This window comes from Lactuca serriola, chromosome 2 (genome assembly GCF_051521515.1).
Source record: "Lactuca serriola cultivar US96UC23 chromosome 2, Lser_US96UC23_V15, whole genome shotgun sequence".
NCBI lineage: Eukaryota > Viridiplantae > Streptophyta > Magnoliopsida > Asterales > Asteraceae > Lactuca > Lactuca serriola.
This window is the reverse complement of record NC_136409.1, coordinates 138,624,674-138,696,762: the sequence shown is the minus strand read 5'-3', so window position 1 is coordinate 138,696,762 and position 72,089 is coordinate 138,624,674. Positions and strand designations below refer to the sequence as shown.

Genomic DNA, 72,089 nt, shown 5'->3' with positions numbered 1-72,089 from the left:
AATTCTTCTAGAAAGAATACATTATATGGACGATTATATACATTTATAACAAGACTTGTTATAAAAGGATTTTCTCATACTCATTTCATTGACTATGGTCTTTATCATACTCATGACATTGAATATCATCAAACCTTTTCACAATTAGCTACGATTAGATCAACAAGGATATTGTTTACTATAAATTCATATTCTCAATATGAAATATAGCAAATAAATTTCAAGAAAGAGTGTTTTTTTAATATACATCTACTAGAAGATATCTATATAGATTAGCCTGTAGGTTTCTTAATCCATGTTATCGTAACAAAATGTGTAGATCTTGAGATCCAAGTATGGATATAAAGTAAACATCTTAATGTTGCAATCATCATTTTAACATCAAAACCACAAGGTATGCTTTTATATCATTATGAATGGAACATATGTGTTTACTAAGATCTAGTGGGAGCATAGTGACATTTCTAATCTTGTATGAATGAGACATACTTAATCATAAGAAATTAAATTATGACCATGACATGATTTTTCACCTTGACTCGAAATGTGTTTCTAAAATGAAAGACTTGGGAAGGACAAGATACATTCTTGGACTGTAAAATCCATAGAGATAGATAAAATAATTGTTAAAAGTGTTAAACCTTTATGCATATATGGACAATATCTTGAAAGGGATCAAGATACAAAATTCCTATGGAGGAATCTTGGTATTGTCACAGGGCACTAAGTTTTGAGCCAGCCTCAAAAGGACCTAGTTTATAGGCCTGAACTAGCTGAAATAATTTATATTCAATTTGCTTGGAAAATGAATCCATCATTTATGCCATATTATGAATAATACCGATGGTTTTGAGCATATCTACATTCCTATGTGATCATGCAACCCTAATTGCTTTGGATCTAAGTTTTCCACTAATTGAATATGTAAATTGAATACAAAAGCAATAACCATAGAAACAAACATACAATTCGAAATTTATGTACAAAATAGGGTTAGAAAATTACCTTACTTGTTATGTAGCAATAACAAGAACACCTTGGATATCCTTGACTCTTGAAAGCTTAGTGCCCCAAGTGTTGCACCTCTAATGGAGTCACAAACACCCAATGCAATAGGATGAGTTGGAGAGACAATGAAAATGGCTAGGGTTATGTATTTTATGCATAGGCTGAAAATCCCATGTCTTGGGGGTTTATATAGTTGAGGGATGCTAGGGTTTTCAGTTGGAAACCTTAATTTCCTGGTTAAGGCGTAAGCAGCCCATAGACTCTTCCTTATGAGGCCCTGGACGAAATCTATAGGGCCTCCCTATATGATTCCGTACACTCCTAATTAAGGAGTCCATCAACCCAGTTTTGCAACTATCAATGATTTGCAAAACAACCCCTCCATTATTAATCAGTTCCTTTAATCCCAAAATTAATATCAAATTAATTTCTGATTAATTACTAATTAATAATATGATTTCCAAATAATATATTAATATTATAATATATTAATAAAATCATTTTGTGTACCAATTTATTATTTCAAATAATAAATCCTACCCTCTCTCCACTTGTCATCCTGTCAAGTTGCATGAGTGAAGGCAACCCAAAAAGGACCATGCTACCGTCAAACCAAGTACATACCAATTATAGTTATAGGCTTAGACACCTAATCCAACAGTCTCCCACTTGGATAAGTCTAATAATTATAATTGCAAGTATGACTTCAAAATCTGATTAGCAATCGTAGCTTCCAAAAGCCGTTGTCGAACTTTGATCATATCAGTAGCACGCCCTTTAGATAAGGGATCAAATATTCCTATGTTCTACAAGATATCGTATGGACATGAGACATGGATTATAATCATTCTCACTATCCAAGAGTTGTTTCCCAATTTCCAATTTATGACGACCGACTAATTGAACAAATCAAATTAGTCCAGGCTTGGCCAAGCGCTTAAGTCGTCATCACTAAATCATCGAGGGGCCCACATATATCGATTTTATCATATTTAGGGTAAAATGAACGGATATACTTCGACTCATATGCTTGTACTATTTACTAATCAAATCACACACAACAATACGTTTTATAACACAAGTTACTGATGCGTTTATGTATTATCAGTGCACAACCAACTCGCAACAACAACTCATATGTCTCTGTTTTAAGAATATAAGATATTATCGTCTCACAATCACTCGTGATAAAATCCATGAAGTGATTTAAATGAGCGTGGGTTTGATCCAATACTTAAATCTTATTTCAGGAGTACTCATGAACGCAGCAACAAACCAGTGTTATGTCTAACCTCTTAGACAACCTACAGTCAGATTCATGACAGTCTTAATTCACTACTTACTTCCAAAGTATGATCAACTGTAGATGTTTTAATAAGCTAGTTATTCGGGAATTAAAACATGCAAAGTAAAACACAAGAATAATCTAATTGACTATGGTCTCAAAACTTTTTAATATAAATAAAACACCTTTATTTAATCACAATGTTAATTAGACTTTATTCATTGTATAATGTTTCGAGTAATCAACTTAACACTTGAATTAAAACAACAGTCATGCCATGCTCCAAGCACTCACACTATGTTTATCTATGGTCCCTCCTTTGTGAAACAGATCAATTGAACACATCTCCAATGATGCTCATTTCACAATTCCAAATCCTTATTACAAGTGTAAGAATGTCGAATTCTTGCCACTACTAGAATGTGTTAGAGTCTAAACTTACATGCAATGATCCTTTTGTAATGTCAAGGCACCAAAGTCACAGAGACTTTGCTAATTACATTAAAAAGCATTCCATTGGAGAATTGTTACATAAAAATTCCATGGGAATGAAGTCTCACATTCAAAGTACATTCCTTTGAGCATCCTTCTTGCATAAAAGTTTCTAACTTACACATAGTTTCTTAATATCCAACTCCCACTATGGAAACATTTCCATATTACCATATGACTATCCATTCTTAATAGAATCCTATCTATTCATAATCACGTCAATATGGTCTGTTTATTACTATACTTCTAACTGTCCACAAGCAACCAATCTTAGGTAAACCTCAGATTGTCCTTGATAGTTGTTTAACAACTTCAGCCACATCTTGTTCTAGTCCTTTTCCCTCTTAATGCCCTAGGCATTTGGAAAATTAGAACAAGTGAATATTACAACACATGCAATCGATCCTATACCTGAAGCATATTTGATTCATGATGTCTTACACAAAGACATGACACTAGATCAGTCTCTTGCTATAACATTTCCATATATTGAATTTCCTATGTTGAAACGTTTCAACATGAAATTCACATATGTTAATGACTAATTTCCATTAAAACTTCAATCAAAACTTTTAGATTAGAAATGAAGTATTATTATCCTCTCCCTTAAAACTTTCTATAGCGAAAAAATTTCCAAACTCTACAACTTTGTAAATTTGTAACCTTTTTTTTCTATAAATAGAATTGCTAACTTGCAACACATATTTTAACCATCATGCTCCCACTAGCATAATGATTATACCCTTACTAGCATAACAATTAAGCTCCTACTAGTTTTGACATGTATCCAGAAATTAACTGGACTTCTAGAAATCAATACTAATTGACTTTCTTACCAAAGTTTAGATTCCTGATACGAGATGCTTCGATAAGTATTTATCTAGACTTCTAAAGCTCATACATATTTCAATAGATAGCTCATATGTGTGTCTAAACCCTTTCATAACTTTTAGCAATAAGTCCCTAATGTTCAAACTATTTGCCATTTCTCACAATTCGTACTATGAAAAGGGATGTCGTAATCATACTCGAATTTGAGAACACAATTATCACAATTGATAACTCTAAGGATATCAATCAAATTTAAAATCTATTAGTGAAAGCGTTTCCTTACAATCATTTTCATGAAGTAGCGAGAAACTTCTTGTCACTTAGATTTTATGGTGTATGTGTTCCTATCCATGAAAATTTGTCATTTCCAACCACTATCATAAGATAAGGTTTATGACAAATCCAAACTCATATGGACTGAAATTGCTTAATCCTAATTCCTTTCCTTATGGTAGCATAAGGGCCTACCATTGCTTCCAAGTTATTTAGCAGCTCACCCATACTGATCAATGTACTTTCACTGATCAAGCTGCTTTGCCTTATGCAGTCAAAGAGAACTCATAGATCTCACATGCATAGTCAATTTAACTGGAATGGGCACAGAAACAAGAATATGTCAACACGATAGGTTATCAACCTCAGGTCGCGTGCTAGTGATTACTAAAAGGTTTATTCCTGATCAGCTCCTGAAACTATTCAAGACCATTAAGACTCCCACTAACCTCTTGACATATAAGACTCTCTATCAAGGAACATTCCTTGACAAACAAATATTCAAGAGTTAGTGTGGGTTCTTATCAAGAAAACACTTCAATTAATTGGTCTTAGTTGGTATTTGTTTTAGCCAAAACATCATAACTACCAATTTCAAATGTGCAAAGGTTAGAAAACATTTCCACTCCACATTTCATGAGGTGTCATAAACCTATTTAGAACATGTTACTCAATGTACAACTTGAAGCAACTAGATTATGACTCTTAAACTTGATTTTGGAAAGAAGTAGGAATTATCTTCTTGATTTAACCATTTCAACAATGCCTTATTTCTCTTATTAGTCATATAAATGCACTAAGGTATCCTTAGAGGATCAATTGTGATACGGTTCCATAATCATTAGAATGTTCCTAAAACACAATACTAAAGTACTCTCCTTTCCTTTCAAATTGGAGAAACTTTTATCTTTCTTCCTAATTGATTCTTATTATTCGTTTTGCTATACTTTGAACCTGTTCAAGGTATTAGAATTACACTTAATCTTGTAAGTATTACCATATTTACTGAACCAACAGTAAAATATGACGAATATACTTTATCGTCCTTTGTGGTGGATCTGACCAGTCCACATCAATGTGTACTAGATCCTTTAGTCTTTCACTTGATATACATGTGAACAAGGAATTAGTCTTAATTTCCCAAAAATCAAGATTCTCATACATCATACAATTCAAATCACATGATTCCGAGTTTCTGTCAAATTGAAACTTGAGTGATGAGAATCCTTCCTCACTTGGTAAATCACTACCACAAGCGATATAGCTAAGAATAAAATTCATTCTCAACATTGCTAATAAAAGAAATATAAAAACTAATTTTCACAAATGCCATTGCAAGGAAACATAAAATACGATAAAATCAAAATTTTATTTTATTGATAAAATGCGAAAAAACTTGTCCTTACAATGCACCTATAAATGAAAACTATGTTTCTAAATATTCCTAAGCAATCCATCATAACTCCTAACCAGTAGCTCAAAAATCTGACCATTGAACCGTGTGATCGAAATCTATTTCTTCACGATCAGACTCAACTTACTCTTCTTTTGAGCTTCCTTCTTGATCCTACAAAACATCAAAATGTGATTAACACATCATGTAATAAGAATCTATAAATAGGAATTTAATATAGTTAGATAGTGGACATACCTGAAGTACAGTCATACAATCTGACTTTACCATCTTTAAGATCTCTCAGGTATTCAGGGCAGCTTCGCTTCCAATGCCCCTTCAATTGGCAGTAGAAACAGATGGACTCTTTAGCATTGGTACATGAAACTATCTCAGAATTTGCCTTTATTTTATGGTCACACTTTTTAACCTTGGCCAATTTCTCTCCCTTAGGAGAAGAAATAATTTATGGACTATCAATGTTGTCATTGCCTATGTCCATGGAAATTTGGGAGGTAGATCGTCCAGACAAATTTGTTTGACCAGCGTGCCAAAGCATCGTTTCTTCAGCAGCAATTAGCAAATATGTTAGATCAATAAGGGTCACGTCGTGGTCTGTCATATAATAGTCCTTAACAAACTGACTATATGACTCAGGAAGTGACTGAAGAACCAAGTCAATAGCTAGCTTCCTTGTGAAAATGACACCCAACATTCCCAATCTGTCAAGGTGCGACTTCATGTTTAGAACATGTGCACATACATAATTCTCATCTTGGTGTTTGTATGCCAATAAGGCTTGAATGACCTTGAACTATTTAAGTCGACGAAAACATGGGTCAGGGAGAATCACTGAAGGAGGTAGAGGAAGTGAAGTATGATTTCTAGTTCCACCAATGCACGAAGAAGGGATTGATCTTTCACCTTGATCGACACGTGGAATATCATCTTTAAAAGGAAAGCCTTTTCCAAATGATTTAGGAAGACCATAGTTGTCAGAACAAGACATTTACAAAAGGGGAGAAACTCAAGTGAGTTGATTTAATCCTTAATATAACACCCAAATGAAATATTAAGGCTAGGACCCAATACAATAATTCACAATTCGGAAGAGGGATACCGTAATCCATTTGAAAATTATTTGAAGGTAGGTAAATGACAATTTTCCAATTCTACCACGAAAAACAAAAATTTTAACGAATTGGGTTTTAGATGCCATTCCTAGATCTTTTGAGATTCATTGAACTTTTCAATGGCATCTTTAATCTCGATTATGCCCTTCAAGTTTGTGACTGGGATACCGAGGATCACAAACAAGGTGTGAATAACCATGTAAATTAGCTTGGTACTTTCAATGTCATTTATCACCTAATCAATGTGCCGATCAGCCACATACACTCCATCGATCTATGATAATTTACGAGCTACCCATTGTCATCCTTCATTAGTCAATAATAGTGTGTCGATTAACCACACACGCTCCACTAACTAACAAATAAGGTGCAATGTGCAATTTCATGGGTTAGCATCAAATTCACATTTTCCTAAAGTAACCAAGATTGGGAATTTTAAGAAACGTTTAGTTACTTTGTATTTTCATTATGCTTATTAATGAGATTTAACGTCCTATCAAACCCGTTCCGCTAACGACCCTCCACTAGTCAAGAGTGTGGTGGGTAAGAGTGGATACCCAATGTCAGTCATTTTACAGGCTGCTTCCTTAAACACTCCTTATACACCAGCTTCGTGAATGAGGCCAAACTTTTAATTTTATAATAGTATAAGGGAGTATTTTAAACTTTTAAAATACTAAGGTTTAATATTTGAATAAATTAAGCTTTTAATTTAATTAAATTTAAACCAATTTATGAATTTATTAATTGTCTTTTAATTAAACACTTAATTAATCTATTAATAAAATTCATGAGAGTGTATTTATAAACTATTTAAAAATACTAAGGTTCTTCCATTTAAATCTCCAAAATCAAAACTTTTAATTCAAATTTAAACTATGAAACCAAAAGGGTGCATTTTAAAAATTTTCAAAATACTAGGTTAAATTTCAAATAAAAAATAATCTTATTATTATCCATATTTAACTAAATCTTTTAATTTTGATAAGGATATCATGTTACCATTCAAAAAATCTAGTTTTAGGTAATAAAAACGAATTATGGTAATTATCCTATTCAAAAACTGATTTGAAATTCGAAAATATGGCAGTAGACGAGTCAACTCGTCGAGTTGGGCAACGAACTCGTCGAGTTCACCCAACTCATCGAGTTCATCATGAACCCGTCGAGTTCTGCCTTCAGACAACAAATTTTGACTTTCTTGTTCTGTGGAAAATTTGCTCTTGCATCAATTCAATTGAAAAACAACCCGACTCTAATACCACTGATGGGTTTTGAGCATATCTACATTCCCATGTGATCATGCAACCCTAATTGCTTTGGATCTAAGATTTCCAATAATTGAACATGCAAATTGAATACAAAAGCAATAACCGTAGAAACTAACATACAATTCGAAATTCATGTACAAAATAGGGTTAGAAAATTACCTTACTTGTTATGTAGTAATAACAAGAACACCTTGAAGATCATTGACTCTTGAAAGCTTAAGGCCCCAAGTGTTGCACCTCTAATGGAGTCACAAACACCCAAAACAATAGGATGAGTTGGAGAGAAAAGGAAAACGGATAGGGTTATGTATCTTATACATAAGCTAAAAATACAATGTCTTGGGGGGTTTATATAGTTAAGGGTTGCTAGGGTTTCAGTTGGAAACCCTAATTTCCTGCTTAAGGCTTAAGCAACCCATAGGCTCCTCCTTATGAGGCCCTGGACGAAATCTATAGGGCCACCCTAGATGATTCCGTCCACTCCTAATTAAGGAGTTTATCATCCTAGTTTTGCAACTATCAATGATTTGCAAAATAACCCTTCCATTATTAATCATTCCCTTTAATCCCAAAATTAACATCAAATTAATTTCGGATTAATTACTAATTAATAATATGATTTCCAAATAATATATTAATCTTATAATATATTAATAAAATCATTTTGAGTACCAATTTATTATTTCAAATAATAAATCCTACTCTCTCTCCACTTGTCATCATGTTAAGTTGCATGAGTGAAGGCAACCCAATAAGACCATGCTACTATCAAACCAAGTACATACCAATTATAGTTATGGTCTTAGACACCTAATCCAACAAATACTTGATATATGATCATGTTGTGAGCATATCATAATATACCAACTAAATACATGGTTAAGTCATTGGATGACTATTGAAACATTCTAAGAGTACTTTAGAAGAACTAAGAGATGTATATTATGCATATAGTTTAGAATAGAAATCTTCATGTAAAGAGCTACATAAGATTATGATTTCTAAACATATATATATATATATATATATATATATATATATATATATATAATTATGAATTATAATTGGATTATGACTTCATTGAGGGATGAAGAGTAAGTTTAGTTGGAATGAGGTCCAAGCAACACAAAATGACACAACATACTATAAAATAAGAATACACTGCTTTAGAAGTTGAAATCTAATATGATTGGATAAATGAATTCATTGAAAAGCTATGTTGATCTCTGGCATTAAAGGATCACATAGAAATCTTTATGACTTCGAGATTATACTTAATCGAGCTAAGAGACTCTATGTCCCGAAAGAACACCAATCATATACTCCAATATATTTAACTATACATAAAGTAAAGTCAAATATGGAGATGATATTATTCACAGAATTCACATAAATCAAGTTTAGTCGAACCCATTAATACAGTCCTTATTTTGATCTAAGTATGAATGGTCACACTTCAGTCGTGAGATTTTATTATTCTAGAAATGGGATTTTCATTTGGATATAGGAACATTGCGATAACAACTATTATATAAAGTTTTGATATACTTGGATATGATCATAACATCAATACTTGTTGTGTTATATATTAACATGTTTAATCCATGAATAATCTTATTATTCTAAAAGTTTATAGTTGGTTATAATTATGGGAGAAATTATGAAATAAGACTAATATGAATTGGATTGGTTGACTTTCACTGGACGAAGGTAGGCAATGGGTTGTAACCAAGTTTGATTGGTACTTGTTAGTGAACTGGTATTGAACTGACCCGCATCAAGATCATCTCATGGCTCGCTATCATGAATCATACTTGATTAAAAGGTACTATCTTTGTATCCTTAACACCTCAGATACATAGTGGGACTTAAGTGTTGGGAGTATTGTGTTTAGATATGGTCAAACGCTGGTCCTTAACCGAGCAGTTATAAAATACATTTTCCGATATGGTATGAACTATGAAAGAGGCTTATGTAGTCAAGATGGGATTTGTTCTTCTTATGTGTTGAGAGTTAGAAATCTAAGGCGCCTTACCAAAAGTTGAACACTATATGAGATTGATTACGATCCGTATCTCATGTTTAACATGATGTCTATGACAAAGGAATAACTTATAAACATACCTTATACACCAATTGTATCTTGGAGCTTTTTGGAAATTAGGAGTTGATAGAATGGCACAAAGTCGTATGTTGATGGGGGCAATGAAATGTTGCTAGAAGTTCACCACTGTCTATATCAGTCTAATATCAATCTTGCGCAAGTAGGAGATTGAAAAATTAGTATGCTCAAGAATTATATTAAAGTGATATTGCTAAGTAACATGTGATACTAAAGGGTCACACTAACAATAACTTGATACAATTGATTCTTTATTACAAATTGGTTTTAATAAATATTCAATAAACTCTTATAATTAAATTAGAAATGATTTATTTCTAGAAAATAATAATTTTTCATTAGCAAGTAACATTATATAATTCATATGGTATGAATTATTAAGCCATGCACAACATTTTGGACTAGATAAATTCTTTTGTCTTTTACCAAAAAGTTAAAGTTTGTATTTTATAAACTTGGTTTATAAAATATAAAAGGCTTTTGTCTTCTTTGTTCCAATTTTTGAAATTATGGCTAGACAAATGGAAGACATGCTTTTTGATTATTTAAATAAAAGTATGGTTTGTCTTAAGAAGCATGGGGGATGTTGTGATATGTCTCCTGCTCAGTTCCTGCTCCGTGAGGGATGGAAAAAGGGAGCCTGAGAATTACAGCAAAGAAAACAAGACCGTCAGTCGTCGTCCGGAAGGTTCTCCCAGAATAATGCTCCGACGATCAAGTTAGTTCTAGGTTCTAATGAAAGGGTGAGAAATTATGAGATAAAGGGTTAATGTTGAACGTTGGTCCCTTCTCTTTGAGGATAAGAGATCTTTTTATACCTGGAATCAGGGGAACAGAACCCCGACCATATCTTCTACTTTTTTAGATCTGGCAGGGACAGATGACTTCCAACTGGTAGACCGTGCTCCATGAGTGGCTGTTTGTTGTTGGTGCAGACTTTCCAGGGGATCAGCGTCTTAAGCGTTACACCTTTTTGCTATGGGAGACGATTGGTACTATTTTTTCTCAACTCTGGATTTGGTGCTTAGGCGCCAAGAAATAAACACGGGGTCAGGAAGGGCGAGGGTGAGGACGCGACATTAGATGTGCACCGACTTTTTCCCGAGCTGTTTATCAAATTGACGGTTCCGTTATATCTGACGTATTCCTGATGGGATACGTCAACAGGGGACAAATCTATCTAGTAGAAGCATAGGTGCTTAATGGTTAAAGACCCATTTATACTATGCATGCTATATATATAAGAGTGAAGCTCCCATAAGATACACAAAACCGTAACATGCTAGGCATGTTACTCTCTATCATTTTCTTCTTAATTCATGAAGATATTACTTGCTTTTATACTATTTTTGAAGTTCATACTTTGGTTATGAACTTCAAGCTTAAGAGATTAAGAGTTTGTTACAAGACTAGCATCTTAAATCAAGTTGAGTCATTGTTGATGTCTCTTAAGTTCATCATTCTTCATCAACTTCCAAGCCTCACAAGAGGATCTAAAGAACTACAAAGATTGTCTTTTCTTCATCTTCTTCTTTGGTTGTTGTTTGTTTTCTTTCCGAACTTTGCAAGATGATCATTGGTGGGTTATAAACTTGTTTTATGTTATTCAAAATATCAAGTCTTCCGTTGCTCAAATTTTATGTTTTTGAAACTAGTTTTTGAATAAAAAATCCAACAATATTTTATGTGTGTGTATATATATATATATATATATTCATATTGTGTTATAACTTTTTGAGATGTCATTTTGTTTGGATTGCATTGCTCCATGTTATGGCTGATGTGATGGGCCATGGAGGTGATGGTGGGGACGAGCCACCACATCCATTTGGTGGAGGTTTGGCGTTCACCGAATCGATGGTAATTAAGATTTATTCTAATTCATTGTATTTCATGTTGTATGTAAATAGAAAATTATCATGACTAATATTTTTTATGCATTTGTACCTCCCAAACAAATAGGCATGGCAATAAACAAAAAATTGCATAAGTTATTTGAAGCAAACGGCCGTTGAAGATAGTATTTGACATGAATACTACAATGTCGGTTAAGGAAGTATACGAACGCTTCATTCGGGAGGTTGGGAGCTATATGTGGTGTGACATAGCTTTGGATAAGACCGTCTGGAAAGAAGTTTCTGAAACCGAAAATAATGGCATGTTCACGTGTCTTTCAGTAAATTATTTATAAAGTTATATTTAAATATGTTTAATTTTGATTTATTTTTAACATCTCTATTTTTTTAGATGGTTTGATTTTCAAGAGATTTCAAATGATAGCATGGGTTTAATTTTTTGGTTGTCACTGAACAATCAGATATCTGTGTGGTATAGAGGTCGCAAATATAATGCAAAAACTCGTTTTACGAGTTTGCAAGAGGATGTGGAGGCAACAATGGATCAACCCCCCGCGGGTCTTGATCCGCAGCGTTGGAGTAGTACTGGCAGCCACTTCCTAACAAGTAAACAAAAAAATAACGATCTAGTGAAAAAAAAAAAGAATGTTGGAAGAAGCAAGTAGTTAAGAATCCATTGACCCGTTAGTCGAAGACCAATATGTAAGTTTTTATTACTTAAAAATGAAGTAGATTGGTGTTTTAATTTGCTAGTTTCAAAATATATTGACAATCTTCATGAAATACATAATGCTTTGGTTGGTGATATTGCTTTACAAACCCAACACATAACGAAACTCCGGTGGTGATTCGAACTCCATTGAATGGGTAGGCACATTTGACAAGGTGTTAGGCGCTCGAAGGGGGCATGTGAGAGGCATCAAGCCTAAACCTCCTTCCGCAGGGGGTACAAGTGCTCCGTCTCAGTGGCAGTCACAATCATAGTCACAAACAAGCAACCAACATATGTATTTATTAAACTCTTGAAGAATTTGGTATGTTGATACTTTGTTATATTTTGAAGGACTTAATGCATTTTATAGTAAATTTTGATAGTTTGGTACTTTGATTATTTATTAAGTGCTTCATTCATTTGTTATGAATTTGGTAGTGTGGTAGTTTGTTAAATTGTTAAGGACTTGATTGATTTGGTAGTTTGAAAGTTTGTTAAATTGTTAAGAACTTAATTGATTTGGTAGTTTAATAGTTGGTTAAATTGTTAATGACTTGATGTGCATGTGACTTAATTGTTAAGTAATTAAGAATAATTTATTTTTTAGTTTGATATTCTTACTTATATACTTACTTTGTAGGATGTGGATGTTAATGTTTTTCTTCACAACCCGACGTTTGTGACGACAATTGGAGTCATTATTTGCTCATTTAGTAACAAAGCCAACAATGTGAACAACAGCGACGTGGAAAACGACGATGGGGTAGATGACTACTATTTCTTGTTTTATGTTATGGATGATGTTATTATGGATTGGATCGACTAGTATTTCATTTTTATTAGATTGTTTATGTAATGTGGTATATTTTGCTTATGTTATTGTGATGTTTTATGTAATGTAGAGACGACATTGGCTTTTAGCGACGCCGACTATTAGAGACGACACTAATAGCGACGATTTTTTAGTATTGGCTACGAGGTAATTGCAGCGACGCATTTGAGACGATATGTCATCACTAATACATTTAACGATGATTTTTATAATTAGTTGTGACGTTTTTTTGTCGTCGATGATAGTGACTTTTTTTTCTTGTGAATACATCAATTTTTTTTAATGTATTTAAATTAAATTCGTTGGAACTCATTTATATGTTAATTTAGACAAAACTGCAAAATGGTCCCTATGATATGTATTTTTGTTAGAAAAATGTCCAAACCATGAAAAATTGGATTGGTGGTCATTTTGGGTATGTTTGTTTGTTGTTTTGGTTCTTATCCAAACTAAAAAGAATATTATACCCTTCTTTCTTATTTTAAGGATTTTTTTAATATTTAATAGATATTAAAAGGAAATGGGCTCACATCACTCTCAACCTCTCTCTCTCTCTCTCTCTCTCTCTCTCTCTCTCTCTCTCCACACACACACACATACATACACATAAAAATCACTTTTAATTGACCAAACTCTCCACCATAACCACTCTCTCTCAATCGACCCACGTGTTCTTCTTCTCCATTAGTTTTTTGAAACCCTCACATATACTTTTTTGCCTCTCATTCTTCTCTCTCCAGAAAACCCTCATCCACAATACCACCGTTTATGTAACCCACCACCACGTAGGAGGGTATTACAAATATTTGGTGCGATTTTGCCCAAGGAATAATGGAACCGAACTCCAAATTCTCTTTCTCTCTTAGATCTCTCATAAGTGTTCACCGGTTGAACTTGTCATCGTTTTCATCTTTAGAACCATCGCACTTTACTGCACCAGCACACTCACCCACTCTTCACTGCAGCAACACATGTACATCTATTTCATCTCCCTCGAGAAAACCCCCACCCCATCTGTTTTGGGGAAAAGTATCAAATCAAAGAGAGACCACCGAACCCGCACAAATTTGAGTTGTTTGGTGAACAAAACCACCAAAATCAATCATTTTGGTGCATGTTTTATTTATAAATGGGCATAGACTTCTTTTTTATAGATCTCACCTAGTAATTAAGGGGGTGGTGTCTAAACACCTGATCCTCATCCATATAGGTTGCAGGTGATGTGTTTTGAGAAACTAAAAATGATCCTTTTTTATAAAACAATTTATAAACGACAAAGGAAACACTTTAAAAATGACTAGTTTATTTTCATAACATTTTAACAAAACCACTTAGAGGATCCAATTGCATGAACTAGAAAGATTATGACAACCGTATGATGTTAAGAATACAAGATTTGAAGACTTTGATCCCACTTGGATTTAGGGAGTTGTTGAAGATGGAAAAAACTCAAGATATAGTTTTTCTATAATGTATCCACCAACAAGTATATGTCACCAAGAATGCTTGTTCTTAACTTGTATGAAGTACTTCTTAAGCCTTTAAGCACTTATCACAATTAAGTACTAAAGGAAATGCATTTCTAAGAACCATTTCTTCACTACACTTCAAAAGATAGTAAGAGATGTAGAGTGTCACACCCCCGGCCGACGGCGGAAATGCCGGGCTATGCGACGTTTGATAGATACCATAGATAATGAACATATCGAACATAATACATTATTTTAACACAACATCTCTTTTATTGATAATAAAATATATTACATTGTCTTAGCATAGTAAATTAGAACTACATTCTTGACACTGACACATTGACACCATTACATGAACCTCCGATGATGTCGCCACTCCTGATTCTCATTTCCCTGAGAATGCATGTGATTACAACGTCAACATAATATTGGAGAGTTCACTAGTTTTTATGTTTTGAAAATACTCTTATACATCATTGTGTATAATTTTTATAAGTATTCAAATATTTGTTAAGATACACCTTTAAAGGGATTTATTAATTATGTTTTACTTTCCTTTTAAGTATTTTCCTTAATAGTTGTGTTAGGTATACTATAATTACTATAACGCATTACCTTCGAAGTACTTTTAATTAATTAAGATTGGCAGAACAATGCTACAATGAGTTTCCATAATCAAGCTTCGACTTGATATTTGTCAAGCACGATGTTTCATCGAATGTTGTAATAGATTAGAAAGTTATCCATGTTGTGACTCGACCGCCAAGGGTTTAGCTAGCAACCACGGGTAGGGGGTGTCAACCCCGTATAGATCTATACATACCTTTTTTGATCACTTAAAATTTAATGATTATAAGTCGGGGATTAGCTAAAGTTTAATCCCTATTATAATAAAAAAGTAGTTTTTACTCTCCTTTTGACATGTGTCACCATATTAAGCCTCATAATTAATGCAATTTTTTTTTGCCATGTTTCACCTTATTATGTCTTATAACTTATAATTAATGCATACCATTTGTCAACATATTGATTCTCCATTTCAAATTTCAAATTTTAAATTTCTCATTCTAATTACATTAAATTAACAACATTAGAATAAAAATTAAAATAAAATTAATACAAATTATAAAGTGATATAATTTTACATATTTATTTAAATCAATGATTATAATTTATATAACTAAAAAAACCTTTTAATTAATAATTTATTTAAAATAAGTTATTAATAGTTTTAAATTTTAACTATTTAAGTTTACTTAATTTTATAACCGTGGTTCCCACGAGTTATAAACTAGTTAGGTAATAGATGAATAGTTGTCCCATTAACATCTGTTTTGTTTAGCCTTATTATATATGTTTGCTTTTGTTACTTGGTTCTCGTAATTATATGTAAGTATATAATTATATAATTTTAGTTTATTTGAACGAGTATTTGGGCAGAGTATTGCCTAGATATAAAGTTATCTTTGAGAAATTTGTCCATAATATCGGCTAGGCATAACATTATCCTAAAAATTTGAGCAGAACTACCAGACATAATATTATCCTAAATATTTGTGTATTATAACTATAACAACCCGAAGTTTTCCATCATCGAAAAACCCGTTCTACCCGTAAAAATTCGTCATTCATCAATTCGTTCCGTTTTCGTTTTGGGTTAAATTATTTAAACTTATATGTTTATTATAATCTAATGAGTGTCCAAACCCCTTAGGAACTCATGAAATTAGCCCAAAATGTTTATTTCAAGAAGTTTAGAAACATCATCGCCGGGTTACGAAAACTTAATCGGGTGCGACCAAAAGCCCTGTTTAATTCCGGTATCGGGTAGAATTCCACCGTGTCCAAGTTTTGGGACCTATTTAAACGTGTTTAAACATTCATTTGAAGCTTTTGCTTCCTCTCTCTACTCTCTCTCTCTCTAACCTCTCTCCTAAATCCAAGTTTAAGGGTCCAAATCTCAAATTTAAGGCTTCTAATCACCAAGGTACCTTCCCTAACTTGTTATGCAACCCCTCTAGCCTTCAAATTCGATTTCAAATCATGGAATAGGACCATATTCATGAGTTTACGGCCCTGGAACAGTCCTAGGCCGTGAACTCATATAAAATGGGGTTTTTGAGCAACAAAACCCTTCCAAACCACAAATTGACCTTAGATATGGCTAGATGACTTTATGAGATGGACTTAGAATGCCTTGAACCATGAATTAGAGCCTTGTTCATGTGTTTACAGACCTGGAATATGCTTGGGCCGTAAACACATATAAAGGGGGTTTTTAAGCCCTTAAACCCTTCCAAAACACCAATAAGGCTTAGATACGACTTGTAGAGTTATGGATTTGGCCTTGGAACACCTTGAACATCAATTTAGAGGAGTAAACTTGAGTTTACTGCCCAAGAATATGCTTGGGCTGTAAACTCATTAAAATGGGGAGTAAACTCCTCTAAATGTGTTAAGATGCCACTTTAACACACCTAAAGCCTTGGGATAAATTCTAGAAGTGTCTACAAACAAGTATTGGACCTTAAAACATAATAAAACACACATCAAGGGAGTTCACGACCATGAGGGGGGTTCATGGGCCGTAAACTCCAAAAACCTTGTCCAAAGTCCCTCAAAAATCCATATAAGGCTGGGAAAAATCATTAGAATCACATGTGATTAATTGAAGACCACCAAGAAACACTTTGAGTATGTATATAAGAGTTTACGACCGTAAACATAGAGTTTACAGTCGTAAACTCCTCAAAAGGTCATTACTTTGTTCAAAATACATTTCCAAGCCTTGAATCAAACCCTAGAAATTCTCTCTTAATTGATACAAGCCATTTTGCACCATAAACCACCCCACCATGACTTTACGGCCGTAAACTCATGGAGAATGGGTCTTTAGGGCCGAAAACACTCCTATGAGTTTACTCTTGAAGAGTAAACTCCATTCCCTAGTCATACAAGTCCTTAAACGCCACCCGGGTCCGTCCAAACACTTGTATTGGGGTGTTTTCGCAACTAGAAGTGTATGTCCCTATCAAATAAATTAATCAAGTCCTAATTAGATACAAATGTGTATCATTTGATAATCCATAGGAATCTTGTGCGTTCGCAAACCCAGAACTGACGTTTAGGATCCAAACCGACGCGTTTCTCAACCGGTGAGTTCATACCCCTACCCTTTTTCATGTGTTTTTCAAATGGTTTTCAAACGTTTTCAGGGGGAATACAAGAAAAAGTACAAGGAAATCTTGTACTTAAACGTATTTTCAGTTCAAATGTTTTATTTCATGTATGTTTTTAATATCGAAAATCGTGATAACTAATGGTTCGAATTGCAGGGTAAACTGTCAGACTAAAGCTAGATTTCTTTAAAAAGTATTTTGATCTATATTACTTTCTGTAAAAGAAATCATACTAATCATAACTAAGATTAATACTAAACGAATACGAATACGAATACGAATACGAATATAACCAATAGGATAGTGCGAATACGAATGCTAATACAAATACTAATATAACTTAGTACGAATGCGAATACGAATTCGAATATAACTAATGGGATAGTATGAAAACGAATGCGAATACGAATACGAATACAAATATAACCAATAGGATAGTACGAATACGAATGCGAACATGAATATAACTAATAGGATAGAACGAATACGAATATGAATACGAATGCGAACACAAATATAACTAATAGGATAGAACGAATACGAATACGAATAGAAATAGGACTACGAATGCGAAATAACGCCTTTGGATGACGCCAAGACTTCGAATATACAGTTAGTGTACGCCTTGAGTGTCACCAGAGTTTCGAATTTAATACGAAAGTACGCCTCTGGACCTCTACTGAGTTTTGAATACATCCGCCTTAGAATGTCGCCAGAGATACGAAAATACAACTAATGTACTCTTTTGGAAATCACTGGGATAATCGAAAATATTGTAATGTACGTTTCTGGTGAATCCAAATATTCGAAAATACAACTAAGTCAGTAGATGATAGACATTCGAATGTAGGACAACTAAGAGTGTAGAATACTTAACTAATGTTACAAGTATGGTAATTACTAGCACTTCGAAATCAAACCTAAGATAACTTAATACATAGGAAAATATGGGATTTTCCTGAGATAACATAACAACTAGTAACGAATTTAGAAACTTAATACATAGGAAAATATGGGATTTTCCTGGGATAGCGTAACAATTCACATACGAATAAAGTAACAAACGAATAACTAAACTATTAGGAAAATATAGGATTTTCCTGGAATGACATAACAAACCGTTTTCGAATTTGTAACAAGTGAGAACTAAACTGTTTTCATAAGAAAATATGGGATTTTCTTGAACAACAACTTTTCAGAAAGCAAAGGAAACTCGTTCTTTTCAAAACTAAACCGCTTATGAACTCACCAGCTTTATGCTGATTTTCAAACCGCTTGTATTCTCAGGTCAGCGTTAGACAAGTACATCGCCATCTTTTGGAGAAGACGGAGCGTACTGAAGACTCGTCCTTGCTTTTGTTCATATGATATATGTATATAACACTTGTATAACTTTCTTTCAAACAGTTGTAAACAATATTATGTAATGTAATGCTTTGTGATTACTGCTTTACTATGTGCATTGGATTTGATACTCAACGTGGAGTCAACCCCGTAAATGTTTCCGCCTTTGGTTTTCGGGGTGTGACAATAACGACTAGGGATAATAACATTTGGGTAAAGTAACCACTATGCATAATATTATCCTAAGGTTTTGAGCATAATAATGTTGTATAATAAATTTTGATATAATATCTAATGATAATTTTTGAAATCGAAAATTTATTAAATAGCATGTATCCGCCCTTGCTGGAAAACCGTGTGTGCAACTTTTAATAACCCTACTGGGAAAGCACGTGTGACGGTCAATAAACGTTTTTACCATACAGTCATCATCTACTCTACACCTAGATACTTGAAGTGAAGAGGGATATTTAACTGATTTTGAACTTCCATAAACGACCCTTCATTTTTCATGAATCTCTTCTTGTGACATCCCTCATTTTTGGTTATTTTTGAAAACGAAATTAAGTAAGAGTTTTAAACAAAACTCTTTATTTATTATAGTTACTAAAACATTTGCTATTTCAAAACTTATGGAATGTCAACTCAGATATCAAATCATAAGCAAATGCATAAACTAAAATAATCAAACATAATACATAATACATTGACTAAGAATTTAGGTTGTGGAATCTCCATATCTCTCGGTCTCTAAAATATCATCTACTAATTGTCACCATTTTACCCTTCTATTTAAAAATTGCTATTTTAGCAACTTAACTTAATGATTACTAGTTCATCTCATTTTCATCCGACTTCCTTATGTGCCATAAATATTTCAATACACATAACATAAACCTACATGCTTGGTAAATTTTTTTATATTTTAGATGTCAAATCCATATGCTAATGATTGAACAGATCATTTAGGTGTTGTTTGTTTTTTCGAAGCGAAAATTCATGAAGTCTACGGACCACATCTACAATCCTATGTAGCAGAAGAGGTGGAACAAACGGCTGCAGCCCATAATAAGTATGTTTCTTTTTTAACATCTGCAGAGTGCTGCAGTAAATTGAAGTTTAAATAAACTAATTTTATAAACTGAAAATAGTTTTCAACACCGAAATTTAAATAATTCTAGTCTTAAAACATTGAAAGAATACTAAAAAGAACATCTAAAAAAACAAAAAATATAAAACTTTAAAAAAACTTATAAAAATATAAACGAAACTAACAGCTTTATTCTAGAAAAAACTAATTTTAAAAAACATAAAAAAGAAAATAATAAAAAAATTAAAAAAGAATTGCAAACAATGTCCTACAAAGTTCGTAAAAAATTACACACGTTAAAAAAGATGAAATTGAAATTGAAAATATTATTAACAGAAATGGTAAAAAAAATTAAAGTTTTTTTTTTTTAATCAAGTTAAAAAAAATTGTGGAAACTATAAGAAGAAATTGTATCAAATCCATAAATAAAAGTTAAAAAAAATCTAAGTTTTTTTTTTAAAAAATAGAAGTTAAAAAAAAGTTATATCAAAATTCTAAAAAAACACTTCAAAAAAATGAAAGTTGAAGAGGTTTGAAGAGGCAAGTCAAGTGTTGCGCCACGCAGCACACGCAGAGGTTTTGCAGTCTGAAGTCTTCTAAAAAACAAACTGTTGCGAGAGGGAAAATGTTGCGCATGTGCTGCGCCGCGCAACATAAAATGGTTTGAAAAGGTTTTTAAAAAAAAAACAAACAATACGTTAATGCACTTAAAATATAAAAACTAATCTACCATTAACACATACTCATGACAATTTCTGTATGCAATGATTATCATGAACACAAGAGAAAAGACAGCCATCAACGCCAAGTCTCAAGAACATTCAAACACCAGCATAGATAATCAAAAGATGCTAATCCGATGAACTCAAAAACAAAACCAAGCGCAAGCATCACCACTCTGATGAACTCAAAAATAAAATGCAAACATAACTAATAAAAATTTCAAAAAACTAACATTAAACATCATATTCAGTCTGATCAAAATCCAATATCAAGATTAACAGAAATTGAAGGTTCAATCAAAGTTTTCAGAAAACAAAAATTTGAACATCATACAATTTATACTCTGGTTTCATAAATTGAAGTTTCAATCAAAATTTTCAGAAAATACAAATTGAAGGTTCAAACATTTCAAGTACAGACAGAAATTGAAGGTTTAGAAAATAGATTCCAAAGTTCTAATTTTTCAGAAAAGAGATTGCAGAAAATTAGAGAAGATAAAATCGATTTTCAGAGTTCAAAAAACCTACCAAGGGGGCGTCGAGGGAAGGCACAATTTTTATCCATTCAGATCTGCTCAGAGCCAAAAAGCGCCATCTCTGATTCGATTGGAGGCAATGGGAAGCATATCAAACGCTCGAACCATTCAAATGCAAAGCCATTAAGAGGCTACCAATCAAACAGCCCCTAATGTACAAAAAATGCTACTCCATTAATTACATCTATTATGGACATCCTTTACATCAGATATATCGGTTTTATAGTCAACATGTTGCCTAATGTTTTATGAGAATCACAAGGTTAATGTATTAATATTGGAGAAAAAACATATTAAGAATTGTATATCCTTATTTGTTCAATCAAGTTAGGATTGAATAAAAAAAGGTCTGATTCCAATAAATAGCACTACAGTTTCACTTCCTTTTTGGTAATTAATTTATATCGGAAGTTGAATGGTTTTCAAAAGTTAGGCGGGTTTAGTAAAATTTTCAAAACTCGAATGACCAAATTGGAAATAAAGTAAAAGTATATTGCTATTTATTGCAACTTTCCCAATAAAAAGATATAATTGGATAAAAAATAAATATTCTACATAAAAGATGATCATATATATGTAAACAACTTTTAGAATTACCATCGAAATAGCCACAGGAGTTATTTGGAAGACATCCAGACATGCTACAACGCTTCCATCTGACAAAAAAGTAAATAAAAATCTGATGCAAATTGATATTAATTTCGGATATTATAAAAAGGTAAAGCCCACCTTTGTCTAAAATAGGAAGATGTAGGAATTTCCCATCATGCATTATATGTAGTGCCTCAAGAATCGTTGTGTCTACCGTTGCACATTTTGGATTTGGCGTCATAACCTTAAAGAAAGAACATATTTTTTATAAAAATACAAAATTTTCCCATGTATTAAAAAAAAAGAAGAAATATTCCGAAAGAAACCCTAGGAGTTTGGATGTGCATTTTAGAAGCGACTATTTAATTAGAGCCACGTACAAGAAACATCAATGTACTTTCGTTTATTTGTGTATTATAGCACCTTACTTTCATTTCTTTCTATTTCAACATTCTAATTTCACTCTTTTTCCTTACAAGGAATTAGCTTTTAGCTACACAATTGAAGTCCTCAAAAAAAGGGAAAATAACACAAATGCCTTACGAACTTTCTAGGGTTTGCCCGTTGAGTACCTAAAGTTTTTGTTGGGTTTTATGGGTCTCTAATCTAGGATATAACCTGCTCTTTTAATCACTGTTAACCTGTAATATCCGGTTCAGTGACCTTTTGGACCAAAAAAACTCACATTGTGCCTCTACAAAACCAAAAAAATAAGTTTGGGGATCAATTCTACCAAAAAAACTCTCATATTCTTCTAAAGTCGATTCACACTCAATTCATACCCTCCCAAGAAATCAATCATTGCTCTTTTTTCCGTTTCACCCTCGATCGTTACACACACTCACCGAATATCATAAACCTCTTCCCCTTCTACTCGATTCTTAATCACAACCCCCTTCAATTATTTTCTTTGACTCGATTAAGCTCTTCAAGGAATTGACTCCCTCCGAGTTGCAGGTTTGATGGATGCGATGTTGAGAATGATCCGTTGGTTTGATGAGGTTCATAGAGAAAACGAGAGTTAATCTCTTTTTTTTTCTTCGATTTGCAGGTGATTAATTATGGTGGCTGACCGGTGGTTTTTGTGGGTTATGGGTGATCCAGTGGTGGCTTATTTCATGAGACAAAAGGGAGGAATAAGGGTGTTTGGATTGAGCTGTTGTGATATTGATTCGATGGTGATTAAGGTGGGTTATCGTGGCTGTAATGGCTGAATAAAATGTTGATGAGCAGTTGGTTCAGGAGGGTACGAATTGAGTTTGTATCGGCTTTAAAAGAAAATGAAAGTTTTTTTTGGTACGAAATGATCCCCGGACTTAATTTTTTGGCTTTATAGGGAAACAATGTGAGTTTTTTTTTTTTTTTTTTTGGTCTAAAATGTCAATGAACCGGCCATTACAAGTTGACAGGGACTAAAAGAGCAGGTAATATCCTAGTTTAGAGACCCATAAAGCCCGACAAAAACTTTAGGAACTCAATGGATAAACCCTAAAAAGTTCGTAGGACATCTGTGTCATTTTCCTTAAAAAAAAATAATAACAAGTTGTAAAAATATAACCTTTTCAACAAATGTCAACTCAAGAGGAAGATTTCGTGCCACAACTCGCATGAGTAGATCCTTTGAACTGAAACCAACCAAAAACACTATTAATATAGTACAAACAAGCAATAAGAGTGTCATCAAGCCGAGTCAATTCGAAGCTAACCGATACCCACTAAAAAAAATATTGGAAACCCATGCATTTTTAAACTAAAAAATAAAAAGCCTAAAATATAAATAACGAATCAAGGACATAGTCAAACAAAATCTTACGTTAATATGCCCTGAATAATGTTTCCAGCCATAATTATAACAGAACTAACTTCCAATTCCTTCATCCTTTTAGCAGCAACATAAACTGGATCTGATGCCATAACAGTTGCGACCCTGGGACATAATGAAGCTACCAAATTAAATTAGTGACACATAAATGGAAATATATTCCAAATAAAGTAATTTAAAAAATACTTGGAATTTTCGGTAATGATGGTTGACAAAGAGGACTGGAACTTTTGGTCACTTAGCGTCTCCACAAAAGTAGAAGGTGCTGAAAAAATGATTTTAAATCATCACTCGTAGACTCACAACGATTAATATATAATGACAATGCATTATGAAATACATTTAGATAATCAATTTTAAAGTTATACCCAAAAAAGTAGTTTATTGAAATGTCATTAATATTTAATCACAATATTATCATTGATAATTTAAATACTCACCAGTCAAATTATTTCCCGATTCGCGTTCCACAGTTTTTTCAATTCCAGATATAGCATCATAGAGACACTTTTTAATATCCAATGATGCAATAACTTCACCATTTTCAACAACTGGGAAATGCCTAAATTTTCCTGTTTTCGTAATAAATGAGAAAAGATAAAAATATGAAACCACATGAAAGTTGAAACTAAACTAACCTTGGATCATCTTCTGAAGGGTATCCATTGCCAAAGAATCAGAAGTGACAAACATAGGATATTTTGTCATAACTTTTGATATTATTGTTTGGTGTGGGCTTAGTTTTTCTGCAACAACTTTAGTTGCTATATCCTAAAGACAATGATGGTCAATTAGTCAGAGAACAAAAAAGAAAACCATGCAAGGAAAGTTGAAAAAAAATGTAAGGAATGCCAAAATAGAAAATAAAGACTTGTTTTTCAAGAAATGACACAACAGCCTGGTTTTGGCTTGTCAATATCACAAATATTGCAATTTTTAAATTATGATTATAGATTACCGGTAGATATTCTAATTTTCATACCTTGCCGGTGACTATTCCACAAAGCAAACTGTTAGCATCTGTAAATATCGCGACATTAACACGACGAGCTGCCATTCTCCTACAAACATCTAACACAGGGGTTTCATCCGGCATTGTGAGGAGCTTTGACAACCTAAGCTTCTTCACCTTCCTCTTGCCACTAACCAATCAAAAACAAATATTCATTAAAATACCATACAAAAAACAAATAAAAACACCACATAACTCTCTTTCTAGCATGAGCAATTACTTATATTCAATTCATGACATTTATGCTCATGGAGAAATAATTCATAAATAGTATTCCTAAGAACAAGCTAATAAAACGGACAAATGCATTAGAGCACTTTGAGTACCTTCAACCCATTTCAATTAAACTGTCATTTCGCTAGGTAACATATAAAAGATTGATTAATATGATTGAACTGACGAGGAAATAGGCGAAGGGGATTTCCATGGATAAGCATTAGTGGCTCCGATGGAGATTGTTCCATTTTTGGATTGAGTTGATAACGATTTTTTGATGGTAGTAAACGGATTGTTTCATCTACATCGAATTGTTCCCTCGACGAGCTGCAGCCCTTGGCTGCTCATTTGTTTTGCTATGATGCTTCCACTCCGATTCTCACGGTGAAAAGGGCTTTTATGAGGTATGAAATCGACAAGGGATTTTCAAGATTCCATGGAGGACCTCATTCCATTACATACTTTGGCAAAACAAGAAAATTGATTCTCATGTATGGTGAATCCTCTTTTGTACCAAACAATTTTAATCAATTCCTTTTCTTTTGCTTAATTTTCTTTCTTTTCATTTACATTCTCTTCTTCAATTCAATTTTTATGTACCAAACACACCCTTAATGCCTAAAAAAACGATGATAAGTCATGTTAGAAGGTGTTTGGGATTGCTTTTTGAAATAAATTACCGACTTATTGGTTTTTTAAAAAGCCAATAAGTTAAAAATGTGTTTGTGTAACACTTGTTTTCAAGGTATGAATTGTTTTTGTGTTGAATTATCTAAGATTGAGATTTGGGGTTTCAGACGGAACGTAACACGAATTCTATATGTCACGGCGCGAGCCATGTCAATAAGTAGTGACACGACCATATAGTGGTCGCGACGCAAAGCCATTAGGGGACAAAACCCTAGGTCTCAGGCCTTGAACCTTATATAATGGTGCTAACTCTTAGGGTTTAATCTTATTCACCAGCCTCCACCTCTGAAACGTCTGTTGTGAAACTTTGGCCTTCTTGCAAGTATTCTTGACTGTTGGTGACCTTAGAAGTTTGTTTTGAAGGAGATCAACGTCTTTGGTGCAAGAGAATCCTCGCAAGTGTAGATTCAGCTTCCTTATCCTCTTTTGGACTCATTATGTGTATAAATATCCTTAATTTATGTGTTTTTATGCTTAGAACTAGGTCTCAAGGGGATTTTGGACCCTTTTATCAATATAGACTTGATGTCCTTGGGGTTTGAGCAAACCTATAACCTTAGCCTTAGAACAGATTGGAACGATCTTCTGGCCATCTTCGAGTACAAAAAGGTGTATATATGGTGTAACATCCGGAATTTCAAGTATATTATTGTATGGTTGAATTTTTGAAGTTTATGAAGTAAGTCGACGAGTTAGGAGTCCAACTCGCTGAGTAGGGTCGGGTGTCGTGTGGGATTTAATGATTAGACTCGACGAGTCAGAGGGTTGACTCGCCGAGTAGGTGCTGGGCAGAGAAACCCTAATTTTCCGGGGTTGGGGCCTATATAAAGGAATTATTAGCCTCATTTGCGGCTTACCTTCACTGAGAGAAACCCAAGATCTCCTCTTAAGCTAAAAGGGAGAGATGAGACATAGTTTTGGGCATGTTGTGACCTTGTGGAGGAAGAATTGGAGATCATCATAGCTTGGATCAAGAGGAGGCTTTTGGATCCATAGATTCTTCAGAGTTTTGCTTCAGTTAAAGTTAAAGGATGCTTGCTTGATCATTTTCCTAATGAGATCTTGTTTAGGGGAAATTGTTGGGGTTTTCTTCCATCTATCTTGTGTCATGGAGTGATGTATGCATGGCTTGAGGTGGGAACCTTAGATCTAGACTTTGTGAGGTCCAAAGAGTCCAAAGATTATAGCTTTATTTGGCCATATAAGAGTTATTGTGGTTAATCATCCTTGTTAGAGCAATTTGGGCATTATGAGCCTTTCATGCCATGTTTGAACGTAAAGCTTGCAGCTTTACGTGACAATCAACCCTTAGGATGGTAGATCTAGTGTTTAGAGTGATGGATCTGCCTTAAATCGTCTAAATGAGGAACCTGATCGAAGGGACTCGCCAACTCCTTGGCCTGACTCGACGAGTCAGTGAGGGTTTGTCCTGATGGGTTGTTTGCGCGATAACTCAACGAGTTGGGGATCAACTCGATGAGTTGAGCTGGACCTTCTTGAGACTTCTAAGGAAACGAGGGGACTCGACGAGTCGCAGGAGTGCACTCGACGAGTCAGGTCAAACATAGACTGTTGACTCGAGTTTGACTTCTATTGACTTTGGGGTTTGGTCAACATGAGTAATGGGGACATGGAGGGGTAAAATGGTCTTTTACCTAATTCAAGAGATAGAGAGAGAAAGAATAGCCTTCAATTATTAGGGTTGTGTAAAAGAGTATTAATTAGAGATATTCATTCCTTGTGATAGGCGGAGGCTAGTCGAGATTTCGATGCGAGGTTATTTACTTGTTGCTTGCCAGGTGAGTCTTCTCACTATACTTTACCTAGAGTAGTATCTATGTGTGACCAGAGGGTCTTATATATTTATTTGAGTACTGTGATATTACTGCATATTGTCTGTGTGATTTATGCTATGTGCGGAGTAAGAGTATCCGGCAGGAATCCTTTAGAGAGAGAGCTTTGAGTATAGGAGTAATCTAGGAAGAGATACTTAGATGAGCGTTGGAGGAGACTACAGAGAGAGTAGTTAGATACCCACGTGGGGTAGAGTTGCTTGAGTTCGGTGATACCTTTTGAGTGTAAGTGGAGCAAGTGAGGTAATAACCTAGAGTGGTTTTACATGTTGGTAAAGATTATTTGATGTCCGAATGCTGCTTGCTTCGTGCTTTGTGGAACTCTTGATGATGGGAGTCAGCTACTAAGTGAATATGACGATATTCAGGAGGTAGATGGCTGGCATTATAAGGAGTTCTTCAGCAGATGATGGCGGAGAAGTGTGAGAACCTAGGAAGAGCCTATGGGAGTGTGACCCTAGTCAGATGAATACGCTGACAGAGTAGAGCATTTCACAGAGGAGCTAACACGCGTGACGGGATTGGTGATCGAGAAGGTTGAGCAGCTACTTAGGAACTTTGGGATGGTCCGTGTAGAAAGTATGGGTCGATGTGGCAGGTAGTATGGGCCCGTACTACTGAAAGCAGAGGACCCATACTCAATACGGGGAGCATTCCGGAGGTTTTAAGTAGCAGATCGAGAGGCGATGTCATGGTTCGAGTACCATGATTTGTAGCAGATCGAGAGGTGATGTCATGGTTCGAGTACCATGATTTGTAGCAGATCGAGGGGTGATGTCATGGTTCGAGTACCATGATTTGAGGCAGATTGAGAAGAGATAACACGGGTTGAGTACCATGATTCGTAGCAGATAGTGCTTATGCCTTTTTCCAGCTATCCTGTCCTGATTGATTAGACTGAGATCGGATGCGATAAAGTATGGGGCCAGAGGGCCATGTTGAATGAGTTTCAACAGAGCATACCTTGAGAGGGAAATCGAGTTAGTTCCAAGGGATTTTTGGTGAGATGCCAGTTGGAGTCGCAAGTAGGCCTGGCAATGGAGCGGGTTTTGACCCTGATCCGATCCAAACCCTTAATAATTATATGGTTTGGAGCATAGTTTTTTATCTGTTTACCCGTTAACAACCCGTACCCACTAACCCTTTTATTAAAAAGGTCGGGTATGGATCATCACTGGTCCGCTCTGTTTATAACATGCCCCATATAAATTTAGAATTATAAATTTATATTTTATATAACCTAAAGTTTACTTTTAATTCTAATTGAAAGTCCAAATAGAAAATACCAAAGACTAAACTGTTTTTACATAGGAAGCGAGGACTCGGCTTCTAGACTTTCATATTGTAGCAAGAAACATGATGTCATTTCATTTATATTTCATCAACCAAACATTCATTTATCTATCGGAAGAAAGTTTAAAATTGTTATTCTCTATCAATGTAATCGACGGTAAAAAACCAATCAGAAGTTACTACGAAAATTATTTTAATTCCAATCAAAAGTCCTTGAGTACATAATGTGTTATTTAAATCAACATTTGTTTTATTTAATAAATGTTATTTTGAGGATTAAGTAAAATGTGTTTGATTATTCAAGAAAACATACGGGTTATGGGGCGGGTTTGGATATCTGTTGATTCAGCGGATAAGGGTATGGGTTTGATTTTTCAAAACCCTACAGGTTACAGAGCAGGTTTGGATCGGAGTTTGAAATGTGTTAAACGGGTTTGGATCAAGGTCGATTTGCTCCAAACCCACCCCATTGCCAGTTCTAGTCGCAAGACTCAGGGATGAGTAGGGATGGTGCTTTATGGAGGACTACGGTACGAGTTGAGCAATCGGCCGATAATGGAGATGTCACCTTCTGTGACCTGAGTGGTGCTAATTCCGTTTCCTTCCTATGGGAACATGAGAGACATTGAGACTTTCGGTTTCTGAGCTTGGGGGTAAAACTTGTGGGGTTGCATTGGCTGCAATCTTTCATCGGAGTATTTGTGCAGTATGTCTACCGCAAGGTAGTATTATAGTATGAGAGGGTCATTAATGATAATTGAGATGGTCAAGGACAAGGATATACCCTACTTGAGTATAGTAGGGCATGCATTAGTAGCAGCGTCAGGTGGTCAAGAGGAGTATATTGCTGCGGTGACTCTCATTGTCTATGATGGATATCGAGTGTGGGGGTGAGGCTTCTGCTCTCATGATAATTACCCTAGTGGGACATTGGTTCGGAAGTTGAAGATGAGGAGTGTGAGAATTCATTATTCTCAGATTGAGAGTCACGACTACTACGGGACAATTGAGATGACCGGTAGTGTGTCAAGTAAGAAATTTTGGATGACACAATGGAAAGTCTTCGAGGAATTTATTTGAGATTCAGGATGTTTGGAGTTGTTTGGTCGCTATTGGAAAGATCATCGAGTGTATGTGGTACTTTCCAAGAGTAAGTGTGTTGTACCTGGTGAAACAGTCTGTGGAATAGATTGTTGGTGTACCAAATGGTGATGGTTCGAGCCCTGAGTGGGGGAGAACTGAGTATGTTGTTGAGAGAATCAGGGATTTGTTCAAAGGTGATTAGTGGACTGGATATAGTGATCTGCGGTTCAGATACTTGAAAGCCAGGTTCATTAGGGGTCAAGGTGAGGTGCAAAACGAAATATTTCAAGTTGTACGTGTTCAGGAAAGGAAGAGAGTCCCCACGGTAGGTGGCCAATGGTCAGAGAGCTTGTGGTGGCTAGGAATTCCTCGGGGTTGTGATGACAAATTCAAGGTGGGAGGCTCGTAAGGATAGTTTCGGCGGTTAAGAACTTCTGGTTTGATGTATGGATTGTTATATGCTCTTTGGAAAGGGTAGGAGATGATTGGGCAGCCAACTTCCGAGTCGGTATGTGTATTCTTGCATGGGTTTTGAGCAATAGAGGAAAAAGTTTCGAATGGTCGTCAATGTGTTCTAAGTCATTGACGATTCCTCCGCGTCCCAATTAAGAGTGGGGTACTCCGAAGTTGCGAGTGGTGTGAGAGGAGGATCAATTGTGAGATTCTGAAGGGATGCGTGTCTATATCTGAGTATAACGTTGTAAGTAAGAGACCAGTGGATGAGGCAAGACATCGTGAGGTTCTGTGATGATGTGCCGAAGTATCCGAGTATAATGCCCTAAATTTTGGATTATTTTGAGTCTTGAGTTATGACATGGAGAGTGGTGTATCAGGTGTTTTCGGTTCCAGTGGGAGCCCTTTCAGCTAATTGACATCAAGTGGGTTTATCTGAGAATGTGAATTGCAGCGAGAAAAAGTGTTTTGTCCCGACGGTGGTCGTCAGGAGTAGTAATGCTTAGCCAGGGTGGGTGGGTGCGTACCTATCTATGTTGGGCCACAAAGCGTGGGTTAGTGAACGCAGTAAAGTAATGACCCGAGAATGAGATTGTGGGGTGATAAGAGAGGGTGTTGTGATACTGCGGGGAGTCGTAGTACTCACTAGTCAGTATGAGGGTGTTGTGATACTGCGGGGAGCCGTAGTACTCACTAGTCACTGAGAGGGTGTTGTGATACTCCGGGGAGCCGTAGTACTCACTAGTCAGTAAGAGGGTGTTGGACCCGTAGTACTCATTAGTCAATGAGAGAGTGTTGTGATAATGTGGGGAGTCATAGTACTCACTAGTCAGTGAGAGGGTGTTGTGATACTGCGAGGAGCCGTAGTACTCACTAGTTAGTGAGAGGGTGTTGTGATATTACGCGGAGCAGTAGTACTCACTAGTTAGCGAGAGGGTGTTGTGATACTGCAGGGAGCCGTAGTACTCACTAGCCAGTGAGAGAGTGTCGTGGTGCTGCAGGGAGCCGTGTTATTCATTAATCAGAGCATGACGCGGGAGAGTTCCTAGGCTTGAGTAGCCTTATTGGATTGAGTGTTCGGGGACCCGGTGGCCAGACCAGGAGAGAGACGGAGGTCTCCATAATGGTCAGGAATCATTATATTATGAGTTAGACTGTGAAGACCGCAATCGGAAGGAATCAGAGAAGTGATGTACGCGTGGGTTGTGGGTTGTGGTCGTGAGTTGAGTGTTTCGTTGGTACGAGTGGTTCCAATTATGTGTCGAACCAGACTCTCGAGTTGAATTTGATTCTAGTGGTGTATTGAGTAGGCGGAATGAGATTTCGGATTCAAATATGGGTTTCATTTTAAGGAGTATTGGGTGTCATCTGATGTCTTAGACCTGAGTGGTTCAGTTTGTTGTAGAGGGAAGACCGCAAGGCGCATGTAACTAATGAGTCGTAGACAACCTAGGTCGAGGGTGAGTCGATTATGTTTGGGATTGTGGTATCCGTTTTGTGATTAAGTCTAGGATCTGGACAAAGTTTGAAACTTTATTCATTATAACCCTTAGAAGAATCATATATATGATGATTTGGGCTTCGGTCTTAAAAGGTTAAGACCTTAATAAAAATTGGTTGCTTTATCAATATTCGTGGGGTGCCACAAAACAAGTCGCCATGGGCAGTCGCGACTGTTTTGTCCTTCAGTGATCACGATATGACCAGGGTCAGGGTCGCGACGCATAGCCGTTGACCTGTTAACCATTGACTTTTTTACCGGTTTAACTTTTGGTCAAATTTGGTGAGTATAAGCTATAGGTCGAGTTTTGACCTCTATTTTTTATCTAGGTTCTTCATGAGACTGATTCAAGCTTATTCGAGCATGTAGCATTAATTCTTCAGGTTTTTGTTCAGGTGAGTTATCTTACTATACTATGTGTTACAGTATATATATCATTTGTATGTTAAGCTGTAGATGTATTGTAATGTGTTGACTAGGAAAATGGGCCATTATAGTCTTTTTCATGTTGATTGGTTGTATGATAAGTCAACATATTATGTTTGAGGAGTTTATGGTGGATCAACACTAGATCTAAAAGCCTAAATTACTCGTTTCTATGGTTAAACATATACTAGAACCGTTATCCGTCATGACGGCTAAAAATGCACTAAAGTAGTTAGTCGTCGTTATAACTAGGCGTGCACTAAAGCCATTAGTCACTAATTGATCAGTTTAATCAGGTGGATCGACACTAGATCTGAAAACCTTTGTTTGTATGCATCGTATGTGTATTATGATATTTGTTATTCTTGACAACTTATTAAGATTTATGCTTATAGTTGTTGATTTAATATTTTTTCAAGTAGTTCCTCTGCTTAGGGGAAGGCTCTAACTTAACTGTATGGCATGCATATCACTACTAATTTGCTATAGACTTCCAATGTTATGATGTTTTGATACGTTTTTATATTATGGCTTGATGATGTTTTGGAACGATTACAATATATATATATATATATATATATATATATATATATATATATATATATATATATATATATATATAGTCAAGATCAAATAAGAAGAAGATTTTTGGTAGGAAGGTAAGAAGTTTTTTTTCTACATATTTTTTTCGCAAACAAACAAAATGAATCATTAGATGATTCATTTGTAAGATGATTCATAAAAAAAATTCTCAAAAAAACATCTCGATGATTCATTTATACAATGATTTTGTTGTTATTCACTAAAATTGTCATAAAAGTGAATTTTTTCTTAATTTACTTAAAAATAAATCATAAAGATGTTTTTTTGAGAATTTTTTTTTGTGAATCATCTTACAAATGAATCATCTAGTGATTTATTTCTTTTGTTCGTCAAAAAAATATGTAGAAAAAAAACTTTTTACCTTCCTACCAAAAAAAATTTCTTACCGGATCTATATATATATATATATATATATATATATATATATATATATATATATATATATATATATATATATATATATATATATATATATATATATATATATATATTGCAACTTTCATCAAAAGAATTCACCTACCGTGCATTTGAAGAACCTACATGATTTGTAGGGGACCTCTGGCGCCTTTGGTTAGTAGAAGTTGAAGAACCTACATCAGATAGGCTAGGTGGTGGAGGAACACTGGAGCCCTGTGAATTGTAGAGGTACAACGTTAACAGGATTTGTGGAAAGCCTATTTCATCAACATGAACCATTTCATTTTCTTTTAATTATGATTCTATCCGTATATTAATATTCTTAGAAAATCTTTTCTATTAATAAATAATATTAATGTATAGAATATTTTGATCCATTAGTTATTTTACTAACTTTGTTATAAGCGATATTTTTGTTAAATAAGATATTAAAAAAAAAAAACAAAAAAAAACTATTACACTAAGATAAAAATAAAAAATATATCATTAGCATTTCTGGTCTCCACATGAAGTTTATATAGCGTCATAGACGATTGTATGCTGAATGTGAAGGGAGGAGGTGCCCCAATGGGAATTTTATATAAAAAAACAAGACAAAACTATATAAATAAGGATCAAAGACACCTGGAAATTAGAGTTTTGTTTCAAATTAAAGAGACACACATAAACAACAAAAGAACACTTATCTCACAAGGGCTAATCAAAATCAAGTTTGGAGGATAAATGTTTATATATCTCACAAACATAAAAAACTTAACATAAACTGAAATAGATCAAAATTCGAAGAAAGCCTATAAAAGGGTAATTATTATTTCACATCATCTTCAAACTCAAGAGTTGCAGAAAACAGAATACTCATGACCTTTTTTTGAAGAAGAACACACATCGATATTCCTACCTTAAAATCAGCCCCACCATGTATTATCGGAATACACCTGGAAATTCCTACCTTAAAAGAGAAAAGTAAGAAGAAACGTCGTAGGGTAAGGTGAGGGACCCGACAGGGGTTGGTAGGACTTTTAAGTTTCCTTTTTTATTTTCTAATTTTGAGAATCTATTAAAGAAATTACATAAATGATCCATGTAGTTTGGTAAACTTCTAACTTTGAAAAGTTGATACGAACTGTTCTTATGGTTTCCAATGTTCAATGTTGCATTTGTTAATTGTTATCTCTCTTCTCTAGTGACTAACTAGTCCATGTAAAAAGTCTTTTACTCATTTATATTTTTAATAGTACAGTAATATGGAAATAAATCAAACCCACCCTCACACTATCGTCTTCATCATCGCCCCCATTTCATCTTTGGCCACAACCTTCACCAAGTCAGATAATTAATATACTCAATGACACCAAGTCACCAACACACCCACCTCTGGTCCTCTCCCAAAAAGCCATCCCTATAAACACACTTTCACATGCTTTCCATCTTCTTCTATGTTAGAAAGTTTGAATAAAAACATTGAGAGATTACATGTGGTGATGATGTTGTAACTGGAAAAGCTCTCCGCTGTTGTTAATGGTAGAGGTGGAGGTGGTGGAAACCGTTGGAGAACTGGGATTTTAGGCTTCTAGATGGATTGATTAGATCGAATGGAAACAGGTGTATCTGGTGAAGAAGAAATCAAACAAAGTTCTTTTCGAACGAGGGACATGACTAGAATTTGTAGGATGATCTTGTTTAAACTCCGAACAGACCTATCATTGATGCTTGCGGTCCATGAGGAATCTAAAACTCATGGCTTTCTTCTTCTTCTTGAAAGAGTGTTTAGGATCTTATAATAAGAACAAGAGATCTTTCTAGATCAATCCCCTTACCCCTCAGGTATTGTAGTGAATAGTGATGTGAGAATAAATGCAAAAAATGATGTGGTGCAATTGAAAGTCCAAGCAATCTTACTGAATCGGTGGTGGATGGTCTTAAGATAAAACCAATATTATACTTAATTTGGTTATGGCATATGATCCATGGTTAACAACACCATTGTCATACTGCAAGTAACTCTTTGAGTTTTTCCTTAGGCAAGAAGATATATATCAAAAGTAACTATTAGCTATGGAAAATCTAAAATCAAATTTTTTTAATTAAGACCTCCGTTAACCAATTAGCTATGACGAATTTAGAATCAATTAATTTCATTTCTCATATAATAATATAACAATATATCATGTTTTCTTGAAATTTAACAAAAAATAGATTAAAATCACTAAAATGAATATTGCATAGGAAAAAAAAACTTACTTGATATATGAGTGCACTTTCAAGTTTAGTCACCATCTTGTCCATTAATGGCCTTTTTTCAATGTCTCCCTTCAAACATTGATAAGCCATTTCTGAAAACATATGTAAAGAACTAGGATGTATTTCATCCTTTATGTTACCAAAAATAATTTCATTTAGTGTATTCCCTTTGTAATGCTTGCGTACCAAATTGGTAAATGACTTAGTCTTATCATTTTTCCCTAAACACAACCTCCCACACAAAACTTCAAACAATACCACACCAAAGGAGTAAACGTCTGACTCCTTTGTCAGTATCCCAGTTCCAAGATATTGGGGATCACAATACCCAATCGTGCCCGCAATATTATTAGATATAACAAATGTATATGGTTGGTTAGCTGGACCAAATTTTGATAGACCAAGATCGGCAATCTTGGCATTCCAGTTTTCATCTAACAAGATATTAGAACTTTTAATATCCCGGTGCAAAACTCTTTGTTTGGTTCCGGCAGGATTATGAAGGTATGCAAGTCCGCGAGCCACCCCAATGCATATTTTGAGGCGCGGAACCCATGTTAGATCCTTGTTGTTAAGATGCAAGTCAAGACTTTTATTGGATGCAAACTCGTACACAAGGATCTTCTCATCATTTTTATCACAATACCCTAAGAGGGAGACAATATTTGGGTGCTTGTAAATGGAAAGCATGATTACCTCCTTCCAAAACTCAGAGTCTCCTTGCCCCATATTACGATCTAAGCGTTTTATAGCAACTGTGGTATGCCCCTTTGATAGGAGAAGATCTCCCTTGTAAACTTTACCAAATCCCCCTTCCCCTACGAGATGGTCGACAGAAAATTTGTTGGTTGCTGATTCTATAGCTTCTAGTTGTATTTCGAGGTGTTTAAATTTTTCTAGGACGGACATTGTTTTGATGTTTGGTCAAAAAGAGGAAACAAGAATAAGAGTTCTAAAGAACTAAAGTTGAAGTGCGTGAAAGGTATAATATTGCATATACATAGTTGCTTGATAATATATACAACTTTAGGTCTTTTAGTCAACCCTCTCCGCCGGCATATATAGTTGACGCTTATTAAGTACTTTTAAAATGATTATAAAAAATTAGTATTGTAAAAACTAACATGCGTTTAACATGGCCAATTAATAGCATGGGCTGTTGTTACGGGAACGTATCCTGCCCACCAGTTTCTAAGTTTTTTTTATACAATAGTGGCCTTGCATGTGCTTTAACGACGTTTGCCAGCTTGCAGAATCAGTATATGATGGTGCTGTACGGATACAAAAGTCTCCTCCCAATAAAATATCGAATAAGATGCTCTTAGGTAAGTCGAAAAAACCCGAAACCCGTTCTACCCACCCGATCTGTTCCGAATTCGGGTAGAATGGGTCGGGTAGAACGGATAACGGTTATGAACATTCGGGTAATAGGTTAACCCGATAATAATATAGGTCGGGTTTTAGGTATGAATATTTATTTTCGGGTATACCCGAATTCGTTTTTTAAATAATATCAAATATACAATGCAGTCATGTACGCACACTTCAAATAAAACAAAATCATTCGGTTCCTTCTTATGAACGACAGCTCGACAGTCGACGCAAACTTGCAAAGGGAATACGACGCTGAAGCTGAAGTCCTGAACCGTCATCACAATTCTCAGTTTCTCACTATCGCACGGAATGGAATTAAAAAAGTATATACCATATTATAATGATTTGTATTGTTATTTTATATGTACTTGTTAATTGTATGGAGTATTTTCCTACCCAATTCTTTATTAAACCAACCAACATGTAATATATATATATATATATATATATATATATATATATATATATATATATATATATATAAGTGTCATTTAAGAAATTTTTAGGTATACCCGATAATTACCTGACCCGACTCAAACCCGAAACCCGAATTACAATATAGGTCGAGTATCGGGTATTATTTTCTTAAGGAAATACTCGTTCTACCCGAAACCCGAAAATTTTATCCGTTCAACACACCTAGGTAATAACGGGTTGGTTGGTTGATTCAAATTCAATAATTGAATTTTTAAAATGTTGCTATTTGTGTCACACATGCATATATATATATATATATATATATATATATATATATATATATATATATATATATATATATATATAGAGAGAGAGAGAGAGAGAGAGAGTCAAGATCAAATAAGAAAGAAATTTTTGGTAGAAAGGTAAGAAGTTTTTTTTCTACATATTTTTATCGCGAACAAACAAAATGAATCATTAGATGATTCATTTGTAAGATGATTCACAAGAAAAAATTCTCAAAAAAACATCTTGATGATTCATTTATACAACGATTTTGTTGTTATTCACTAAAATTGTCATAAAAATGAATTTTTTCTTAATTTACTTAAAAATGAATCATAAAGATGTTTTTTTTGGAATTTTTTCTTGTGAATCATCTTACAAATGAATTATCTAGTGATTCATTTATTTTGTTCGTCAAAAAAATATGTAGAAAAAAAAACTTCTTACTTTCCTACCAAAAAAAATTTCTTACCCGATATATATATATATATATATATATATATATATATATATATATATATATATATATATATATATATATATATATATATATATATCGATTACATCGGTTAGCTAGTGTGGAAGATCTTTTACAAGTGTAGTACTTAAGGCATGTATTACTGAAAGGAAACATTAGTGTCATTAGTGCATATATTTGTTTCAAAGTTTGCTTTGTGCATGTCAATTTAGGCCAGGTAATATAGATCGTTATCTATTAATAATATGTTGGCTTCATCCACTTATGTTAGAAATTTTTCTGCAAGAATTCATCACAGCAACAACAACAAAACTCAAATCCCATAACAAAATGTAGGGATGACTAAAGTACCTGATTCCACCCAAACCGTTTATATTTGGGATGATTAAACCAACCATTATAAATAAGGTTTTTAACAAAAAATAATCATGATTTTTTGTGTTTTGCAAAATGACCACATTGTCCTAGAAGAGTCATTTTGGACTTGTTCATGACATTAACTAACCAAAAATATTTAGGGAGTGTTTGGATAGGGAAAAAAAAGAGGGTGTTTATTGGTTATTGTTTATTTCCATCATAATAGAAGAGTCATTTTGGACTTGTTCATGACATTAACTAACCAAAAATATTTAGGGAGTGTTTGGATAGGGAAAAAGAGAGGGTGTTTATTGGTTATTGTTTATTCCCATCATAATAACCTAACTTTAAGTGTTTGAATAAGAATCCTTCAAAATCAGCTTATTATGGTAGGGATAAGCTAAATAAACTGATTTTAATAACCATTTCTCCCCTTGCTTATTGCTTATTCTCACCGCAAATAAGCTTAACAAGCAATAAGCTAATAAGCTATAATCTAATTTATCTAAACATCCCTTAATATGTATTTTTTTTTTCTCATTTGCACAATTGTTTTTCAAAAAAAAAAGCCTCTCCACTCATCTCCACAATGTCTATTTCAGAGTGACAATATTACCGTTTTTAGTTAAATGTTATGTTTTAAGCCTTTGTTATATTTTAAGCTTTTGTACCGTATATACTCTTTATTTGTTATGTTTCATGAATTTTTGTTAAATTTTAATAAAAACCGAAGTATTTTCTTGAAATTCTAGAATTATTCATCGGATTTTAGACTTGTTTTCAAAACTTCTAACGCCTTTTCCCGAAATTTGAATTTCGTATTGAAATATTTTTTTATCAGAAAAAAGTGTTTCTAAGTTGGTCATTTAGAAATATTTTTTTATCAGAAAAGTGCTTCTAAGTTATCCAGAATATATTCCATTTGACGGTAACTCTTCTTCCCAAGCGACTATCGCTGATTCCTCGTTGCCGTTCAAGAATTGTCGGCCGCCATTGCTTCTTCCAATTCGTCGGTCGCAGGTCGCCATTGGTTCTTAAACATTAAGTAAGTTTTTTTGTTCTAATTCTTGTTACACATGAGTTTTTATTTAATGGATTTGGGTTCCCATCGAGATATAGTTTTCAACTTGTAATCCTCTTCCTTTAGAGAGCAACGGTAATGCAAACAAGTGTTTTCGGTTAAATCTTTCAGAGAGTTTTCTTCCTTATGTGTTCAAGAGATTTACCATTTTCTAGTTGTCATGTAACTATTTTTTGCTTCTTCAAATTCTTTCTGTTACAAGGGCATTGAGTCGGTAAAAGTACAAAACAAATAAAACAAAATTCATAAAATGTTAAAAATACCTAGCCTTTTCCTGTTCGTTCAGGGTGTTGGTGATTTTAGTGTCACCATATCATTTTAAGTAACTGGAACTAACATGTGATCTAAGGGGCTTCATGATTTGTACTCTAATATATGTACGGGGTTGTGCGGGGTGCACGCATGTATAAGATCGAGTCAGAAGCCGGTTCGACAACTAGTAGTGGGTCCGGGGTTTCCAAAAGGACAGCGCCCCTTTGGCGAGGTCTAGGGGCAGCGCCCCTAGCAGGGTCCAAGGGGTAGAGCCCCTGGCTCACCGAATTTTGCATGTGGGAACATAATGGAAAACTCAATTTCTTGAGGGTGATTATGGCAAAACTAACGAAACTCGTTAGTTTTGGTAACCCTAATTCGGATTAATATTACTTGCTTCCAAAGCAACTAATGACGGCCCAACCCTAATGAAACCCTATTCGTGTTTAATATATAAACAACTCTTCCTTTCCAGAAGGGAGTTACGTTCTTTAGCTCTCGTTTTTCATCACACATTCACAGAACCCTTTAGCATATTGGCTTACGTTTTCTATGCCTAGAAATGTAAGTGTCCACTTGGATTATCCTAGGTTGAATTTCTTGTAACCCAGGCATAGGGTAGAAATATCAGTTCGGAAAGTGATATCACGATCCAAGTTGGTATCCAGATCTCCACCACAAACCCTAAATTTTCCAACACAGGGTATATGTTTGTTTCCCTGATTATAAAATTGATTGTTAAAATTGATTCAACAAATTAGAATAACGTAAATGGACTAAACAAGGGATCCTATTGATGAGGGCTTCTAAAAAAAGATGATGGTGATGATCAGAACAGGGGGTCAGATATGTTGATTTGGTTGCTAGTTCTTATTTGTAGGCTTGATGCTGTTGGTGTAAGGTGAGGCCAATCGACATGGAACATGGGTGGAGATGATGATGGTAATGCCTTGAAGGTGGAACTATGATGACTCTTGTTGTGTATGATGAAGGTTGTCGAGAACACAGTCTGGTTAAGAAGATGGTAGAGGCTGGATGTGAATGATGGTGTGCTGGCTGAGATAAAGAGAACATTGCAGGTGGTTTGATGCAGAAGATGATCAGTTGAAAGAGAGGTAGGGTTGTACAGATGGTGGTGATGGTGAGCTTCAATCAGAATAGAGTTTTGTAGATGGTGATGGTGATGGTGTTTCCAGCTAAGATAGGGAAGCGAGGACGATTAATGGTGATGATGATTAACGGTGATACCGTGATATTCTGATAAATAAGAGGCGGCAACTATAAACTATAAACAATTTCTGTCTTTATATTTTTTATAAATTAAAATAAGTGCAATAATGTCAAATTCTCTGAAAGATTTAACCAAAACACTTGTTTGCATTACAGTTGTTCTCTAAAGGAAGAGGATTACAAGTTGAAAACTATATCTTGATGGGAACCCAAATCCATTAAACAAAAACTCATGTGTAACAAGAATTAGAACAAAAAAACTTACTTAATGTTGAAGAATCAATGGCGACCTGCGACCGGCGAATTGGAAGAAGCAATGGCGGCCGACAATTCTTGAACGGCAACGAGGAACCAACGATAGTCGCTTGGGAAGAAGAGTTACCATCAAATGGGATCTTTCTCTGTCTTTTAAAAAACAAAACAAGGGTAAAAAGGTCACAACACTTATATTTTAAGTGGAAGGATTAAAAAATGGAGCGGATATATCAGCTCCCTATACACAATGAGATTTTGATTGACAGGCTATAATACGTCACCAAATACATCATCTTTGGCAACATAAAATATCTCATTTGGCCAATAAGTTGTTTGACTGATAAAACACATAGGTTGAATTAATAGTAAGAAATGAATCTTTTCAAAAAAAAAATAGTAAGAAATGAATACTAATACAACTTATATCATAAATATGTTTTATTATTTTACTTAAGAAAATATATGTTTTTCATCAAAATCAAGAGGATAAAGGTTAATTTTATCCATAGATGTGATGCTTGCTAATTTTTATTGTTCAAAATATTATATTGTTTTATGTTAATCGTAAACAATAAAACTGATGAGCACACAAAATGTTGAGGATATCTGATATCACAAAGGAAAGATATAAGAAGGGACTATAAACGAATGGGAAAATGAAATAAAAACCCTTAAGTTTTCACAAAAATGTCGGTTTTACCCTTGGACATGTTTTATGTCCAGTAAAGCCCGAAGTTTTGTTTAATTTGTTCATTTTTACCCTTGTAGTCGGTTTTCAGGTAACCTACCGGTTACCTAATGTCAGTAAAGCCCTTGATTTTTCAAAAATATTAGGATTTACCCTTAAGTTTTTAAAAAATGTTCGGATTTACCCTTATATTAATTATTATTATTATTATTATTATTATTATTATTATTATTATTATTACATTTTTAATTGTATAAAAATGGTAAATCTTATCTGTAATCGAGTGCTTTTATTGAAGTTTTCTAATTACGAGGGTTTTATAATTGTTACGTTATGTTTCTAATTAATGAATATTTATTTTGCTTATCTATTTAGTATGATGTTTGATAATAAATACATATTTATACTTGGTAATATGTACAAATACATATAATTATATCTTTTATATAATATAAACCATATAAATACAGATTTTTATATTTATATGTATATAATATATTTTTATATGAAATAAATATTTATTTATACTTATACCTACTAAATACAAATAAATACATTTTTAATATATAAATACATTTCTATAGGAATACATGGGCATTCAATTTTATATATAAATATTAAATACAAGTATATATATATATATATATATATATATATATATATATTAAAAAATATATTTATATTAGTAAAAATATTTTTATACATTTAATAACAATAATAATAATAATAATAATAATAATATGTATAAAAATGTATTAAAAGCGTATGAAATAATAATAATAATAATAATAATAATAATAATAATATGTATAATAATAATAATAATAATAATAATAATAATAATAATAATAACAACAACAACCAAGGTAATGGTAACTTTGAACATTTTTGAAAAACTTAAGGGTAAATTCGAACATTTTTGAAAATTCAAGGGCTTTACTGGCATTAGGTAACCTAGGTAACCGGTAGGTTACCTGGAAACCGGTTACAAGGGTAAAAATTAACAAATTAAACAAAACTTCGGGTTTTACTGGACATAAAACACGTCTAAGGGTAAAACCGACATTTTTGAGAAAACTTAAGGGTTTTTTTGTCATTTTCCCTAAACGAATTGAAGTTTCCAAACTGGCAAACTCATTTCAAATGAACCTTCAATAAAATAAAAACCATCCAATAATTTTAAACGTACTCGTATGTAAATCGTTTCCCCTGTTTATGCATAAATGCATAATTAAAGGGAAGTAAAAGCCCATGATATTTTTAGATCTTTGTTTCCTTGGGTTGGCCCATTCACGGTTTCTTTTAATCCATTTTTAGATATTTGTTTCCTTTTGGCCCATTCACAGTTTCTGGATTAAGGTATACCGGTGCCCAGTTTCATTTATCCCTAAACAAATAACCCTTAAAAAACGCAGATTATCGCTATTTCTCTATTAGCATGTTTAATTATCTCAGGGTAAGTTATGGAACCATTAAGTTTAGCCTTTTAATTTCCACACATATGTCATATCCATCATAAGAACCTAATACATCATAATGTCAAATATTATAGTATATAATATAATTGTATCCGACATATGATAGTTATAATAAAATAGCGATAAGGCCACACTAATAGGTTATTTCAACAAAATCAACTATGATTGATTCTAATTGAGAACATATTAGGAAGAAACTTTGTAAATAAAACAAATCTTTGTTAACAAAAAACTATTCTAATGAAAGATTTAGGATCAAAACTTACTATATAGTTTCTTTATATCCACAACAGTTTCCAAGGGCTGTGCAAAAAACCGCACAAACCGTCCGCACCGCACTAAACCGCACCGCATAATGCGGTTTAGAATTTCGTGGTGTGGTTTACGGTTCATCATTTTATCAAATCGCATTATGCGGTGCGGTTTGCGGTTTGTATTTATAAAACTGCGGTTCAAACCGCACCGCACCGCATGTTATATATATATATATATATATATATATATATATATATATATATATATATATATATATATATATATATATATATATATATTCTTTACTTTGTTATAACTTCAAATCACGATTTAGAAACGATGTATATAAATATATTTCTTACAATAACCAAATATCTATAACGTAACATCAATTCACTATTAGATCAAGATCACATGGTTTACAAAAATATAGCAACTATAACGACAATATAAAGTAATAACAATGATACTTACAAAACTGTAGTAGCATGAATCACAATTTATTAAAAACGATTTAAGTCGAAAATTGTATTTGTTTTTATAAAATGAAAGCAATCAATTTTTTTAACCCGATTAGTTTTTTGGTTTTTTGATAGATTTAATGTTGAAAAACTCATCAAACCGCAACCAAACCGCATAAACTGCACCGCATAATGCGGTTTGGAACATCTGTGGTGCGGTTTGCGCTTTCTAAAATATTCAAACCGCATATGCAGTGCGGTTTGCGGTTTTGACTCGAAATCGCACCAAATCGCACCGCACACACCCCTAGTGAATACTATACACTGTGAGTCGCAACATCTTAATTAACTTGATTTTTCTTTTCATAATATTATGATATCAATCTTTAACCTAGGGTAGAAGATCCGATCAGGAAGTTTGGAGAAGGGTTAATGAACTAGAAATGTAACGAACTTTGGTTTTTGTTCATATTAAGGTAACCATGTTTTTTTCGTACACATTTGACCATTGAACTTGTTTGACATGTTCAAAATAAGGTAATATAATTGGTAATTAGTGGTAACATTACCCTATTATGAATAGGTCAAATAAGTTTAATGGTCAAATGTGTACGAAAAAACATGGTTATCTAAATATTGACAAAAACCAAAGTTCATTACCCATTTTGGTAATATCGGGTTAATTATGTTAAGTACAAGTAGTCATAAGATCCATTGATGTGACATGAAATTGGGTTGTCCAATCATTATGTATGAGAAAACGGTCAAGTCTTGGGTTAACTAGTTTAGGCCCAACTAGTTAAGGGTTAGGTTGTATATGCTTAAGGGGCTAGGTTATATGTGATTTAAAGACCTAGCAACACAGCCTAACCCATGACTAGTCAGGATTGAACTGGGTTAAACAAAGCCTAACCTAATTGTTTACTGACTGTTGGAGACTGATCCCAGGGCATAGTTTCAGAGACGATTTTTGTCCAATATTACCAAAACGGGTAAGAAACTTTGGTTTTTGTCTATATTTAGGTAACCATGTTTTTTTCGTACACATTTGACTAATAAACTTGTTTGAGTTGTTCATAGTAGGGTAATTACCAGTCATATTACCTTATTTTGAACAGGTCAAACAAAGAACGAAAAAAAAATATAGTTACCTAAATGTGAATAAAGATCAAAGTTCAGTTTCTAAGTGATTAACCCTTTGAAAAAACTTAACGTGGTTTTCTTATTGGGTGTAGCGGGTACCAAATGAAATGTCATTTTTGTCCTCATGTGAGTTGCACATGTGAAAAATAAACGTTAACAAACTCAATGAGGGATTGGTGCAAGATTTGGAAAATAGCAGGACCATTCATATCATTTTTCTCAACGTTGGACCAAACATGCAAGATTGGATCAAACCACATAACAGAATCAGTAATTTAGTCTAACTATAATAATAAAATAAATAATAATAATAATAAATTAAAAAAAAAAAAAAAAAAAAAAAAACCTCTTAGCGGACCAAAACAGCACGTTAGTTGATAGTCTAGGGACCAAATTTGTACTTATACTCTGAATAAATAAAAAGCCTTGTTGCAAAATCTTGCTTTATTCCCAAAAAAAATCGTTCTCTGGTCTTCTTCTTTCTTTTTAAGGAAAGAGAGTATGAACATCTGCCGGAATATCTCTGTTTCAGGTGGGATTCCGGCCAATTACAAGCCGGAGCAACAGCTTCTATCTCCATCATGCTCCAAACTTGGCAGCCTCGACGACCTCTTCTCCGGCCACTCCATGGTACCATATTCCTTATTACCTCTGTGTGTTTATAGCTTTATTCGCTTGTACATTTAAGTACAACTTTTGGACAAAAACTGAGACCTTCTTTTAGAAAATAGTTAAATTCATAGCAAGATACAAGCTTTGATGCACGATGTACAAGTCTTTTTTGAAATTATTCTAATTTGGAAGATTTTGCAGGAAGAAGGGGATTTCAACACGGAATGGCTGTCAATTTTTGTGGAGGAATGTTTGTCAAGCAGTGGAAGCTATATGCCATTAAATCCCCAGAGTACAACTTCCAATGCACAAGTTACAAACACAACAACAGCAGAAACCGAGGTGAAAATGAAAATGAAAATGAAACCCCATTCGGGAAACTATCTTTCCATGCATAAACTCGTTGTACCATGCAAAGCAAGAAGCAAAAGAAAGAGAAAAAGTACAAGTCGATTATGCATGTCTCAAGAAGAGTACCCCATGAACACAGATCCTCCTTTGCTCCATCAAGCTTACTGGTTAGCAGACAGCGAGCTGATTTTACCCAACAAAGGTACAAGTGATAACAGCACAAGAAGTGAAGATTACGGGCAGGGAAGGTACAAGGAGATGAAGCATGAAGAAGAAGAGGGCAGCAGCGGCGGGCAGGGGAGGAGGTGTAGGCATTGTCTTTCGCAAAGAACCCCACAGTGGCGGGCAGGACCAGAAGGGCCAAAGACGCTGTGTAATGCATGTGGGGTAAGGTACAAGTCGGGCAGGCTGCTGCCCGAATATAGACCAGCAAAGAGTCCGAGTTTTGTGAGTTATAAACACTCGAATTCTCACAAGAAAGTGTTGGAGATGAGAATGTGTTCTTGATGAAAAGAATTGATTTTTAGATTTTCTAGTTTTTGTTTATGAGGAATTAATCAAAACCCATGTTGTAAAAGTAAAAATTTCAAATCTTTAGGACTTGAATGTGAATTTGATTAATTAGTTATTCCTTTTTACCTAAATTCGTTGTTGATATGATTGAAACAACTGGTTATCTAATATCTGGTGACTAGACACGTGCTTTTTTTCCATTTTTGTCATTTTGGATTATAGGCCAAGAAGAAAAAATTGTTTGATATGAAAATTTATTTCCACTTTTGTCATTTTAGAATAGTCGCTTTCTGAAAAAAAAAAAAATTAATAAGAAATTAAAATACATTAAAATAACAAAATCAAATAAAAGTAAGATATTATACATAATTATTGAGAGATATTACTTTCTTTGGACAATCACAAAACATACCACATGACAATGGAGCATTAACATAAATGATCGTAGTAGTATTTTTCTTTAATTTGCTATAAATATTTATCAAAAAGGGAAAATGACTCATGAGGAAATTAATTTTTGTGTTTGTACTCATTTGGTCTCTTTTGTTTTTTTTGTATTCAATATACCATCGAACTTGTTGTTTGTGTTCATCATAACCCTTTTGACCGGCTTTTGACCTGTGATAGCCGGTCAAAGGGTTATGGTGAACACAAACAACAAGTTCGATGGTATATTGAGTACAAAAAAAAGGAAAGGGATTAAATGAGAACAAATGCAACAGTTGGTTACCCTTCTGATTCATTTTCCCTTTACTCATTTACAGCAAATCTCACGTCGTCTCCTACTGATATTAATGATTTTACTTCTCTTCAAAACATAACCCACGAAAGAACATTATTAATATATGTACAACTTTGTAATGCACTTGAATATTTATTAGGGGAATCTTGACTAAGCAGACGCATTTCATGACTACATTTATATTTTCAATCAAATGATTTATCGTATCATGGATTCTAGACAAGTCTACAAACGAGTGGAATCACAAGTGCTGTGATTTTTGAGTTTACTTAGCTTTAAGATCGAATTCATAGGATAAGATACAACATCATGTTGTTTTTGTAGACACATCACCAAAATATACCGTGAGGTAAACGTTTATGCTGATAAATATACCTCTCATACACAGTCATATCCCTTTACAGAGAGGTGTTGATAGCTAACCACAGTAAGCATAACATAGACTATGTTTTAACAAGGTTACCCATTTGAAACGCTCTTTATATACGTTATAGCCAAAGAAGGTTGTAGTCTTTGATAATTCTGCAACTTTAATTTCATTTAACTTTTCGGGGAAAATGACTTAGAAAGGTAACCAACTGTTGAGTTTGTTCTCATTTGGTCTATTTCCTTTTTTACTCAATATAACATCGAACTTGTTGTTTGTGTTTATCATAACCCTTTGACCGGCTATCACATGTCAAAAGCCGGTCAAAAGGGTTATGGTGAACGCAAACAACAAGTTCGATGGTATATTGAATACAAAAAAAAGGAAAGGGACCAAATGAGTACAAATGGAAAAGTTAATTACCCTCAAGAGTCATTTTCCCTATCAAAAAATTTCTTTTCCTTTTAAATCTGAAACGAACATCATCGACATCTACTCTAATAAATGAAAGTTTTTTTTGCTACATGTTACACTCTCATTCAATTTGGCAAATGTCATTTTGTGGTTATTTTGAATTAATTTCTTTTCCACATGTCATTTTATGAGTTTTTCTATTTTAATAAATTTCACATAATATTATAATGTAATAATTACAATAAATGTAGTAATAAATAAATATCAATTTCATTAATAGATTTACCTTCTTATTTCAAAATTCTCAAATTAAGGTTCAATAGTTTATTTTGTTTATTTATTTAAATTTATAAGATAAGAAAATCAATTTTTATAATTCATTTTTTTTATTTTTTTAGAGTAAATTACACGAATGATCCCTATGGTTTAGGGTAATTTGCGCGTTTGGTCCCTAACTTATTTTTTTAACTCGGAAGGTCCCTATTGTTTGTTTTTGTTACGCGCTTGGTCCTTATCTTATCTAAAAACACTATTTTGCCCTTGATTTTCTTAATTTATTTAAATAAACACACTCCCAACTCCACCCCTTCACATTACCTTACCTACCATAACATTTTTTCATATTTAAATAATAGTCTTTTTAGCTAAGATAGAGACCAAACACGTAACAAAAACAAACAGTAGGGACCAAACGCGTAACAAAAATAAACAACAGGGACCTTCCGAGTTAAAAAAATAAGTTAGGGACCAAACACGTAAATTACCCTAAACCATAGGGACCATTCGTGTAATTTACTCATTTTTTTATAAATCTGAAGTTCTTAAATATTTAGACTTTTATATTTAATTTTTTTAATTAACCCGTGTAATACATGGATCTTACACCTGGTTTATCAACAAAATAACACTTTTTATGTCATCGCATCGTAATCTATTTCGATTTAATATGGATTTTTTTTAGATTTCAATAAAACAATTTAGAAATTTCCGATATATTATTCGGATCGGACATGTTTTTGAAATTTCAAAATACTTTTTTTTTTTACTTTGTCCGCAAGGTAGTTCGAAATCCAAAATATTTATTTTTATTATAAATATATTTAGTTTAAACAAAAAGTTAAATGTAAAACAAAATTGATTTAGACCAAAATTAATTTTCGGCTTTTGGTGATTCATCAATTTTCTAGAAGGGATTAGGTCACATCCCTATACTCCTCAAAATCATACTATTATCATTTTTGTGACTATCCTAACCTTTTTATTATTACTCCAATTAAATATCATTTTTAAGCTTTTAAACTTTTATATATATATATATATATATATATATATATATATATATATATATATATATATATATATATATATATATATTCCATTTGAAATTTGTACATTTGATTTTGTTAGAGGTGATAAATCAAATAGTTTTATTGGTTTTAGCTAAAACATACATCTTCACATTTTATTTTATTAATACAGTAACAACTTAATTAAACACGATAAAAACAATCAACATGAAAAAGATAAAATAAAATAAATCCTTAGTTTATTTAATTCATAATTAATCTTACAAAACACGACATACACATGTTAACATTGTGTGAAATTTTGAACACAACATAACATCATATTTTTTACACTTAATACGAACAAGAATTTGAAATTTGATTTTGTCCAAATTTTGTTTCATGTAATGTGGTTCTATCATGCGAGCCATCATTGCTATGGATTGTCACCCTAGATTTTGTTTAGTAAACTTTTCGATATTATTTAGAGATCATATCTTAGATATTGGATTAATCAAATATATTTGATTGAAATATATATGATCAATATAGATGCAATAGTTTTACTTTTTGAGAGTAGCATAGAGATGCAATAGTTTTATACTTTTATTTTGGATTAAAAAAAAATCGCCATATTGTTAAATAATTTGAACAATATAAAATTGTTTATCATGTTAGACAAACAGATGTGGACTATTTTTTAACCTCATATTTATTTTTTCTACCAAACAGAATTTAAATTTGAATTGGAAAAAATTGGGGGGAAATGATCAAAATAGCACATATTCTACATATAATTCAACTAGTTGACTAATATTGAGGCCTACATTGTTTTAGATTACTGATATCTTTCATTTTCACTTACTTACGTTATTTATTTATTCATATTGTTATGACTATATAGGTTTTAAATGTTAAAATCAAATATTAAAGAATTGAATGCATATGTAATTATGAAGTAGACTTCTTATTAATTTATACAATATTTATTTTTGATAACTTTTTATATAAAGCATTTTTTACACTAAGCATTATTCTCTCTACTTCAAAAAGAATAAAACATTATTCATTCTATGTTAATTTTCAAAACACTTTTTTTATAAGAATCCGATGCCAATGTGTGTATATACTTATTAACAATATCTACAAAATATTAATAAAGCAATTTTAGTGTTCAATTCTTATAGTTTACTAATTAAACTTTTCTTCCAAATTATAAATAAACTTAGATCATCTCCAACCCATCTCTATTTTTCCCCCATAAATGGAGTAAATAGTGTTTCATCTCCAAACCTACTTCATTTTCTATCTCATATTTTACTCCAAAAAATATAGAGTAAATTACACGGATGGTCCCTATGGTTAGGGGTTACTTGCACGTTTGGTCCCTAGAAAGATTTTTTTAACTCGGACGGTCCCTAATACATATTTTTGTTACGCGTTTAGTCCCTATCAAACATAAAAAGACTATTTTGCCCTTTACTTATTTCTTTTGTAATTTAATTCATTTTTATACAATTATTTACATTATTATTAACTTACAATGGGCCCAGCCCCACCCTTTACTGATTTCCTTCGTCTCCCCAACAACGATGAAGAGTACCTAACTTCGGCCACCATCTACCCATCTCCGGTCATCATATTCCTTCATCTTAACCCACCCTTCTGAAATCTTCAAGCTCCCAACAAGATGTGTTGTTTCTTTAACTTTGATATTTAATAGCAAACCAAATCAAAACTTAACGAAATCAAAATGAAATCAAATCTGAACCTGAAACAAACCTACTAAAATCAAATGTAGCTAAGCGGAGCAGAGAATGTGGTCTACAGATCGATGTTAGGGTTCTTCAGTTCAACAAAATTATTGTATATTTGTTGAAGATTTTTGAAGAATTACTAGAACATACAAAGAATGAAAAGATTTCAACCAGAATTTGTAAAACCCGGACATCGTAAATGGAGATATCGGAGACGATGGGTTTCAACCAGAACCTACAAACTTAAAGGATTTTAATCAGAACCTGCAACAACCCCAACACTTGATCATATTGACGATGGAGGGCAGCAACGATTGCTTGATGATGCAGACCAACGACAATTTGAAGTATTAATTGCATATGGGGATAAACATAAGAACAGAGACAGCAGAGATGAAGGTGCAGGCGACAGCTTGGCGAGATCCCCATTGTGAGTCACATTGTTGCAGCAATAGTTAGGGCATAAAAGGGTACTTTTAGGGTTGGGTAGGTTCCATCAATAATGAAGCAGGTGGGGAGTGGAGAGGGGGACGAAAGAGATGCAACTCGACTATGGAGATGGAGGGAAGATTTTTTAATCGGTAGTGAAGAGGGGGGGGGGGGGGGGAGGAGGTAGGTAAGCGTTGAAGATGGAGAAGCAGTCGACCATATTATAACAATCAAGAAAAATAGGCGTAAGTAATTAGGTGGGTGGGACCCACATGGCTTATTTATTAAATGTTTTTTCTCATTAAAAAAAATTTGAAATATAATTGATAAGGGTAAAATTGTCTTTTTATGTTTAGTATGGACCAAATACGCAACAAAATAAGATTTAAGGGACTGAGCGGGTAACAAATTTAAGCTTTAGGGATGGTCCGAGTTAAAAAATCTTCCTAGGGACCAAACGTGCAAGTAACCCCTAACCATAGGGACCAACCGTGTAATTTACTCAAAAATATATTCCTAGAATATTCTATTTTTATAACTTCTATATATTGTCAGATACACCCCCTCTACTAATTAAACTCTATATTTATGATTAATTAATATAAATTAGTATATAACATGATATTATAAATATTAAATATTACATTTAAATTATAATTAGTAGATAAAATAAACTAAAAATGTATAAAATAAAAATGAGAGAGACTAAAGTTGACAACCAAACTTCACCTCCATTTTTGGAGATATGAATGGGGGAGTACTATTCATATCTCCAAAAATTGAGGTAAAAATGGGATAGGATTGAAAAAGAATAGGGAAAGAAATAAGAGAAAAAATGGAGTTTGGGGGTGGGTTGAAGATGCCCTTAAGGATTATTGTTAGAAAAATCTTATTATTTTGTTATAATTTATAAAAGAGTCTTAACTTTTATTTTTTGAACAAAAAATTCTCTTATTTAAATTTTGTCCAAATTAAAAGAAAAATCATTTTTTAATAGAAAATGATAGATTATTATGTAAAATTAGATATCATAATTTTTCTGTTTAAAAAAAATTGTAACTTTTCCATAAACTAAAAAAGTAATATAACTTTCGAATAATAACCCTAAACCTAAACTTGGTAAAACTATATTGCATGGTTTTTAATTTATTTATTTATTTATTTTTTGTATAAACAAAATATAGTACTATATATTATGGAGTAAACAATTCAAAATAGGAGGAGAAGAAGCCGACAAAGCATTTTGAAAATTGGAAACCATCTTCATCTTCATCTCCATGCCTAACAGGTGGCGCCAAAAACTTTCGGTGATTTTGAAAGGTTTTTCTCTTTTGTATTATTATGTCTTATTATATTATATGAATAAACTGCATTTTTTCAATTTAAATACATACCACTTTATATTAAAATCGCATAGATTTAGCCGGAGAATTTAAATTCCAATATTTAAGATCCTCATGCTAGAGTTTTTGTTTGCATATGAATAAGTTTCAGATTAAGGTTTTCTAAAAATAAACAAGCAAGTAATTTATTGTTTTTATTGTTTGGTACAACTATAAAAATAATTTCTTTTAAGTTATAAAATAGTTTATAAGTTAGATAAACTCAAGGTTCTAAACAATGTAAGACATAAGTTGATGACAATGTCAAACCTCAAGCTTTTACGAGCCGTGGCAAGCTACGCTGTTGGTAACACATGACTTAAGGCGGTAATTTTGTATAAAATTAATAATTTTTTATATATTTTTTACTATTAATTCATTTGTTATATACATATATGACTTAAGATGACATTTTGTTAAAACTTGACGTCAACTACAAACATTTGAGCCATAATGAGTCATTGCGAAGTCATGACAAACTTTTTAAAACCTTGGATAAACTATTCTGAGGTACTTTTTAATAATCTTGTAAAGTTATATCTAATCTTTTTTTTATAATTATATATCTCAATGTCCATTTATTAACTTTAAATTGTAGTATACTTTATAAGCGACTTTTTACAAAATATTATTAATTCATAAGCTAGCATATTTTTAGCTAGTCTATCAAACAAGACATCATAACTTAGGTATCTATCTGCATACCAATATTTTTCTTATGGATACAAGTTTATAGAAGTACAATTTTCTTGTTTATGTCATTAAAAAACCCTAAAAAAAACTCTATCTATTATACTCCAATGCTCGAAAAGCTTATTATGTTATTTTTTGTATAATAAAACTATTTATTTGTTGATTATGCCAAAAATAATGTTTTGTAACCCGCAAGCCATTAAAAGTTGGTTACCTAGCATTTGTGACTTCACAAAAAAAACCTTCATATTATTCTCTTATGCTTGAAAAACCATTGTGCTGTTCCTTTTTACAATTAAAACATTTTATTTTATGATTTTGTACAATAAAACCCTTTTATGTTCTAATTTTGTATAAGGTGCAACCATAACAACAAACAAGATATTTATCGATTATCATTTCTCAATAACACAGATATAGGACATAAAGGGGGAAATAAATGTTTTATTGTATAAAATTAGAAAATAAAATGGTTTTTTTGTAAAAAAAAAATAACATGATGTTTTTTTAGAGCATTAAAGAATAATATGTTAGGTTTTTCTGATGTCAAAAAGGCTAGATTACCGACTTTCAAAGATTTACCGGTTACAAAATATTATTTTAGATATGATAACAAATAAAATGGTTTTATCAAGTATTGGTGAATGATAAGTTGAGTTTTTCTAAGGTTTACTGTTATATTTGGTTTTGTGAATTTTTTTTAAAGACAAGATCAACGATAAATATAAATGATTAAAAAGTGTTGTATTATCTAACATTTCGATTCAAATCTCAACCAAACAAACCCATTTAACCCATGAATCTTTTCATTTTACTTATCATGGGTCGTGTTAATCATTTATAGAAAAGAACATAATGTTTGATTAAAAATCAAATCGTATGAACTCAATATGTTAAAAATCAATGACCTCGATTTGATCCATTTCTTTTTATGGTGCTGACTATTGACTTTTGGTCAACAAACCTTTTTCTTGACATGACTAATGCATTTAACATGTGCATCCTTATCAATCAAAATGATAATATCTAGAGATTGTCAAAAAGGAGTGGATGAAACTTCATAAAGAATAATAGATGCTTTACTTTATTGTTTATACTTTATACATAAATGTCATAATATTAGAAAACTCATTAGTTAAATTACACCAATATTTAATTTTTTAAAGCTTTTTTTATATAATACTTTAGCATATAGTAGTATAGTATAACAATAAACTTACAAAAACAAAACAAAAAAATAATAAATAAACCCTCTTAACAAGTATCATTAACTTTTTATGTAACTTAAAATTGCAAACTACTTCATTGGGAGTTATTAGAATACCAAGTTATGTTCACAGATATAGCTGTGCGTTACATAAAAAGGTAGAAATATTTTGTTAAAAGCTTTTATTGTCATACGAAATTACATAAAAAAAAATCCAGAAGGGTGAAAAGAAGAGAATAAGTAGATCTAGAGAAATGCAATAATACTAAAATTTACCAATGGAGATAATAGCAATATTACACAAAAGTGCAAAACTTCCAACATAACAAAAACATAATGTAAGAGAATAAAAGAAAACGCCATCTTGATTTCCCAAATCCCTCTATATTTACACAATCAGCTCATCTTCAAGAAAATTGTACTCGAATTTAAAGTCTGTCTTGATTCTTTGACACCTGTTAGAAAATTTGGCCAAAAAAATCGTTACCAAAATCACTATTTTTTTCACTTTTATATTCATTATCATATACATACCATCCGTTTTGCATCTCATCATTGCCAATGTGGAAATCAAAATACACATACGTCCCTTGTTCATAATCATCTGTAGCAAATTTTGGCTCTTCGTGTCTTTGAAACCACGTGTTGTATTTTTTATGGTACCTCCATGATTGTTTCTTTAATTCTTTTGCAGCCAGATATTGTTGATAAGCATTCTGCATGAAATCACACACACATTTCAGAATATTTAAAATAAAAAAATCCAATTAATAAAAAAATAAAAACTACCTGTTGATAATAAAATGCAAAAAATAAAGTATCGGTCCCAATGTTGTCGGATCCAAGACGTTCCCAAAAGGCCGGGTTGTTCACAATTGGAGCTTGCACTTGCGGATAGCTTTGTGGGGTCACTGCAGGGTGCCTCTGTGGAATAAAAATTGAAAATAGTTAAATAGTTTATTATTTAAAAAAAAAAAATGAAAAGTATGATGTTATAATATGTACTGCAGTGTAGCTTTTGGCACGTTCAGAGTCACGGGGTTGGGGGAGTTTGTAGAAGGCGGACTCGAGCATTTGGAGGTTGTATTGTTGGTCGTGGGTCCCACCTAAGGACACGGCTAACCCACTAAGGTTGTCTCCAATTGCACCCAGGTCAGACAGGCTTCTTCTACCAATCACACCCAGGCTAACCGATTGGTTCGATTGTAATGGTTGACCAGGTGACAGGTCAACATCGCGTGTGCTTTGTGCTGCTTCTGTCATAGTCCCAGATCCCTTAAAAAAAAAAAAATCATATTATAAAATATTTAAACCCTAGAAGAAAATTTAATTAAAATAAATTATACCTGCATGTCTAATGCATATGAGACCTTTGGATCTTCTTCATTGGAAGTGTTCTTGTTGAGGACAGGAGATTGTGCAGGATCAGGTGCTGAGTCATCAGATGTAACACTTTGTTGTTGTATTTGTTGTTGTTGTTGTTCCATGTCATCAACTTTTGAATTGTTAATTTCTGCTTCAAATTTTAAATTTCATTTATCTTTGACAATAATGTTCAAAAAAAAAAAAAAAAAAGTCAAAGAGTTTACCGCTATCTTTAGAAACGGTTGACATTTGTTGACTTGACTGTAAATGGATTAGATTTTGTTGTTGTGCTGACGTGGCAGTGTTGGGACTTGCTGGCGGTGCCCCACCCAATCCACTTGAGCTTTGAGAATTAAACTGTGCAATGTGCATATCAACATAACATCATTTATTTAAAATAAAAAAATCTGGAGAATTATGAATTATGAAATATAAAATATGAAATAAGAAAGAGAAACCTGTTGTAGAAGAGGGTTTTGCTGTGTTGAAAATTGCTTATGAGTTCCTCCAGAAATAGGAGGCATTCCAAGAAGGGTGCTGCTTCCTTGTTGTTGTACTTGTTGGAATCTCTGCAGAAATTTCTCCCTTTGATCTGGTGCTATTTCAGTTCTTCCACGGAATTGTCCCTTTTAAAATAAAATTAAAAATTAAGTAAATACACTAATAGTATTTTAGTTAATGTAGATACAATAATATAATGTATAAGTGCATACCCCTTCATGTTGAGTTTGGAAGGAACTACCAGGTCTCCACTGGATGCCAGGAACACCAGAGGGTGAAAAGACTCTTGTGCCCATGCCACCACCTTCACCGCCATTTCCATTATCACCATCACTAGTTTTCACACCACTTTGTGGCAACATGATTCTGCTACTCAAAGATGAAACAGGAGGATGCTGCTGAACCATTCTCTCATCTGTCCCTAACATAGGTCGCTTAGCCAGTTCCGAAGCTTGAGAAACACCAAGGGCATTATTGGTAGAAATAATGTTACTATTCGTAGGGTTGATAGGGAGAGTAACTGAAGACTGACTTGTCAAACTGGTCAAACTGGTCAAACTCCCCCTCCCGAGATTCCTTAATCCGGATTCACTAAGAGCAGGAGATGATTTACGAACAGGGAATCCACCGACTTCTTCTTCCTTGTTTATAGGTGAGGAAGGGATGGTGGAGACTGAATTGTCTAAAACGCCCCTCACCGGACTTGGACTTGGAGGGACTGAAGAGGCGGTGAGATTATGAGATGGGGTGGGGACAGTAATAGGGGTGGTTGCGTGGGTCCCGGATGGTGTTGGAGGAGATGATGAGATGGCAATGGCTTTTGGTGGTGGGGTCCGTGGCCCATGCTCTGATATATTCTCCTGAGATAATGTCTCCTCAGTTTGTTCCTGTACTGAAGCTCCCTGTTGAATATATTTTTTCCATAAATCAAAAAAACACAAAAGAATACACAATATTATGTCTTTCTATGCATATGGGCTATGGCAACATGGGGAGGTGTCCTATGGGGGTAGATTTGTCATTTGACATACCGGTGACTGAACTGGAGGTGAAGACAAAGCATTTTTCGTACTTAAAACAGCAACAGTAGCACCAACACCCTGCCAAAACAATTATTTTCATGAAATTTTTTCTTCATATGAATTCCTTCTACATAGGGCAATTAAGTCAACTAACTTGACTAAGTTGACATGGTTTCTAATTGGAACTAGTTTCTAGATGATGAATGGAATAGAAATTCAGCAAGTAGGGTTTTGATTTTTAAACAACAGATATGTTTTTACCTTAACGAGGCCAGGTGGACCAATGATAACAAGATCTTCAAGTGCTTCTACTTTGTCTAGTGATAAGGTGTTGTATAACATATCAACATCCTCAAACTCATCAAAATCCTCCTGCAGATGAAATGGTTTGTGGTGGTTTTAGATTCTTTTATCATGAATTTGACAAGGTGGCATAGAGGAGAGAAACTGAAAAGAAACTATTGAGAAAATGTGAAAGGGAAAAAAGTATATGATGACCTGATTTCGTTCCACATAGTCATCAATGAAGTCCTTAACATCATTGACTTGTTCAGGGCTCAATTCATCATTATCCAACAACCGTAATATCAACTCTAGCTTCATTATATGAGCCTTGTGTCGAACAATTGATGACTCTAAATGTGTCTATCAAACAAAAGAGTGAAAGACATTCATCAGATTACCAACTGTAAGGTAGATATTGAATAAATGGAGTCTATTACAAGGTGAAAATTTAAAGAAACTGAATCTTTATTCACCATATTGATATTACCAGTCTTGGAGGTCTTGCTTTTCCTTTCTTAACAGATAGCCCCTCCATCTCAGCTTCAAAGCTATCAATTTGAGATTCCAGCTCAGACACCTAACCAATAAAATAAGTGTCTTCATATATAATGTCTAAATGAGGATCCACATATGTAAATAATAAAACAAAGGGAGGCCTTTAAAGTACTAGTATAATGCTATAAAGGCAGTAGTATAGTGTAGTGTTATACCGTATTGTTCAACCAATCTCTAGTCTCTGACTTGGCTTTCTCCTTTGGATCCTATAAGATATCATCAAAAAGGAATAAAGGATACTTCACTATACAATGACTGAAGGTTATTTCCATGTATCATATGAAAAAAGCAAAGCAATAGATACCGTTTTAGGCTGTTGTCCTAGGCCTTCTTTGGAGAAAGCTTTTGTCTTTGTCTCCTTTTCACAAATCTTAAACCGTTCCATTTCTCGTTCAATAAGCTTGCGGGCATCCATCAGAGCCTGCTCATAAGAGGCACTAACCTACGTCAACACGTATCAGAAAGAAGAACCAGATGTCAATAAGGAAGTAGATGAAACAAGATATAGGCATCTAATTTTTAGCATAGAAGCTAAAACCAGATTAAATTTGAGATAGTGTGGCAGCAATAACAGAAAGTATAAGTGCCAATAGACAATCACCAATGGAAGATAGCATATGTATCATGTATGTGAACCAGAGAACACAACAAGCAAGTAAGCAACTTGTTTTTCTTCAGACCATGCTCTTAGTGAGAAACACTATGTCAACTCTTCATGGCCTTTTATATTCAGATTCCTTTCATGTTAAGCAGCATAGAACTAGTCACCAGACAATATTAGATGGTATGTGATGCTAATCAAATGCATACGCAAATGTACATCAAATTATCATTTGTCATACAAAATCTTCTTTTGAATAGTGCAAAGTAGGCATTAAGCAACTTTAGATGATTCTTCACTGTTGGTGAGCAGAATTTGTTTCGTAAAGCAACTAGACTGGGTAACCAGCGACTGAGACATGCTTGCGAGGGAAGAGTAAGAAGAAGGAATACAAATGGAAACATAAATGACCTTCTTATCCTTGATCTCGCTGGACTGTATCCATGTCTTAATCTGGTCTCTGTACCTCTGAAGTTTCTTAATCTCCTTCTTCAAGTCGGCCTCAAACTTCTCCTTCTGATTAGCATTGTCGGTATCGTATACCTAAAATACGAAATTCAACATGCGAACATGAAACTTCAGCATTCAGATTACACAAAAACCAATAACGTCAATAATTCAAAGAAAATTAAAAACATTTACGCATGCCTTGTTCCATATGCTGTCGAAAACATCAACACCTTCTTGAACTTTTTTTAGGACTCGATCGATCTCACCTTGAAGCTTTCTACTGGCTCCCATTGATAAATTACTAAATCTATTAAATCTGGAGTGGTAATTGAATTGTGAAACCTAAGCATCCAAAACCTTCGCCGGCGAACGAATACGATGACGAGTCTGATTAATTTTTGCAATTCTAGGGTTCCGATCGGGTATGGTTTTGTGTGGAGTTTTGGTGTCTCTGAGTGAAGACGATGAAAAGGGGAAATCCGCTTATTGAAAAGTAAAATTATAATAGGCCTATTTCCACGCATGATGTTGGGCCGGGTCGGCTTCACCTTCAATGCCTTTGAGGCTTTGAATGGAACTGATCTAGTTGAATTATCTATTAGAAATTATGATTAGTATTTAGTAATTCAATCTAGTTGATTATGGTTAATTATTTCAAAATCAATTAAATATTAAACTAGATCGGTGTTATTAATTAAATATATATTGATGGATAATCTAATTTTTATCTAGTGTAATCTTATAGTATGGATTTTTTTTTCTTAAACTTTCGTTATAAACCTTCAAAATATATAAATAGATGTATATATTAATAATTTAAACCTTTATCAACGATATCTTTGAAAAAAAGACTTATTTTTTTCTTGTAAAATCACCACTTTGTTCGGAATATGGCATTACGGACCTTCGGAATATGACATTCTGGAGATACCTCCGGAATACTGGAGTATGATTCCAGATAAACGTTTCGGAATAATTAATTTATTTTAATTTTGTTTTGTGTTATTTTTTGTTTTCTATAATATTGGTTTTTATAAAATGTAAATTGCAAATGTAATCTTAAAATCTACAAAAAAATGTAACAACTACATAAACTTAAAGGATTTGTTTTAAATATAGTACAATGTTCAAATAGACTTTGTCCTCATACCCCAAAATATTTTCGTCAATCGTTTACGATATGACATGATTCATATATCGCTTTCACCCTTTATCAAATATGATTTCCCCGCGATTAACATCTTAATGAACCAACACAAAAACATCCCACAATCCCTTCTACTGTTAATCTATTGCGGTACGTTTGTGGCCTTTTCTAGGGTCATTTTGAAAGTCTGAATGGGGACTACATCAATTGGTTTGGTACCCCAATAGGCAGCAATTGATACCAACTAGGAGTTTGTTGATGTGGACTCGCATAGCTGCAAACCAAGACTCATCTTCTCAACAATAGTTGCTCTTCCAGTGACTATCGTATATAGTTATTTTGAATGTCTTCAAATCCAAAGCACCCAAAAACCAGTGAGCACGCGATATATTGATAAGGATGTAAAACTACACAAAATGTTGGAAAGTTACTCATCAAATAATATTATATTATAAATTACTATTACTTAGGTAATGTAATCGAAACACAATTACATCGTATCACACTCTGACCAAGCTGGGTAAACGGATTTTTCAGCTATGTCACTCCAGTCATATGTATCAATATTGAATGCTGACAACATAACCGTCCACCAAGCATCATCCCATCCACGCTCTATCAACAATGAGATCCACATCATGATGTGTTGTCAATCAAAATTTTTACAGTAAAGTTAGTATTGTTATTAGAAGCGTAATATGTAATGATCACATAATTATACAACTTACATCACATTCCAACCAGCCTGCGTGAGTATCTGCATATAATCGCCTCCAAAACTCAATTGTCAAGATAACGGTAAAAAAACGGTGAACAAACGACAATGAAGCATCTCGTTCTTTATAAAGATTGTGTACAATAGGTTTTAAAAGATTATCCAACGATTAGGGTGGCAAATCAAGCCATCGTGTCGTGATTTTTTCTGACACGACATGACATAACAAAGTTTTATGTAATACGAACGCGACAAGATGTCATGCTCTTTTAAGTAACACGAAAACAAACCATTTAAAAAATGAAAAACACAACACGACACAACAAAAAGAACACAAAATAACAATTAGTTTATTTAAATAATACTTAATAATACATAAATGAAACATCCCAAAAATCACAACAAATTTAAACTTTAGAAACAACTCATAGTCATAAAATGTTTACAAAATCATTGTTTCCAAATTGTTTATCTATATCAGAGTATCCCAAAATCATAAATCCATAAACATAGGATGTGTACGGTCACGCCTTCACCTTCCCAAGATCATCAAAAGTACCTGAAACAACAACTAAAAACCATAAGTCAGAGCTTAGTGAGTTCCCCCAAAGTACCAATGAAACATCCGAAAAATACAGTCCAAAAATTCTGTTTTTCAATCATTATTATAATAGAAAATCGTAAAACATGTATCTCAAAACACAATATCATCTATCAAAGACTCCAAATCTCAAAACAAATATCAGGGTAAACTCCCCAACCCTTTCATTTGCTAGCTGAAGTACCTGAAACCAAAACTGAAAACTATAAGCATGAAGCTTAGTGAGCTCCCCCAAATTACCACATACCATACACATATATCATATAACAGATAACACAATTATGGGACACTGCCCAACTGCATCAGACTTCTGCCCGACATTGGGCTCACCCCGGCATCAGACTACATCTGGCATCGGGCTCACCCTGGCATTGGGCTCGCCTCGGCATCGGGATTACCCCAGCACATATACAATATATCACATATCATATACACATAATCATAACATATCACATATAACTAACATGCATCGGGCTTGCCCTGAAACACATAACAAATAATCATAACATATAACATCTAACAAACAGGCATCGGGCTCGCCCCAGAACACATAATGCATAACATGCATGAATCACAAAGACATCAAGCATATATCTACTCTTCTCGGGACCGCCCTGGTGTAACATCCTAATTTTCAAGGCCAAAATTTTCATTTTTAAATAAGTTATTACATAAAACCATCAGTATAAAAACATTCATAATAATATCTCATGTCAAAACCAAAGTGTCAATAATCAAAAAATATAATAAAAACTATATCATAGTGCAATCCCAAAGATCTCATGTGCAGAAAACATAGTGTGATGCATTGTGATCAAGCCGACTCATTTCCTTTAAACACGAAGTACCTGAAACCAAAACTAAAAACCGTAACCACGAAGCTTAGTGAGTTCCCCCATCATACCACATACCATACAAACACATAGCCTACATACTGCCGGACAATTCTGGGGTGCCCGACCTACCCGTGTCAAGCCGTTTTGGGGTGCTCACCTACCCATCGGTCCTAACAACCGAACCTTGGGGACTATTCAACCCCCTACTGCTACTATCACATATATCATAACATAAACATACTATCAGACATATCTGGGGTGTTCGAACTACCCTTATTCCCCTCCCACTACCACTATCACATATAACATATCATGCCAGCATATAAACATATCATAACATACTGTCAGACATATTTGGGGTGTACGACCTACCCTTCGGTCCTAAGAACCGAACTTGGGGACTATTCTCCCCTACTACCACTATCACATATAACATATCATGCCAACATATAACATATCAAGTAGTAGCAAACCTAGATGAATATCACAAAGACAATCATCTAACATGCAACTCCTACTGGTGGGCCGACATTATGGCCGTAGACCCACTGCTACTAGAAGGTAACTCACCTCACACTGTTGAAGTCCCGTAGACACAATCCCACATTGTTGAGGTCCCGCAGACTCAACCCCAGCTGCTGGATGACAGATTCCCGAACTGTCAACACCAAAATAACACCCAGTTAATAATTGGGTTCCACTACATAAGCATAAGTACATACTTTGGATAATTACTACATTACCCCAAGCTTGGCTTATGCAATCCCAAGGCCCAATCCATAGGCCTAAAGTCAACTAGGAAATCAAAGCCCAACACATGGCCCAATTTTCCAAATTGGGCCCAGGCCTATACATGGTCTTATTCAAAGGCCCAACCAAAAAGTCCAGTCCAACATTTGGTATTCTAATGGCCCAATACCTCATAATCATGAAGGCCTAAACTATGGCCCATCTATGGCCCATTTTTCCAAATCGGGCCCAACTCCTCATATGGGCCTTACCGCAAAGCCCATTAATTATTCTAGTCCATTTGCTTGATCTTGGATGGCCCATTAATAACCCAATCATAAAGGGTCAATAGAAAGGCCCAACAATAAACCCAAGTGAAATTGGGTTTCACATAAAATGACGATTAAGGTTAAGTGTTTCTCACTTAACCCATTAAAGACTTAATCCATTAATTCCATCACTCTTCTAAATAAATCATATGGTGTGATTGGGCTTAACACACAATTCCATTCCAGTGGCCCAAATGTGGGTCCCGATAGGTCCAAGCCCATAAATCCAATATTAGGGTTTTCTAAACCCTAACTCGGGTTTCCAATCCCCATCTTAGCCCAATAGGCCCAATAGCTAGGTCCTTAAACCCATTAGGGTTTCCTAAGGTCAATTAGGGTCCATTAGACCCATTAGACACATGTTTGGGCTTTAATGTCAATTAGGGCTTTATTAGGCCCAATAAGGTTTCAGTTAGCCCATTAAGGCTTCTTTGGGCCCATTAGGGTTTTAGTCCCTTGTCTAAGCATCCAAACCAAATCACAACATCAACGAGGCACACCGCCACCCGACACGGCGACTGGTGGCGGTAGCCACCAGCCTAAGGTGGTGGTTTTGATTTTCCTTTCATTACTCCAATTTTTGAATTACATTTTACAACTCAAAATAAACACACTAAAAAGGGAAATAAACACACACACACACACATAACCACCTAGTGGCAGCAAGCGGTGGTAAATGGTGGCAGCCTTGTATTTCCAACCACACAAACATGCATACCCACAACTGATTTCAAAAATGTACTCCATCCACCCACCTAGTGGCTCACGGTGGTGACGGCAGCAAGGTCGGCGGCAACAACAACGGCGACTTGGAATGACGACAGTGACAACATTCTGAACAAACCACGAGGGAGAAGCATTTGGAACCAATACAAGCTCATCGGAATAACCTCACAATGGCATCATAGAACCGAGGTCGCTCGTCGGCGGCTTAATCTTCAACGGCTGCAGCGTAGCGGCGGCAGCAACCCTGTCGATCACATCCCATGCATCGACGTTTCCCACTCCGCCTACAGTCACCAACAGGTTCCCGGATGTCACGATGGCGAAGCACAGCGCGTTCGGCGGTCTTGGTTCTCAACTATGGTGGTTGCACCTCCACCAGAAACGACCACAGTGGCAGCAGCGATGCGGCAACTTGGACGTCGACTTGTTCTCGCCGGAAGCTAGGTAACGACGGCGACTTCACGGTGGCTAAAGGGTTGCGGCCGCTGGAAGAAAATGGGAGGCACAAGGTTGGAGGGTGACGGCTGCACATAATGGTAGGGGGGTTTAGGGTTAGGGTTTGATTTTTGGGGAAGCTATATACCTGGCTCCATTTATGAGTTTTCCATAATGGCGAAAACAACCCCTCCTGTAACATCCCAAAAATACGAGCCAAAAATTTCATTTTTAAAACATGTACTTAGCGAAACATTAGGAATAAAATGTTCAACGATCATATCATTTCACAAAAGATAGTGCATGTCTGGAAAACATTTTTATAAAACATAAAAGTGTCAGAGTACAAATCCCCAGGAAGATCCCATGATGCGGTATACTAGCATGTGTGTGATGTACCGCTACCGCGCCAGCTCCTTCCCCTTCGAAGAAGAGGTACCTGAAACCAAAACTGAAAATTGTAAGCACAAAGCTTAGTGAGTTCCCCCAACATACCACATACCATACAATCACATAACATATATATATTGTCAGGCATATCTGGGTGCCCGACCTACCCCTTCGGTCCTCTCAACCGGATACTGTCTAGTACATCTGGGAGCTGTCCTCCCCTTCGGTCCTCTCGACCGGATACTAAACAGTATATCTGGGAGCTTGCCTCCCCTGCTGTCCTCTCGACCGGATAGTGACTAGCATATCTGGGTGCTGGTCTCCCTTTCGGTCCTCTCGACGGGGTACTGGGGACTATTTCACCCCTACTACTACCACATAACACATACATCACATAATCTATCTAACATGGTTGGGCATGACCGCCCCTTCGGCCCTATCGACCGGTAATCTGGGGGACTATCTCCCCCTACTGTCACTAGCACATAGCATCATATCATACTAGCACAATAACATATCACAGGTAGTAGCAACCCTAGATGAATATCACAGAGACAATCATCTATCATACAATTCCTACTGGTGGGCCGGCATTGTGGCTGTAGACCCACCGCTACTGGAAGGTAACTTACCTCAAAGTAGCTGCTGATCGGTGTGGGAATTGACTGTCTGCTGCTGTTGCCGCTCCGGAAATCCTCCGGCTATAATTCGCACAAAATACTCAGTCAAACAACGCTAATTGTCCCTTGGGGTAAAATGACCATTCTACCCCTGATAAAGTCAAAAGTCAAAGTGAGAGTCAACTTCTAGTTGACCCGACTCGCCGAGTTGGCTCGCCAACTCGTCGAGTCCCGTCCATTCGATTGTCCTTAATCTCGTCTTTACTCGTCGAGCTAGGCATTAACTCGACGAGTTCGCCTTCTAAATTGATGTCCAAGTCCTTCATCCTACTCGCCGAGTTGTATGAACAACTCGCCGAGTTCATCTTCATCCAATGAACACTTTATGCTGTGACTCGCCGAGTTGTATGAACAACTCGTCGAGTCTGTTCTTGATCTAAGAAGGTTGCCTTGAACTCGCCGAGTCAGGGAATTGACTCGCCGAGTTCCTTCATGGATGAGTTCGGCTTCCAACTCACCGAGTCCACCCAGGACTCACTACTCTACTCGGCATAAATGAAAAGGGGGAAAAAACTCGGGGACTCGCGGCTCGACTCGCCGAGTCTGCCACATGCAAATACTATACACTCGATCTTGTTCGAATCCAGTTCATGCCATTTACAGATATGGGTTCTTAGGGCAGGATTTTCACGTAAAGTTTCCAACTTTACGTGTAGAAATGCATAGAATGGGGATTAAAGGCGAAATAAGGGTTAAGAAGGTAGATCTAGGACATTCAAGCAATTTACCCCCATAAAGGTTATAGATCTGAGCTTCTGGAGCTCAAACATGACTAGATCTAGTGGATAATCAACCTATTACGAATTCTACTTCATGCACAAGCTTGGAAAAGGTTCAAGAAGAGATCAAAAGGTGCTCTAATGGGGTTTTAAGCATACAAACAGAATGGAGCAGAGATATACCCTAGATGAATATCACAGAGACAATCATTTATCATACAATTCCTACTGGTGGGCCGGCATTGTGGCCGTAGACCCACCGCTACTGGAAGGTAACTCACCTCAAAGTAGTTGTTGATCGGTGTGGGAATTGACTGTCTGCTGCTGCTGCCGCTCCGGAAATCCTCCGGCTATAATTCGCACAAAATACTCAGTCAAACAGCGCTAATTGTCCCTTGGGGTAAAATGACCATTCTACCCCTGATCAAGTCAAAAGTCAAAGTGAGAGTCAACTTCCAGTTGACCCGACTCGCCGAGTTGGCTCGCCAACTCGTCGAGTCCCGTCCATTCGATTGTCCTTAATCCCGTCTTTACTCGTCGAGCTAGGCATTGACTCGACGATTTCGCCTTCTAAACTGATGTCCAAATCCTTCATCCTACTCGCCGAGTTGTATGAACAACTCGCCGAGTTCATCTTCATCCGATGCACACTTTATGGTGTGACTCGCCGAGTTGTATGAACAACTCGTCGAGTCTGTTCTTGATCTAAGAAGGTTGCCTTGAACTCGTCGAGTCAGGGAATTGACTCGTCGAGTTCCTTCATGGATGAGTTCGGCTTCCAACTCACCGAGTCCACCCAGGACTCACTACTCTACTCGGCATAAACGAAAAGGGGGGAAAAAACTCGGGGACTCGCGGCTTGACTCGTCATGTCCGATGAGCGACTCACCGAGTCTGCCACATGCAAATGCTATACACTCGATCTTGTTCGAATCCAGTTCATGCCATTTACAGATCTGGGTTCTTAGGGCAGGATTTTCACGTAAAGTTTCCATCTTTACGTGTAGAAATGCATAGAATGGGGATTAAAGGCGAAATAAGGGCTAAGAAGGTAGATCTAGGACATTCAAGCAATTTACCCCCATAAAGGTTATAGATTTGAGCTTCTGGAGCTCAAACATGACTAGATCTAGTGGATAATCAACCTATTACGAATTCTACTTCATGCACAATCTTGGAAAAGGTTCAAGAAGAGCTCAAAAGGTGCTCTAATGGGGTTTTAAGCATACAAACAGAATGGAGCAGAGATATACCTCAGAGAACTCTGAAATAGCACCAAGATATCTGGTCTCCTTCTTCTCTTCTTGATCCACTCTCCTTCTTCTCCCAAAATTTTCAAGGAATCACTCTAATCACTTCAATCTCACAAGAAACGAGTTAGGGTTTGATGTAGGGCGCTCTGAGGGTGAAAGGGGGTGAGCTTGGGCCGCACAAGCTAGCTTAAATAGGGGAAAACCCTTGAAGTTAGGGTTTCAACAGACAGCGGGGACTCGCCGAGTCCAGAATATGGACTCGCCAAGTTGCCAACTTAAACGTGTTCCGGATCTCGTCTCTACTCGGCGAGTCGGACCTACAACTCGCCGAGTCCAAGGCTAAAAATGAAAAACAATAAGATAAATTTTACGTACCAGGAACCAGGTGCTACAAATCTCCCCCACTTATTTTAGACTTTGTCCTCGAAGTCTGCTGCTCGATCCTGAAACAGCTCGGGGTAATGCTCCATCATTTCTTCCACCGGCTCCCAAGTCCACTCGGACCCCTTTCGGTGTTGCCATTGCACCTTCACTAACTCCACCCTCTTGTTTCTTAGATCCTTCGACTTCCGGTCGAGGATCGCGACTGGGCGCTCAATGTAATTCAGGCTGTCATCAACCTGTATATCCTCTAACGGCACCACCGCTGAATCATCCACGAGACACTTCCGTAGCTGGGAGACATGGAAGGTGCTGTGGATCTGGCTGAGCTCGGCTGGCAGATCCAGCCTATATGCCACCTTGCCCACCCGGGCTACAACCCTGAACGGTCCAATGTACCTCGAGCCCAACTTGCCCCGCTTCCTGAATCGGATGACGCCCTTCCAAGGCGACACTTTCAAGAGAACCATATCCCCGACCTAGAACTCCAGGTCTGATCGGCGCTTGTCGACATAACTTTTCTGCCGACTCTGCACAGTCTGAAGCCTGCTCCGAACCTGCTGGATTCTCTCGGTCATCTTGAGCACCACCTCGGTACTCCCCATGACCCTCTAGCCAACTTCACCCCAGCATATCGGGGTCCTGCATCTCCGACCGTACAACATCTCGAATGGAGGACGGTCAATACTCACGTGGTAGCTGTTGCTGTACGAGAACTCAGCCAAGGGAAGATAGGTATCCCAGCTACCACCGAAGTCTAGCACGCATGCCCGCAACATATCCTCCAGAGTCTGGATGGTCCACTCACTCTGACCATCCTTCTGCGGGTGAAAGGCGGTGCTAAAGTGCAGACGAGTGCCCAACTCCTCATGAAACTTCTTCCAAAACCTGGAAGTACACCGCACATCTTGATCTGATATCACTGACATTGGCACCCCGTGCCACGCCACTATCTCCCTGATGTAGATATCGGCCAACTTTTCGGCCGAGATACTTTCCTGAATCGGAATAAAATGGGCGCTCTTGGTTAATCGATCCACGATGACCCCAATCGAATCCACTCCTCGCATCGTCCGGGGAAGCTTTGTGATAAAATCCATCGTAATATCCTCCCATTTCCACAACGGGATGTCCAACGGCTGCATCTTGTCGTGCGGTCTCTGATGCTCGGCCTTGACCTTCCTGCAGGTCAAACACCGCTTGACGTACCACGCCACATCCCGCTTTCATGCAGGGCCACCAATAGTCTAGAGGAAGATCCCTATACATCTTCATCGCCCCTGGATGAATAAAGAATCGAGATTTGTGCGCCTCCTCCATCAAAATCTGGCACACGCCTCCATGATACGGCACCCACACCCTTTGGTGTAGTGTCAATAACCCCCTGCTATCATAATCAAAGGATGTGACTTGACCCACTATTCACTCACTCTTCCGATGTTCCTCCTTCATAGCCTCCTATTGAGCCTCCCGAATCTGCTCCAACAGGGGATTCACCACAGTCATCCTCATGCAAATATCCCTGATCGGCGCCGCCTTGCGGCTAAGCGCATCGGCCACCACATTGGCCTTCCCCGGGTGGTAAAGGATCTCGCAATCATAATCCTTCACCACGTCCAACCACCGACGCTGCCTCATGTTCAGATTCGGCTAATCCATGAGGCACCTCAAACTCTTGTGGTCCGTGTAAATGGTACATCGAACCCCGAAGAGGTAATGCCGCCAAATCTTGAGGGAGAAAACCACCGCCCCCAACTCCAAATCATGCGTCGAGTAGTTCGCCTCGTGTGGCTTCAGCTGCCTCGAAGCATAAGCAATGACATGCCCCCTCTGCATCAATACTGCGCCTAAACCTGAGATCGACGCATCATAGTATACCACAAAATCCTCTACGCCCTCGGGCAAGGCTAAGATCGGCGCCTCGCACAATCTCTGCCTCAGAATCTCGAACGCTGCCTGCTGCTCAAGCCCCCATTGAAAGACCACGACTTTCCTAGTCAACCGTGTCAGGGGTACGACTATCTTGGAGAAATCCCGAATGAATCTCCGATAGTAGCCTGCCAATCCTAGGAAACTCCGAATCTTGGATGGAGACTTCGGAACCTCCCACCTCATCACGGCCTCCACCTTGGCCGGGTCTGCTGAAATCCCGTTTTGGTTGACGAGGTGCCCAAGAAACTGCACCTCGCGCAACCAAAACTCAAATTTAGAGAACTTGGCGTACAAGCTCTTCCTCCTCAGGGTCTCCAAAACCTCTCTCAGATGCTCCTCATGCTCATCCTGTGTCTTGGAATAAACCAAGATGTCATCAATGAAAACTATCACAGACCGATCCAACATCGGTCTACACACGCGGTTCATGAGGTCCATGAACGCGGCAGGAGCATTGGTGAGCCCGAGCGGCATCACCACGAACTCATAATGGCCATAGCGCATCCGAAACGCGGTCTTCTGCACATCCTCTTCTCTGACCCTCATCTGATGATAACCTGAATGCAAATCGATCTTGGAGAACCAAGATGCTCCCTGTAGCTGATCAAAGAGGTCATCAATCCTCGGGAGTGGGTAACGGTTCTTCACCGTTACCTTATTCAGCTCCCGGTAATCTATACACATCCGATGCGACCTGTCCTTCTTCTTCACAAACAGGATCGGGGCTCCCCAGGGTGAACTGCTCGGTCTAATGAATCCCTTGTCTAACAGCTCTTGCAGCTGCGTAGACAACTCTTGCATCTCAGGAGGAGCCAACCGATACGGTGCCTTGGCTATCGGAGCCGCACCAGGGACAAGGTCAATCCTGAACTCCACCTGTCGCTCTGGAGGTATCCCGGGGAGCTCCTCTAGGAAAACATCTGTGAAATCTCGCACTACTGGAACCTCGCTCACTGTCGCCTTACCCGCCCCCCCCCCGGGTATCCATCACGTACGCGACATACCCTGTGCATCCCTGTTGAAGGTAGCGTCTAGTCCTTGCTGCTGAACATACTGTGGGTCCGCTCTATGGCCTCTCGCCATGAATCACTAACTCTCCCCCTCCTGGGGTCCTGACTCGCACTAGCTGCTGCGCGCAATCTATCACCACCCCATTAGGGCTCAACCAATCCATGCCT

The 72,089-nt window shown here is 35.3% G+C and overlaps 3 protein-coding genes across 6 annotated transcripts; 1 reads left to right on the top strand and 2 right to left on the bottom strand.

The window, feature by feature from the left end:
- Window positions 1–21,320: 21,320 nt before the first annotated feature.
- On the bottom strand, window positions 21,321–36,728 carry LOC145086857 (CBS domain-containing protein CBSCBSPB3-like). 2 transcript variants are annotated; one of them, XM_079024698.1, is made up of 11 exons: window positions 35,753–36,728; window positions 33,615–33,724; window positions 24,947–25,106; window positions 24,603–24,735; window positions 24,405–24,536; window positions 24,151–24,229; window positions 23,956–24,069; window positions 23,701–23,767; window positions 22,281–22,386; window positions 22,149–22,207; window positions 21,321–21,700 (listed from the first exon to the last, which is right to left on the bottom strand). In XM_079024698.1, the coding sequence occupies exons 1-11, from the start codon at window positions 36,659–36,661 to the stop codon at window positions 21,683–21,685; spliced, it is 1,887 nt and encodes a 628-aa protein (XP_078880824.1). In that variant the 5' UTR covers window positions 36,662–36,728; the 3' UTR covers window positions 21,321–21,682. The 2 variants fall into 2 exon arrangements, 1 of the variants encoding a protein (XP_078880824.1); XR_013700659.1 differs by lacking the exons at window positions 21,321–21,700; window positions 22,149–22,207; window positions 22,281–22,386 and having other exon boundaries at window positions 23,696–23,767; window positions 23,956–24,085.
- A 9,224-nt stretch (window positions 36,729–45,952) lies between these two features.
- LOC145086856 (GATA transcription factor 7-like) lies at window positions 45,953–47,113 on the top strand. Its single transcript, XM_079024697.1, has 2 exons — window positions 45,953–46,136; window positions 46,320–47,113. Exons 1-2 carry the CDS (start codon window positions 46,008–46,010, stop codon window positions 46,974–46,976), a joined length of 786 nt encoding a protein of 261 aa, XP_078880823.1. The 5' UTR covers window positions 45,953–46,007; the 3' UTR covers window positions 46,977–47,113.
- An 8,393-nt stretch (window positions 47,114–55,506) lies between these two features.
- LOC145086854 (transcription regulator NOT2/NOT3/NOT5 family protein) lies at window positions 55,507–60,524 on the bottom strand. 3 transcript variants are annotated; one of them, XM_079024694.1, is made up of 16 exons: window positions 60,237–60,524; window positions 60,000–60,131; window positions 59,292–59,429; window positions 59,143–59,193; window positions 58,920–59,009; window positions 58,646–58,792; window positions 58,409–58,519; window positions 58,157–58,225; window positions 57,338–58,027; window positions 57,083–57,250; window positions 56,849–56,981; window positions 56,606–56,772; window positions 56,265–56,534; window positions 56,049–56,183; window positions 55,794–55,975; window positions 55,507–55,714 (listed from the first exon to the last, which is right to left on the bottom strand). In XM_079024694.1, the coding sequence occupies exons 1-16, from the start codon at window positions 60,327–60,329 to the stop codon at window positions 55,648–55,650; spliced, it is 2,643 nt and encodes an 880-aa protein (XP_078880820.1). In that variant the 5' UTR covers window positions 60,330–60,524; the 3' UTR covers window positions 55,507–55,647. The 3 variants fall into 3 exon arrangements, with proteins under 3 accessions (XP_078880820.1, XP_078880821.1, XP_078880822.1); XM_079024695.1 differs by having other exon boundaries at window positions 59,292–59,408; XM_079024696.1 differs by lacking the exon at window positions 58,157–58,225.
- Between the last annotated feature and the right edge of the window lie 11,565 nt (window positions 60,525–72,089).

Bases quoted from the DNA above. Each gene is read 5' to 3' on its own strand.
- LOC145086857 (XM_079024698.1), bottom strand. From the start codon at position 36,661: ATGTCCGTCCTAGAAAAATTTAAACACCTCGAAATACAACTAGAAGCT. The intron at 24,230-24,404 runs GTGAGTATTTAA...TCATTTTTTCAG, and splicing joins ATCGGGAAATAATTTGACTG to CACCTTCTACTTTTGTGGAG. The intron at 22,208-22,280 runs GTGGGCTTTACC...CTTTTTTGTCAG, and splicing joins TCTTCCTATTTTAGACAAAG to ATGGAAGCGTTGTAGCATGT.
- LOC145086856 (XM_079024697.1), top strand. From the start codon at position 46,008: ATGAACATCTGCCGGAATATCTCTGTTTCAGGTGGGATTCCGGCCAAT. The intron at 46,137-46,319 runs GTACCATATTCC...AAGATTTTGCAG, and splicing joins TCTTCTCCGGCCACTCCATG to GAAGAAGGGGATTTCAACAC.
- LOC145086854 (XM_079024694.1), bottom strand. From the start codon at position 60,329: ATGGGAGCCAGTAGAAAGCTTCAAGGTGAGATCGATCGAGTCCTAAAA. The intron at 58,520-58,645 runs GTCATCATATAC...TTTCATCTGCAG, and splicing joins ACTATGTGGAACGAAATCAG to GAGGATTTTGATGAGTTTGA. The intron at 56,184-56,264 runs GTACATATTATA...TTTATTCCACAG, and splicing joins GTGCCAAAAGCTACACTGCA to AGGCACCCTGCAGTGACCCC.